This window comes from Dermacentor albipictus, chromosome 1 (assembly GCF_038994185.2).
Source record: "Dermacentor albipictus isolate Rhodes 1998 colony chromosome 1, USDA_Dalb.pri_finalv2, whole genome shotgun sequence".
Taxonomy (NCBI): domain Eukaryota; kingdom Metazoa; phylum Arthropoda; class Arachnida; order Ixodida; family Ixodidae; genus Dermacentor; species Dermacentor albipictus.
In genome coordinates this window covers 259,545,462-259,617,550 of record NC_091821.1, presented here as the reverse complement: position 1 = coordinate 259,617,550, position 72,089 = coordinate 259,545,462, and the positions used below count along the sequence as shown (strand labels likewise).

The window sequence follows — 72,089 nt, the reverse complement described above, 5'->3', positions numbered from 1 at the left end:
AGACAGACAGACAGACAGACAGACAGACAGATAGAAGAGTTTAATGGAAGCTGATGTCCGCACTGCTGCATGCAGTACTTGCTACTTCAGATGAGTTCTTTGAGATGACATGAAAAGGAGAAGAATGCAGGAGGAGAAGACAAAAGCAAGAAATAAAGAGAAACGGTACACCATATATAAATACATTTAATGCTTCTAACCTCCCGACATTTTGGCTCTCTTTCTCTTTCTGTCTCTACCATTTGTGTCCCAGTGGCACGTAGCCATTCTGGTGTATTGGCAAAGAATGGGTCCAGTCGAACATTCCCAATGAGCAGAGAATAGGTCGCCCGAATATTAAAAAGTAAGGAAATCAACGCAGCCGCTGAATATCATGCGTTATTTGATTAAGAGGTATGTGTACTTTGCGATATCTATGAGCCGACAGTGGTGCATGTGCGTGCGTCTTCAATTTAAGTCACATGTATGAAACCGGAAGGAAAAACAAAATTGAAAGTAGTTAGACTGCCACGGCGGCATTTTCTTGGTTGGCTCCTTGAAAAAATTAATCTTCCAACGTGACCACAGCTTTTTTCTTTTTTTTTTTTACAGCGAAGCTGTTAAGGGCTCATTTTTCCATTATTGGGTCCGCGCGTAGAAAGAAATACTGAAGATAGTGCAATGCCAGGCCGACTCGCGGCGGAGGTGACGCAGGCGTTAAGCACTCCCCAAACGTGGGCCGATCCCGAAGATAGCGAAATACCGAGCCGACCTAAACACTCCCCATACGTGAGCCGATCCCAAAGATAGTGCAATGCCGGGCCGACCTGCGGCGGAAGTGAAGCAGGCGTTAAGAACTCCCCATATGGGCCGATCCCGAAGATAGTGCAATGCCGGGCCTACCCGCGGCAGAGGTGCAGTTCGCCATTAAGGGGCCCACATCCTCGTCGCTGGTCATCCTTCTTCACAGAGTGGAAGGGCACTTAGCTTATTTTTTTTTAATGCGAAAGTATTTCTATGCCTAGCCAACGAGAAAACCTGTCTGCCCATCCGTCCGCCCGTCATGTAAGACTATAATCGCTATAAAGAAAATATTGTACAAAACAAAATAAATTTGAAAGGAAAAAATGTTGCCGTATGTGAGTTTCCGACCTGCTACCCTACGCTCGGAAGGAGAGTGTCTTACCTACTAGGCTAAACCCCACTTTCTTTTATTGCATGGAATTATGAGCAGTTTCATGCGAAAATTAGTTACATTACACTTATATCTCGCACATGAAAAACAAATGCACACGTGCTACGCAGTCCAATGAAAGTTCGAAACTCGGGCAAACAAACACAAACGTCCAGATGCGAACCTTTGATCCCGTTCCTGAATGGATTGCGCTAAGCTACCACGCATGTGTTGTACCAGTGGTACAAAACAAATGTCAAAGGAGCAGTTTCCATGAAGGCTTTGTCGAAGTATTTGGTGATGGCGGAATAAAAGCCATCTCTAGGCTTACATGTAGAGCCGACTAAGAGCCTTGTAGACATCCGGAAAACTACGGTTTTTCCCAAATTTTATGCCAAACCCGCCTCATCCTCAATGTGTTTTGGTGGTCGCGGGACGCGCCTTCCATTGGGGCGTTCCTTCACCGACAGAAATGCCACCGATCTCTGAGGGCTCATGCGCTTCGCGTCGCGCAACACAGGTCAGCAGTCAATGAGCTAATAAGGATGATAAAAAGTGATGAGGGGTTATATGGGTCTCATCACAGTCAATAATGGTTCGACGCCAATGGATAAGGTTCTAATGAGCGATAACGGCTTATAACCGTCGGATGAATTCTAATAAGGTTGATCATGACCGATAAGGGACGATAATGGTCGGATAAAGCCTATAAGGGTTGATAATGGTACGATAACGTTAAGAACGGATAAGAGTTGATAAGGATCACATCGATTGCGACAAAACTAATAACGACTGATAAGGGTTCGTAAGGGCTGATAAAGATCGGATCGAATCAGATAAGGTTGATAAAGACCGATAAGGGTCTCATTGAGTCCGATAAAGTTGATAAAAATCGATAAGTGCTGATAATAATTTATGCAGGTTGGATGAAGTTTGATAAGATTGGTAATGACACCGGGCTGCGTGGAGATGAAAGGGACACGATGCTCACGCGTACTTAGACAACTCCAGTGGAGTTTATGCATAACTTTTTTTTTCTTTAAACTCACCTGTTTGAAAACCTCTTGAAGGGAACGTGCCTTCGTCAACAGTTTGAAAATGCCGGTTAACAACCTTTTTTTTTTACTAAGACTGTTTAAGGCGGTAGTAACAGAAACAAGCCTTCCAGACTTAGACGAGCCGCCAGTGATTGAGAATTATGGTTGGGAATTGTGCAACAGAACGAAATCGGAAAGAAAGAGAGAGGTAGACGGAATGGCTCATACATCAGGGAGCCCAATGGGAAAGAGTAAATTCAAAGTGTCAAGAGCACATTTGGTTGTCAGGCACAGCGAGTGGAAAAAAGACTTGGCTGGACGTAGCGTATTTACGGACGAGAAAAAATGCAGAGAGGAGTCAAGAGTTAGTGGAATGCCTATGTGCTGATATTACCAGTTTCGGGAATAATGTCGAAATTATCATGTTGGGTGACATGAATGCCCAAGTACAGGACCTAGACGGTTACACAGACAGTACCGGCAGCTTGATGCTATATCTCTGCGAGCAACATAACCTCTTCATGGTGCATACGACACCAAAACGTCATGGCCAGGTCACACGGCAAGTCGGAAATAGGCAATCGACCATTAATTACTGTTTGTTCACAGAAGTAATTTATGTAAGTTGAGTGAAATGGCCATTGACGAGGAAGGGTATAAGCAGCATAGGGAGTGACCATAAACGCATGGTCAAAGAGAGCAAGGAGTGAATGGCCAGTCCAAATTTGAACGCTGAACAAATAACAAATATAGTCACAAGAGTCGAGAAAGAACTTGGCATATGACCTAGCAAGGAGTTTCTTGCGTAATTTACTCCAAATGTCATTATTCCTCCCCTGACTTTGAAGTTTACGTACATACAGAGCCTGCGACGATAGGGACGATGGTCGACGAGCTGGTAGTTAACGAGACTGGTGACGCCGTAACGACGACGAAGGAGTATTCCAAGGAACACGAGCGTCATTGTTTGGCTGTTGCGGTGCCAATGGAAGCTGTTAACGACGCTCGCTCTGTTCGGGGCGATAATTGGTAGATGGCGGTCGCAGAGGGGAGGAGACAGCAGCGCTGGATTAAGGGGGGGGGGGGAGGCTAAGGGGCTGCAGCCCAGGGCCTCACCTCGGACAGTAGGAGAAGGGGGCCCATTTATTCTAATCTGCTTAGTATATGGAACCATGGGCAACGGAACTTCGAGCGACATGTATGAAGCGAGAAAACCAGAACAAGCAGACGGGGCCCACCGCCTAATGTAACAGCATGCGTTTAGCCTGATCATTTGGTGAGAGCTTGTCGAGCTGCAAAAACAGGAATCCACCGCCACCCCGGCAGGGCCCTCTTTCTTACGAAGCGAGGTGCGTTTGCTTGGAAGAGTTTTCGTGGTTTCCTGTCAGTCCGTCTGTCCAGTGCTGTCTGGAGAGGAGGGGCAAGGGGGAAACACCTAAAACATGTAATGTGGGATGAGGACCTAAATCTCCCTAACCCCTCGTCACCACCACGCCACCCTCCACCTCTCAAATAGTTGCGCCGCGTTCTTTCTCATAGAAAGGATGTGCTGCAGTACCCAACAGTGCCTCCCATTCGACTTTTCTTTAGCGGGATGGTAATTTGGGCGGTGGAGGATCAGTCCGATAGCAGATGATGATGAGTCTGATGGCAGAGTCATGGCAGGAGAGGAAAGAAGATGTCACACGTGCTTTTGTCCGCGTGCCGTGGGGCATGGAATGTTGACTGTTCGGGCTAGGGTTGTGGAAGAGTGAAGGGGGAAGTTGGAGAGATGGACACAAAGGCCTGTCTCCAGGGCCCATTCCTGCCTAGTGACTGCGCACCCTTGCGCGCGTTCGACGGAAAAAGTAGGTCAGACTGGCCGCCGAACTTCCCAGAAAGTAGAAAAAGATGACTCGGAGGCGACGGAGGGCTGCGTAACTTCGCCCGCGCTAGGAGTCGCCCTCTCCCCTTCGTGCTCGCGCTCGGCGTCGACGGGACGAAAGAAAATTCGAGAACTTCCCAGAACAGACGATTGCTCCTAGCCAATAGGAAGACGAGACCGGAACGGGAGAAGGAGTGAGTTTGTACGGAGAATGAAGGAATTTGTATAAGGAACTCTATACGAATGTGAACGCCTGCTTTGGCGCTAGTAACAGATAGACGCGGCACGCGTCCATAAAAGGAGGTTGATCGCGAGCTGCGATTCAGCCCCAAGCCGCCGGTCAAGCTTGCATAAGCCCGCCCGCTGAGGAGCTCCCGGGGGACGCATCACTCTTGGGCAGCCACGGACCATCCAGGCAGCATGCGCCAGTCATCGGGACGGCCACCGTTGGACACCTGTGGTCGCGTCGGACTGACGAAGTGCCCGGTGAACAATTAGCATCCATTCATGCGAAAATGCTCGGTCGGAAGCATCAAAGTGGTGCGTCTAAACGAAAGGCGAAGTTAGAATGAGAAGAGCGTGAAAAGAAGCTACCAAAGATGTCAAAGTACCTACTGAATGCAGCTTCCGCGGGGCAGTATGGTCGCTCTACCCAGAGTCCGTGTCAAACTCCCAATATTACCGACTGTGCTTCTGTGGAGGACTTGCCAACTCCATCACCACGGTTTCCTGGCAGGAAGCAAGGTTTGACTCATTGTGGTTGTCTGGATCCTGTAAAAACGGTGTCAATCTCGGTCGTCCATATTTCTGAGCAACCGACGGTAACCGAGATCTGTCCTGTCCCTAAGTCAGCAACGTCTATGCTACTCGGCCGGGCCCCTGTCACATAGCTCCAGGTGTCCGGTCCGCCACGCCCGATTTCTACTACTGCTGATCAACAGGTGCCAAACCTCTGTGATGAGCCTCCTTCTACTGACGAGCGCCAGGAAACAACACTCCAAGAACCGACTCACTTGTTTCCTGTTAGTTTGGCTTCAAATAATCATGTTCCCATCCACAAAGTGTGCTTCGAGAGTACGAATGAGACGGCTTCTCGTTGCGGCAACAGAGAAGTACAGACACCCCCGCAGCAAGAGGTACGTTGCGAGATTCTCCGAAGTGACCCTGCTAACTGGCCGGACGTTATTACAGACAGCTTTCGGAGTGTATGCCTTAAGAAAGGGCCATTGTATTTTCAAAATCGGGCAGAAAATTTTCCGTCTTCCGAAAGGCAATACAAAACTCAGAAACGCTATATGTCACCTCAACTTTTCGTGCGAGAGGCTGTAAATGGGGAGGCATACGAGCGACACTGGTTAATGTACTCGGAGTACAGAGGTTCCGCTTACTGTGTCATGTGCAAACTTTTTGCACACAAAAAGGGTCAAGTGCCCCCCTTTACCACCCCCTCCCCCCCCACCTCCGGTAAATACGCCTATGACTGAGCCCGACGTGACTACCTGAACTCGCTCCTGACAAGCCCGGACAATGACGGCACACAGCGTCAAGCCGAGTGCTCGAACTGGGCTTCCGGGCCCCGCTGCCGTCTTCGTGGGTCTTATCACTACGATAAGGTTGCACTGCACGGTGCCTTTTCTTGGCCTTGTACTGATACTATTGCCGCTGCCGGCGCCTAAATTGTGACGTCACAGTGGTCCCGAGCAGTCCGCATTTATATGCATGCCGCAAACGGGTCCGGCTGGGTCAACGTATACCCCATGCAGTCGGGCTGAGCCCGGCTCGACGCTTATTCAGTCCAACCGGCTAGCGTTTACATGAACTCGACAGGCATATTCCAGCCTGGCAAGCCGGTTCGACGCGCTTCTGTCGGGTTCGTGTAAGCGCCCGGAAAGACGAGAAAAGCATGGCGCGAAGCGGCCTAGGTCGAGAGTATTGTGCAGCAGCAAGCATAAGCTGAATTGTGCTTGAACTTTTATTTAATTCAATAGAAATGTTCTAAACACATGCAACATTAATTTTAATGCAAAGAGTGAAAAGGAGTTTGGAAGTGCGATTTAATGAACTAGGACCAAAAAAGTAAGGAAGCTATGTTGAAAGCAGTAGAAGAAATCTTACAAGATAGGCGAATACCAGACAGTTGGCGACAAAGTAGAATGAATTTAATTTATAAAGGCAAGGGGGGAAAGATAGAATTCACTCATATAGACCGTTTACAATTACATCAGTAATATACAGGTTAGCAATTAAAACTACAAGCATGGGCAGAACATCATGGCACATTGGGAGAACTTCATAATGGCTTCAGAATCGGTCGGCGTCTGGATGATAACTATTCGTTCTTACTCAGTGAATTGAAATATCCAAAGAAATGAGAACGTTATATATGGAGATTTCAGACATTACCGGAACGTATGGCAATGTTCAACGTAACATTTTGTGGGACATTCCGGAAGGAAACGGCTTATAGGTAACGACTGTACGCAGCTTGTTAGGGAGATTTGCCTATAAAATGCCGTTTGCGTTGAATGGGAAGGGATGAGGAGCGGGGAGAAAATTGATACCACCAAGGAACTGAGACAGGGGTGCCCTTTCTCCCCGCTGCTGCTTATAATATACATGGTAAGGATGGAAAGGGAAATAGATCGAAGGAAACAATATCGGGTTTAATCTCTCATGCAAACAGGTGGGTACAATATCAGAGCAGCTGGCAGCTTCTAGGTTTGTTTTATGAGTACGACATAGTAGGTGTTGCTTGCTAACAGGTAAACCGATATGCAACGTCTGACTAATATCTGTGGACAGGAACGTTAGAATATAGGATTGAAACTTAGCGCCAAAATGTCAAGTTTTATAGTACTGGTAAAAACAATCTGTTGTTGCTTTTTCCCGTAAATTCATTTTATTGTTTTGTTTTGTATTTACATTGTACCCACCCCCTCTGTAACGCCCTCTGGGTCTTGAGGGTATACTAATAAATAAATAAATAAACAAATAAATAAATAAATAAATAAATCAACAGACAGTGTCAATGCAGGGCCAGAAATGCCTAGGGTAAAATAATACAAATACTTTGGTATATGAATAAACGAAGGCAATATATATAAGAAAACATAGGAAAAAACAATAATAGCAAAGAGGAACAGAAATGCGGCCATAATGAAACATAGAGCGCTATGGGGATACAATAGGTACGAAGTGCTCCATGCAGGGTATGTGGAAAGGTGTAATGGTTCCAGGATCTACATTTGGAAATACGATTGTTCGCTTGAAATTAGAGGTAAAATCAGAACTCAATAACAACCAAAAGTCAGTGGAACGCCTCGCATTGGGCGCTCATGGGAAGACTATAACTGAAGCTGTACAAGGTGCTATGGGCTGGACAAGTTTTGAAGTGAGGGAAGCTTGCAGTAAAATTGATTTCGAAGAACATCTGGGAATATGAAAGAACGTAAATGGGTTGCGAAAGTGTTCACGTATTTGTACCGGGAAAATATTGATTCACAGTGGAAGAAAAGAACAAAGGAAGTTTAACAGCAAGTATGCGACCGGTGTAATAAGTAACATGGCAACAAAAAACGTCAAACGCTAAGTCGAGAAGCTGAGACAATCTCCTTGGTGGCGGCAACAGAAAAGAAAGCGGCTATGAATAACTACGTAAGAGCTAAAAACGAAATCAGGAAAGAAGCACTTTAGCACTCAAAGAGAAACTCTTTACTTTTCGAAGCGAGATCAGGATGTCTTAGAGCGCGTAATTATAAAGCACGGTACACCAAGGAAGAAGCATGTGCTTGTTGCGGTGAAGCCAGGGAAACGAGGGAACGTGTTTTATTAGAATGTGAAGATATTTCACCAGCTGTCGGTTTAGGCTCTACAATGGCCTCGCTGAAGCCCTTGGATTCAGGGATAGCAGGGGGAAAGTAAACATGTCCGCAGTAGAAATTCGTAAAAGGCTATTGGAAGTTTTATGGCAGGAAAGTAGTGAGACCATAAACAACAACGGGGTACAAAACAATGTTCCCAACAATGATTCTGAAAGTTTGATGCTATAAATATTTTGTCTGCTTAAAAAAAATTAGATATGACATTAGACAAAATAAGAAGAGCTTGGTGGCGCAACCCACCGCCCCGTTTCAAAGGAAACGCTCATAGTATCCATCCATCCATCCATCCTTCCATCCTTCCACTATTCCAACGCGCTGCGCTTTATCACGCAACTATGATGGCACGTAACCCGCCGTGGTTGCTCAGTGGCCATGGTGTTGGGCTGCTCAGCATGAGGTCGCGGGATCGAATCCCGGCCACGGCGGCCGCATTTCGATGGGGGCGAAATGCGCAAAGACCCGTGTACTTAGATTTAGGTGCACGTTAAAGAGCCCCAGGTGGTCGAAATTTCCAGAGTCCCCCACTACGGCGTGTCTCATAATCAGGAAGTGGTTTTGGCACGTAAAACCCCATAATTTAATTTTTTTTTATGATGACACGTACTGCAGCCCTGCTCGCAGCCTGGGCCAAGCTGGATTGCAACATCGAACTGGTAAGACGGATCTGGAGCTGCAAGGCGTAGGACATAGGCAATGACGTCGAATACTTGCAGTGTTATGGTGCCAGTTGCGAAAACTTACATAGGTCAGATTAAAGGCATTAAGAAGGCATCAGCGCCAGCCTGTCTACAACGAGAGTTCTTAAATAATTAACAACACGTACACTCCAGCAGCCTGTCATTGATAAGGCGATTACAGCAGGAAGTAAGAAAGAAAGCAGGAAGCCATTTCAATATGACCTTCGAGTAAGAGACCTGGGGCAGAATTTACGAAGCTTTTTGTTCGCAAGTGCTCTTTGCCATTGACCGGCCGGATTCGCTAATGACATGTCCAGCATCAGGATTGGCTAAAATTTCTTTTTACGAATAATTCTAGTGTAAGACATCTGTTCTGACTATTCCGATCCCCGGCAGAATTCTGCATAAACAGCCAGGTAAACCTAACCAAAAAGCAAGCTCTCAGCTGTTTGCAGTTCCTGGCCTCATTTACACCTCAACGACCGAAGTGAACTACTTTTTATCGCGTAAGAAGCACAGGCTTCCTTATTTGCGTCAACCATGTATTTTGTGAAGTAAGCTTCGGGCATTGACCTCGGGCATCAACCACATAAGCTGCAAGAGCGCCGCGCTCGGTCATTTCATCGGCAGCCCGCTACTTGATCCAATCATGCATGAGAGCGAACACGTAGGAACGCTGTGTCAGTGGACGCCGTATGAAGCTATACAATAAACGTCAGTGTAGCGTTATGTTCCTTCTTTTCACCTAGTATATAGACGGACTGCTTCGGTAACATGAATATCGACACCGGCGTCGTGCGTCAGTAGCACGTCGCAACAACATACATGTATGCCCGCCGAAAAGCACAGGCAGTGCACATTCACTGCTTCGATAGCGCTGCAGTTTGCGTGCGTGTGTGCGTTAGTGTGTTTCTGTGCTTTGTTTTGTTTTTTTATGTCACCACCTTGCTTTCAGGCCTCGCCATATCTCACCTAGAGTAGCACCAGACCTGTCGCTAGGCTAACCTCTCCAGGTACCATTAGATTTTCTCTCGCTCTCCCTGCGCGCTATTTTGGAATCCAATGCGCACAAGTCCAAAGGGAACATGCGATGCAAGCAAGATTGTTTACGTGAATTCTCTCATTGCCAGGGCTTCGCTGCCCTTACTGCGTCTGCACCATGGCGTGTGCCAGCAAAAGTGAGCGAATGCAGAGATGTTCGCCGAAGGCGCCTCCGCGTTTCAGCGCCTCATCAATAGCTTCATCGCCGCAGGGACTCTCGAACGGAGACAGGCGGCGGCCGAGGCTATTTCACTGCCGCCCCACGAGAGAGCCGGCCGGCACACCCGCGACATTTCCTCGCGCAAGACGTCATTCGCTCCAGTAATGACTTTCGTCGCATCTGCCTACACAGCCATCTCAACGCACGCACGCACACACGCCAAAAAGAATTTTTGGAACAAAGGCGAAAGGGGTCCACTAAGGGACTCACACTGGTCATGCTGTCATTCCAAATGCCAACCAACATATGATATGGTCTCCGTGTGCAGCCGCGAGTGACCATAAAAGAAGAAAATTTATGCGACAGAGTCGGCACCACGAACACGGGATAAATATTGTAGTTTGGTATACCGCCTAAAGGAGGAAAAGAAAACACAGCTCAGTCATTCTCTGATACCTGTATGGGTTGTGCTCTTTCACTTGTAACATCAATCTAAGACTCGAAATAAGCGTACAGACTATGTGAGCTTAGTCACCCGCTCGTACTTGAAAAGTCAATGAACTCCCCAAACTGCAAAGAACTTCTGCAATCTTTTTGAAGAAAGTTGTCCGGCCGGACACGTTCAGCCTATTTCATAGCTCGTGGCTGCCGCTTGGTTTAAAGCGACGCTTTCTTTTCCTAGTCCTCCGGCATTCCGCGTGCCGTTGTGCTTGTGTTCTTGCCAAGTAGAGCTAGAGTTACCTTTGTTAGCATTTACAGTAAGTCTAAGTAGAGCTAGAGTTACTGTATATATAGCACATACAGTAACTCTAAGTAGAGCGGACAACCAACGCCACCTAGAGACACTGTACAACAGCTGAGTTCGGACTTTTGAGAGAGGGAAAACACTTGCGCGGACGGAAGTCCGTCCGTTCAGGGATCTGTCGGCCCATGGAGGGATGGATGGATGGATCGATGGATGGAGGGGATGAGAGTGAATTGGGCGGACGGACACACGGACGGACGGAGAGGATGAGAGCGGATGGATGGATGGATGGATGGATGGATGGATGGATGGATGTATAGTCGTCGTCATGTATAGTTTTCATTAGCAAATTTTCTCCTGCAACACTGTGTTATGAGATATTCTGAGAGATATAGGTATTCTGATCTTGATTCGAACAGTAGCACACTGCCCTTTGAATTATCTCAAAACGCTTCTGTTTTTATTTCATTCTTTGCTATTTTATATATTATTTCCCCACCGGCTTCTTTTACATCGCGTCTATCCATGCAGTCTGCTGTTTCTGTTTTTCTGACATTACGCTTAAACTCATTTTTTTTCTCATCACTGCCCACGCCATTTACATAATATTTGCCGTTCAATTGCCTGGTTCCTTTTCTACCTTGTGAGCCGACGTTCTTCCTATATGATACCTAAAAAACCTTAGTCGCCCATCTATTTTTCTTCGAATTCCTAAGTAATTTTTGAAGAAGATTTTGCTCTAAGCCTCTGAACTTCGAAGGACGTCCAGCCCGTCTCCATGTACTGCTCATTTGTGGTTTGTCCGTGCACACCGAGAGCTATCTTTCCACCAGCCCTTTAATTTATCTCTAGCCCAATTTGCACTTCATCATTAAAGCAGAATACCGAGCTTCCAATTGTGTCCCAGTCCAAGAATCCCAACTATTTCCACACGTACGCCACTACCTCATACGTGTGCCTCCATAGCGCTCTGTTTCATTATCGTCGCCTTTCTCTTTCCTTTCGCTCTGAGTACTTGTTCATAGTTTTCCATGTCACTTTCCGCCTTTTTAATCCAAATACCTAGATATTCGTATTCCTCAATCCTCGGTATTTTGTTTCCCTCTACAGTGATAATCCGATCACAAGCGTCATTAAACATCATAGGGCCTGATTGAATTTCACTAAATCTAATTCATTTACAGTGTGGCTCTCCTCTTTGCAAATATTGCGAAGGATGCAATATTTCATAACTGGACTATGCAAAAGCATAACCTTATATCCCCGAATCAGTATGGCTTTCGAAGGGGTAAATCCACTGAATCTGCGTTACTTGAAATACGTGATAAAATTGTTGCCTATACAGAAAACCAAGAATACACAATGTGCTTATTTTTAGACTTTACTAAAGCATATGACTCAATTAAAAATGACATACTTTTTTCTAAATTACCCTTTTATGGAATCAGAGGCATTGCACGAGACTCACTGCATCTGTCTATCGCACCGCTCCCAATTTGTGGAAATCAACACCATAAAATCAGATTTAGCAGACATTAGGTACGGCGTCCCGCAGGGTTCTATTTTAGGTCCTACGATTTTCCTGCTTTATATCAATGATACCGTGGCAATACCAGAAACACCCGATATTGTATTATATGCCGACGACACAAACGTTATCTCCTCTGAAAACATCCCTATTCTAATTCCTCTTATTAACAACTGGTTAACTTCCCTTTCAGTGTGGTTATCGGCTAATTAGCTGAGCCTAAATGTTAAAAAAGTAAAGTATATTGTTTTTACTCCTATTAACAAGCCAGTTAAGCTCGCATCTTCTTTAATATTTTAATCACAACCACTTGAAAGGATTTCCCAGTACAAGTTCTTGGGTGTACTCTTCCATGAAAATCTACGGTGGACGCATCACGTAAATTATATTAAACGTATCATAGCACAATTAATCGGTATGCTGAATAATTAAGCATCGCACGCCGTTACCTTTAAAACTTAAGCATCAGTTGCACTTTTCTGCTATTCATTCTAGATTCCACTATTGTCTACTTATCTGGGGCGTCACTTCTAAAGCTAACTTGGAAACTCTATTCCGAATGCAGAAAAAGTGTGCTCGTATTATTCATAAACTATCGATGTACGAACATTCCTCTGCATACTTTCACCAGGACAGTAATTTGAGTGTCAGTAGTCTAGATAAACAAAAATTATCCGAAAAAGCATTTTTAGAATTCATAAGTAATCGTGAGAACGTTTTTTTTTTAATATGCACTACCACAACTAATTACACCTTAAGAGCTAGGAACTTTATTAAGGTAAACACCAGATGAAACTACGGCAATCAGCTTTTACAGTGGTAGATTCCTAATTTACTTAATGATGAGCATGCTTTATTTGATATCATGCAAGATTCCTCAACCATTTCAATAATCAGGAAGAAATCGAAACTGTATTTTCTCGACAATTGACACCTGTTTTTCTATTTGATTTTCCTGCTTTTCGACTGATATGCAATTGCACGCGTTGCAAGACTTTTTGCGTCCATTTGGCTTTGGCCTTTCTGTATCTTTCTGTACCTATTTTATTTCTTCATTTGCATTATTTATACTTATTGTACTGCATTGATTTATTGTATGTGTAATTGTGTATATTAATTGTATATATTATATAGTAATTGTATATAATAATTTATTGTGTGTAATTGTGTATGTAATATATATATATATATATATATATATATATATATATATATATATATATATATATATATATATATATATATATATATATGCGTGTGTGTGTGCGTGTGTGTGTGTTATTGGAATCCCACCGATGGCACCGGCTGTTGGAATCTCAGCGCTGCCACCAGCTGTTGGAACCTCAGTGCTGACACCCGTTATTGCAATCGGACCGCTGGCGCCCGTTGTCGCAAATGGGTCGCAAGCCCCAAGGGTAGCGTTGGCCTGGCGGCCTGGGGCACACTGGAAGCATCCGAAGGTCCCGGCAAAGCATGAGTCGACTGCTAACAGAACAACTTGTTTATTCTAGCATCGCAAAAGAGCGGCCGGTCAGGTCGACCGAAGTGGAGAGACGGGAGAGCACGTTACTCAACAGAAGAAATCGGAGCCTCTCTCTTGGCGTCCGGGGGCAGCTGCTCTTATACTCTCGGAGTTGAGAGCAAGAGGGAAGGTCACGGGACTACGTCACGTGACGGTGGGGCACGGACACGCTGAGAGACACGTTGGGACAAGGAGGTGACGCATCAGCCGGGCCGGCGCCGGTCAGACCTCCTCGCTTCACACTGGGGGAGCTCCTCTCCCCGGCTGCCGCGCTTTGACAAGCGTGGGCACACACACACACACGCACACACAAAGACACGTGGCACTGAACATGCCGGGACGCGCTCGGCGGGGATGCGTCGCGGCCGCTCCGAACGGGCCAAAATGTCCGCCGCTTTGAACGAAGCTCCGGCGTACGTTGCATCCGCGCCGGCTTTACCGCGCGTCGTAGGCGAAACGTAACAGTGTGTGCGTATTTTTTTGCACTGTTGTCTGCTGTGCTCGTGGCGCCAGGAGCCTATAGTCAGGCGTGCGTAGTCTCGCCTTTTGCTCCGGCGCCCCATGACAAGCTTGTATTCTCAAAATCGTAATAAACTTCAAACTTCAAGCTGCTGGCTATCCGCAAACAAACCAATGTCATCCGTTTACATCAGACCTCGAAATGTCGTCCGCTTACATCAAACCTGGAAGACGTCGCTCCATATTTACACCGCCTTGTTTATACGAGAGGCTATATTACCTACCTTACTTGACTGCAGCCTCCATTTCCCGCCTATCATGTAATCATCATCACCATCAGCAGCCTTTTTATGTCCACTGCAGGACGAGGCCCCCCCCCCCCACCCAGCGATATACAACTATAATCCCGTCTTGCGCCAGCTGATTCCATCTTATGCCTGCTCATTCTTACTCATTTACTCAAATTTACTCATTCATAGTAATGAGTAATTGAGTAAATGAGTGAATGAGTAAATTTACGAATTTACTCATTCACCACACCATCTAATCCTCTGCGGTCTTTGACTGCACTTCCCTTCCCTTGGCACCCACCATGTAACTGTAATAGACCACCGGTTACATGGCCTGCCTAGCTTCATTTTTTTCTTCTGTTAGTAGCACCGGTAGAATGCAATGATTACGATAGTGGTAAGCTTCCGGTCATAACTTGGTAATGCCTGCCGTATGCGCTCCAACACACGTGTATTCATCAGCAAATTTTATTCTCATGATCAGGGTCCCTTGTGCGTAATTGCCCTAGATAAACTTACTCTTGCACAAACAGCGGATGACTGCCAATCATGGATTGTCGTTCTCCGACTTACCAGGCTATTGAGCATTGCTTTCGCCTTCTGCGTATTATTCTTCAGCCCTACTCTTACACTTTAGCGGCTAAAGTCCTTAACCATTTGTTGCAAGTCATCAACAGCATTGCTGAACAGGAAAATGTCATCTGCAAACCGTAGGTTGCTGAGATATTCGCTATTGATCCTCACTCCTAATACTTCCCAGTCTTAATAGCTTGAATATTCTTCTAAACATGCCGTGAATGGCATTGGGGGATTGTGTCTCCTTGCCTGACCCCTTCCTTGATCGTTTCTTTTTTCCTTTTATTGTGGAGTACCAAAGTAGCCTATCACATCTTATATTATAAAGAGCAGACGAGATAACGGGCAAACCTAGCCCAAGCATTTCTGAATCTCAATTGTCTCGCCGCTAGTTAGCTCTTTCCATGCTATTTGTAATTTATTAATTTGGCATATTTGTGTTAGTATAGCGCTGTCTGCTCCCAGACCTTCATGCCTAAAAATGTTCGACATACAAAAAAAAAAAATCCGAGGACACCTAAGCACTTCGTATGAGTTGTTAATGCGAAAGCATTAATGCCCAATTGAACGCCGCTGAGTGGTCCTTCGAGTTATGAACTCCTCGCGGCAAGCGAGCGCGTCGAGACGCTTAGGCAACGCCTCCCAGATAGCACAAAACCGGCGCACTTCAATCCGTGACGGGCATAAAGCAGAGTGCACAGGCCTACTATCTAAGAGGCGCTGGTTTAGCCCAGTTGGTAAGACACTAGGCTTCTGAGCGTGAACCTGCTCACTACCGCAAACGCTTTTCTTATCAAATATACGTTCTTTTTTCTTTTTGTACATTTATCGCGACTATCGAGGCGAAGTTAGAACGCAGGCGAGAGCTTGCGCGGACAAGGAACGCGCGGATAACACAGGCCTCCGAGAGCGAGGGTGACGTGGCGTCGCGACGATGCCCTCACGCAACACCTGGCGCGCGAATGCACCAGCACGTGTTCCGATTCGCCCGCTCTGCTCCGTCGAGGCGCGCACGTGACGTGACGTCGCAGCCAATGGGAATTTAGGTGCCGTTTCGCTACTACAGGCGCCAGCTTCTTCGCTCAATGGGACATTTCATGCTTTCGCAACAAAACTCTGCGTTTACGTTGCATGCAGCACCAACACCCAGGAAAGCCAAGTACAAAATTTGATATTCTGATCTGGCTATTTCTACAGACTCTGTGATAAGAAAAATAGGTTAAGTCTGTGCGAATGCCTATTCTAAAGCCGTTTTGTAGTTCTCCCCTTCTATTATTATGCTCTGCTTATAGCTTTTTTTATTTATTTTTTTATTCGGGGGATGCGTCACAAGGCACGAGTAGTAAAATGAACAAAACGGCACCAAATGAACACGTGCAGCCTTATGTGATGTCCATGCGTGAAACGTCACTTCTATGGCTTGCATTAAGCTATGTACTACTGACGATATTTTAATAGCCAAATAATTGCGATTTGGTCTCCTGTCTAATTTTTCTTCTTCGATCTTAGTAACGCCTCTGTGGTTTTAGGACTCACTTTATTACCGGTATTCCATCCTCTCTGATCGCCGTGCAGCTTCGTAGTTTCTCTCCCGCCTTTTCTAAACAAGATTGTTCAGGACCAATTCCTCTGCTTAATTTCTCTGCCTCTCTTGGTTGCGTCTTCACTGCACTTGAATGACACAGCTAAACTTCCTCTAATGTTTTGCCTCTAACTTGTTCCATATTGTCATATTGCATAAAGACTGACAGCGTTTCATTTTAAAGCGAAGCCTTCTTTGCCTACTTTCCCCGGTTCGGGTGACTGCCTGGCTGCTGTTGGGTCGGTCGCTATCTCGGCGGATATATTATATACATACAAAGGTTATATGTGCGCCGAATGAGACTACCAGCTGAAGGGCCGATATAAACCTTGTTGCCGACCCTTCTCTGCCCCCACGCACCTCGACGCCGCCAGAGACAGAAGAACGGCTCTCCTTCCAAGCCAAATGAATAATACCGTCTATAAAACACCTCTATCGCGGACAATTGAAGTTAGTTTTCGGGCAAGTACGTTGCTCTGGGCTGAATTTCTGCGCCTTAACGCCGCCTGTAGAGTCAACTGACTGAGGTCGGGTGCTCGGTTGCTATAGTCATCAGAAATTCAAATCCTCGGGATTTTTTTAAAGAACATCGGGCTCCTAATCTGAAGGTCGTAAGTTCGAATCCTCCTCCAGTACACTACATTTCCAGGCTTGGAGTGGCTCCTAACACCGGCAAAAAAAAATATTATAATAATAATAAGTTCCGAGAGCCAGTGGGGCCGTACTAGTCTAGGTTCAACCAAGTTAATAAGGAAGGCCCACTAAGCACCAGAATAGGAATTGGCCTCCCTGGTGCAGTATTCGGCTTCTACTTCCCTCATGATTCCTTCAATGAACTCATGGTCCTCAGTCCCCAGCAGCTGCGGAGTACATGACCAAGGCGGCGGTCAGACCTGCAACGCAGCAGAGGGTGCCAAGAATCTCTGGAACCGGACAGGCCGCCACTGGTAACTGAACCTAGCAGCGTTCAACACACGAACCCTCTCGAGTGAAACTAGCTTAGCAGGACTCTTTGAGGAACTGTCACGCATTGTGTGGGATATTATTGGCCGTACGTTAAAAGAACTGGTGAGACTTACACAGTGCTGACTAACGAACGTGCTCTGCTATAGAGGACCGCCAGATAGGAAGTCATACGGGCAGTGGCCTAGCAACATGTAGGGGGGCCGGGGGGCCGTGGGCCCCGGGTGCAAGGGGCCAATAGGGGGGGGGTGTCATATACGTCTGAAGACACCCCTCTTTCCGCCGGCTATACCCGGGGGGGGGGGGGGGGTGACAGAAGGCCTATGGGCCCCGGGTGCAAGACGACCTAGCTACGCCACTGCATACGGGGTAGGATTCTTAATAGACATAGTGGGCGACATTGACAATTTCTACGGCATTAATGAGAAGGTAGCAGTAGTAATCAAACTTAATAAGAGGTATACATTAAAGGTAGTACAAGCCAACGCTCCAACATCCAGTCACGATGATGAAGAAATAGAACAGTTTTATGAAGCTGTTGAATTAGCGACGAGAAAAGTGCAAACTTAGTATACTGTAGTGCGGGCGACTCCAATGCAAAAGTGGGGTGAAAGCAGGCTGGCGAACAAGCAATTGGCAACTACGGCGTCGATTCTAGGAACACTAGAGGAGCAGGGATGGAAGCGACCAAGGAAGTTTTGGAGCAACTCTGGGAGCAGCAAATGTGCCCCTTTGGAGCAGGTTTGGATTATGAATTGTCCGTTTTGGAGCCGTAAGCACGCGCCTTGAAGTAGCTTGGTAATTAGTGAAATACAGGCATATGAAGAAAAGATGTTTCTTATTTTACTTTGCGGAACACTATTAGATTATGGCATATCAGTTCTGCGGAAGCCCACTAGGCAAAATTCATAACAGGGAAAAATAATCATCCACCTGATTGCAGAATGAAGTTGCAAAGGAAACCCATAAAGGTTCCTCAGAAACTCAGACATACCGGATCTGCCAACTAAATATGGCTAAAAAAAAAAATACAAGGGCTTTCCATCAACAGCGCCCAATCTATGTTGCGTTAATGACAGCGGAGTTTTTTTATTATTATTATAAACAAGCAACTAGTATAAAATTTTCATGAACTAACAGGATTCACCTCTATATAAAAAGAAAAAATTACCGACGATTACGTTACTTCCTAATGCGAAATTTGAGCGCAGCAAATAAGCTGTTTCACCTTTTCGATAGATTGAGGCAAAGAAATCGAGCAACACATGAATGCGCTATCACATATACACATATACACATATACAGATCCGCCGCCACCGATCTGGCTCTCTGATTGCCACCGCACAGGGCGAACGGCAGCGGCAATTTCGGCTCGGGCGGTGCACATATACAGATCCGCCGCCACCGATCTGGCTCTCTGATTGCCACCGCACAGGGGTTGCATTGGAGGATGAGCGAAGAAAGGAATTAAGTTCGAGCCGGCGCTTTGACAACCGGAGACTCGCAGGAAGAGGGGGGAGGGGGGCGGCGTGTACACCCAGCGGCAAACGATGGGGGCAGAAGCGCGCGCAGCAAGCGGACAACACGATAAAGGGAGGAGGGAAGAGATAGCAGCGACTGACTGATGCCGCTGACGCCGATAGTGAGTCAACCCCAGCTGCGGAGTTGGTTTCAGGGACAACGCCGCCGATGCCGACACAAACAATATGATACCCTCGCTTCCGCAGCGCTAAGAACCAGGTCTAGCCGTGGGAAGGTGGTCACGTATTCGTCGACGTGCCGGGGCCTACGTGAAATAACCGGCGCGTCGGCAACTGAAGAGCACCCTATCCGCCACACAAGAACAGGGGGGGGGGGGGACCCTTTCCTCCTCTTTCTGCATGGCGGCGACGGTGTTCTATGCAGTCACATTATCTTGACTCTCTAGCGGCGTCAGCGGCATCCAGCGGTATCAGTCGGTCGCTGCTAGCGCTGGGGGGATGAAAGGGGGGCGGAGCTGGTTACGAGGCCGACGACAACGCCGACGACGACGCGAAACCCAGGAACGGACGCCAAAGAGCTGCGCTCTAAAAGAGTACTTATCGATCGAATAAGGTGCCAATGCAAGAGTTACGGAATACGCCGAGAAATGAACGACAACCGCGTATACAGCGACCTAGGTCTTATGTGGTCCTTTCTTTTCGATTAAAAAAGAACGCCTCCGAACCTTTCTTTTTTTCCTTTTTCATTTTTTCGTAATGGTTCGGAAGCGAACCGTTACAAGATCGCGCTACTTCGCGTTTGATAGAGACCGAAAATGCGCGCCAAAAACTGCTGACGCGGCGAGAAAAAGCGCGGCAGCTCGTTCCAGTGCCCCTATTTGACGAGGTTTACGTAAAAATGGATGCACTCGTTGGTACGCAGAAGCGTTGTCGCAGTCGAAGCGTCTTCTTTTCTTGTTATTTTTTGTCTCACGGGATTTCTTTCTTGTTCAAAGAGTTCAGGAATCGTAGCTTGTTTTAAATGCTGTTATCGGCCATTTGTCAACGTTATCCACAACGTTTTCATTGACATCTCATCGATTATCTAAATTTCTAAATTTTGCAAACTAAACGCATCCGTGCGCAATCAACGAGACATTCACAGTGACCGCCATGAACAACACCCATCAAGGTACCGTTCGCCGTTCGTATGACACGTGCCCTCTGGTAATTTTTTTATTCTTGGCGACCTTAAAGGAGTACTGACACAAAAATTTGAAGTCGAGATAACTTGTGAGATCGATTTAGTGGGTCACACACACACATCGTGTGTAAAATATCAGCGGCGAATATCGCTTAGAACATATTTAAAATCAATTTTAAAGTACGTGCGCGCAGCCAATCGTAAAACAGAGCACCTCGCGACATTGACATCACCCGGGTCTGTAAATAGCCAAGAAAACGCTACGTCATGTGGCTACGTCACGAATTTTCGTTGGCTACCATGCGGAATACGGCGGCGACTCCCACATGCAGGAAATCGTCGCCGCTGGACGACGAAAACGAGGACGACGACGACGATGATGGCGAGGACATGGCAAACCACGTTCAGGCGTAGCAGACGACTAGCAACACGAAGCTCGCGTGCCGGCGCGCCGCACGCTGGCTGCGCGGCAGAGCATACGTCATGGCTTTTTGCGAACACGTGACCACTTTGTTTACACACCCGGTGAACCGTTTCGTTGCTCTCTGAAACCGAAACTGGGACTGGTCGCTACAAAAAAGACTGCAGATAATTACCTGTCGCGCTCTGAAGTAAATGAGGTCTCGTGCCGTGATTACTGGGTCATTAACTACTTATTAAAGCAGAAAAAACCACATGGATTTTTTTTTTGTGTCAGTACTCCTTTAAAGGGCCCCTGAAACGGTTCGGACAAATTTTGTAGACGCGTAGTGTACAGCTTAAGTAGAACATTCACACCACAATTTAAGTGAAGCGTTACGTATTAATGGAGCTACAAGCGATTACAAGTTACCCTCCTCCCTAGCCATGCTTTCCCTCCTCAACTCGTTCGTCGAGAGATGGGGCTAAGCTCCGCCTTCACTGGTTCTGCACCACGATGCGACGTCACATCGTCCACTTCCGGTTGTTTTGGAGCCCACACCCGCCCGCGCGAAACCTCTCCGCTAGCCGCTTGGCCGTCGACCCCAAGCGAGAGCTATCGAAGCAGCGTGCGCTGCGAGCATTCTGTCGCAGCGGCGAACGCATCTGTTATTCCGGTAACCACACACTAGCTGAACGTTTCGACGGAACGGTGGAGGCATAAAATCAAGCTGATGAAGGAACTTTAGCGTGCCGGTCACCACGGTCCTCTTACCAAGTGTAAAACATTTTAAACATTTACAAAAACGACCAGAAGCAAAGAATACATTTTCGTACTGCTACTGTATGTGGTTGAGCTCTATGCCACTAGGTGGTAGCACCATGCAGACCATTCACATTTGCTCCTCTGTTCATACCACGATACGACACACAAGGGGACACGGCCAGGCCCTGTCCCCTTGCGCTTGCGTTTACCCACCGGACTCGCGAAACGCTATTGCGTTAGTAACCTTCCGGTGTACAGTGACGGCCGCAAACACGGAAATCCTGGCGCCGATCGGATAGCGGCAGTCCGATGCGCTGCAGCCAGTCCGCTCGTCTACTCGCTTGCAGAGGGACACGATGTCGCAGCTTGACATATTGCCAGTCGCTACATTTGCAGTCCACAACGCAACAAGGTCGAATCATAGCGCTCGCGAAAAGACAGTCCGACACAAAGACGGAGCACTTTGTAACACAAGCAGACGACACTTGCTGTGTGCCGGAAGTGCTTAAGTGTACTGAAAAATTTTTCTTCTGCACTCCCTTAATGTTACTTTTTTTATAAAAACAAATTAACTAACATTCCAACTATTATGAACATCATTTGTTTGCCATAAAGTTGGAAAAATTATCGATCACGCACCCTGGTCAGCCAATCGGATAGCTTGCCCCACTGACGTCATATGAGTGATTTGCGTCATATGGGTAGGGGTGGCTTAAAATTCTGCCGAGCAGTGTGCTGCGATCGTCAGCGATGTGCATTTTCAAAACCTTATAATAAATTATACGCTTTACACGGGGCATTTAGATGCGTCAATTAATTAGCAGAAAGACCTACTCTAACGACTCGGCATGTTTGTAAAAATCGTCAAAATCGTTTCAGGGTCCCTTTAGGTTAAGATAGCAGAATACCGCAGAATAAAGGTGAAGTGACATACTGGTCATTGCACATTTGCCAGGATTTCACATCGCTTGCTAAGAAAAAGCTCTAAGATATTTTTTTAGAACAATAAAGAAATAAAAATGTTCACTAGGTTTGCGGTCTGCGTCGTCGACCAATATTTTTATTAAGCTCAATTATTCGGGCTTATTCGCTATTAGCTAAGCTATAAGCTATTAAACCTAAGCTATAAGCTATTAAAGTGGGAAGGCTTAGGAGTGAGGATCAACAAAGAATACATCAGCAACTTTCAGTTTGCAGATGACATTGTCCTGTTCAGCAACACTGAGGACGAATTACAACAAATGATTGAGCACCTTAACAGAGAGAGTGTAAGAGTGGGGTTGAAGATTAATATGCAGAAGACAGAACTAATGCTCAATAGCCTGGCAAGGGAACAAGAGCTCAGGATTGGCAGTCAGCCGCTAGAGTCTGTGAAGGAATATCTTTACCTAGGTCAATTACTCACAGAGGACCCCGATCATGACAAGGAAATTTAAGAATAATACTTTCTGATGATACCAGTATAGTGCAGGATGCAGAAGTGTTAGGTAGGGTAAAGTGCAGTGATCACAGATTAGCGAGGTCTAGGATTCACCTCTATATAAAAAGAAAAAGAGTAAAATTAAGAAGAAACAGCTTGTTCAAACTAGACACAGCAAAGGTAAATGTAGACCAATTCAGGCTGGTACTTGCACACAAATTATGCAGCCTTAGAACAGAGAATTGAAGATGACATACACGTAACGAATGAAACCGTAACAAGGCTGACTTCAGAGGCAGTAATTTATGTGGGAGGCAAGGCAACTAGTAGGCAAGCTCTCCCAAGTAACAAGGGACCTAATAAAGAAACGACAAAGAATGTAAGTGTCCAACTCAAGAGATAAGATAGAATTTCCAGAACTGTCAAAACTGATCAACAAGGAGAAAATAAGGGCTATTCGAAATTATAATGTGAGAAAGACTGAGGAAGCTGTAAAAAATGGATGCACCATGAAAGCAGTGACAAGGAAGCTTGGTATAAGAAAAACCAAGATGTATGCACTGAAAGATAGGCAGGGTAATATCATCAGCAATCTTGAAGATATAGTAAAAGCAGCGGAATAATTTTATACTGACCTGTACAGTACCCAGAGCAGCCAAGACACCTCCATTCAAAGTAGTAATGAAGTGGTTACAGAGGCTCCTCCCATAACTAGTGATGAAGTTAGAAGGGCCTCGCAAGACATGAATGGAGAAAAGTGGCAGAAGATAGAATAGCAGTTGATTTAATCAAAGATGGAGGATATATAATGCTTCAACAACTGGCGGCGCTTTATACAAACTGTCTATCAGCTTCAAGGGTACCAGAGAACTGGAAGAATACCAACATTATACTAATCCACAATAAGAAAGACGTTATAAAATTGAAAAAGTATAGGCTTGTTAGCTTACTCCCAGTGTTACATAAAATATTCACCAAGATAATTTTCAATAGAGTAAGGGCGACACTGGGCTTCAGTCAACCAAGGGAACAGGCTGGCTTCAAGAAGGGACACTCTACAATAGATTGTATCCGTGTCATCAATCATGTAATCAAGAAATCCGCAAAGTACAATCAGCCTCTTCATATGGCTTTCATAGATTACGATAAGGCATTTGATTCAGTAGAGATACCAGCAGTCATAGAGGCATTGCATAATCAAGGATTACAGGAAGCTTCCGTAAATACTTTGGAAAATATCTATGGAGATTCCACAGCTACTCTAATTCTGCACAAGAAAAGTAGGAAGATACCTATAAAGAAAGGGGTCAGACAGGGAGTCACGATCTCTCCAATGCTACTCACTGCCTGCTTGGAAGTAGTGTTCACGCTTATATTAAACTGGGAAGGCTTAGAAGCGAGGATCAGTGGCGAATATCTCCGCAACTTTCAGTTTGCAGATGACATTGTCCTGTTCAGCAACACTGAGGACGAGTTACAACAAATGATTGAGTACCTTAACAGAGAGAGTGTAAGAGTGGGGTTGACGATTAATATGCAGAAAACAAAAATAATGCTCAATAGCTGGGCAAGGGAACCAGAGTTCAGGATTGCCAGTGAGCCTCTAGAGTCTGTGAAGGAGTATGTTTGCCTAGGCCAATTACTCCCAGGGGACCCTGATCATGAGAACGAAACTTACAGAGGAATAAAAATGCGTTGGAACGCATACGGCAGACATTGCCAGCTTCCTGACTGCAAGCTTACGATTATCATTGAAAAGAAAGGTGTACAATCAGTGCATTTTACCAGTGCTAACATATGGCTCAGAAACTCGGAAGTTGACAAAGAAGCTTGAGAACAAGTTAAGGACCGCACAAACAGTTATGGAACAAAGAATGATAGGTGTAACATTAAGAGACAGGAAGAGAGCGGTGTGCATCAGAGAGCAAACAGATAGCCGATATTCTAACTCACATTAAGAGTAAACTTTAGCTCAGGCCCAACTCTGATGCGGCCTATTCAAGTACATGCAAAATGCAAAAACGTTTTTTTGAGATAAGCGCTGGACCGATTTTAATGAAATTTGTTGCATTTCAGAGAGAAACTTAAATTCTAGTGACTGCTGAAAGCGGAATTTTGATTTAGGGCCTGAATTTTGTTAGGAAGGTTCTAAAAATTGAAAAGATTGAAAAAATATAGAAGCACGAGCTTTATGAATGAATAGCTCTGCATCAAGAACAGATGCCCCGGTTCTGTAAATGGCATCCATTAGAACATTCAAAACGGACAAATTTGATATGTCATTTTGTATCTTAAGTGACTTTGTTACGTTGTGTACAAAGGTTCCGCAAAAGCTGTATTTCCATATAACTAAATTTTTGACATTCATGCATAACATATCAATTTCGTCCGCTTTAGATGTACTATTAGATGCAATCCATATAATTGTGATATCATTTTTCACTGCTGAGCTACAGCATTGTAAACTTGGTAGTTTCGTTTTCAGAAAATTTTCTATTTTTCCCACTTTTTAATAACAAATTTACGACCTAAATAAAAAATTTGAAACCAACTGTCACTAGATTTTAAGTTTTCCTTTTAAATGCAACAAACGTCACCAAATTTGGTGCAGTGATCGCCAAGAAAAATGAATTCTCCTTTTACATGTATTTGGATAGGAGCACCTAAGCTAAAGCTTCCTCTTAAGAGAAAAAATGGAGCTGGTCAGGTCATGTAATGCAAAGGTTGGATAACCGGTGGACCCTAGGGTTACAGAATGGGTGCCAAGAAAAGGGAAGCGCAGTCAAGGAAAGCAGAAAACTAGGTGGGGCGATGAAATTGAGAAATTCGCATACGCTAGTTGGAATCGGTTGATGCAGGACAGGGGTAATTGGATATCACAGGGAGAGGCCTTCGTCCTGCAGTGGAAATAGGCTGATGATGATGGTAACCAAGTATGCAGACCTCTGTTCTGCGTAACAAAAAAATAACATCCTATAGAAGACCTGAACACATAATGTCGGCTCACAGGCATCACTAAAGCAAACCAATCTGTTGATGGGATGGGGAATTACACTTAGCGGATTCTTTCATTTACTTTATTTTCTTTTATTTAGCCATTCGGTACATGCCACTGGGGGATGGGCATGCCCGTTTTTGGCCAATCCTCCAGAATGGGTATGTCCCGCTGTGATACTGAAGAAGTTCAGAAACCCTAAATGTTGCTTGATATGTGTCGTGCATATCTGTATATGCACCTAGCTGTCATCGCCTTTCTTCCCTCGACAATCATCATGCATGACCTTCGTCCTTGTGACATCTTCACGTCTTCACATCTTCATGATGGATAAACATAAATATAAGGTTACACGTTGCACAGATTAAACAACATTGTACGCACCGCCATTAGTTCTCAAACATATATTTGAGCGCTTCACTAAAGCTTTGCTTCACGTACATTTCAATGTGTGCATTGGGTCTGCATATTTCTTTTCTACCTATTCAAGTGGTTCTAGAAAATTCTAGAAGCGCTTCTGGTTTTCTCTAAGTGTGGGTGAATACTTTAAGTTTCGAATAAGAATAGAATATTACGCACTAACTATTCGTATTCAATAAGGAGCTATTCAGTATTTTTGAATATTGAAACTAAATTTTTTACAAGTGGCTGTTAGTCTTGTTAGTATCCTCCGTCTGATAAACATAGCACTGCAGGGCATGTAATGCGTAGGTTAGATAACCAGTGGGCCATTATAGGGTTACAGAATGGGTGACAAGAGAAGGCAAACGCAGTCGAGGACGGCAAAAGACTTGCTGGGGTGATGAAATTAAGAAATTTGCAGGCGCAAGTTGGAATCGGTTAGTGCAACACAGGAGTAATTGGAAATCGGAGGCAGAGGCCTTCGTCCTGCAGTGGACTTAAAGTACCGTATTTACTCGCATAATAATCACACTTTTTCGTCAGAAATATTGACGCAAATTCAGGGGTGCGATCATTACGCGGGTTAAATTTCCCACAAAAATAAAAACATTTTTTTCATCCCACGTTTGCTGCGGGATGACAACAGGTCAACAAATAGGCGGCTGCCGCTGATGTAGTGCAGGACACCGAAACAGAAATGGTGGCCGACGGGGCAAGCCAAATGCGCCGAACGAGATTTTTTGTTCTACTCTACGAGTACATTACGTGCATTGAAACAGTTTCTTCTGTATCACTATTGAATAATATTGTTACTATCGGCAAGTTTGTGGCAGTAGCATAGCCATGTCCACTTTGAGGGGACGGAAACGGAGATGGGCACGCTTAGCTGCCAGTGACATAGAAACACATGGTGGGCATGCTGTGGAAACTGCAGCATTTGTCTTTCCACTAAGGGCGGGGGAATATCTTAGCTGTGTTAGAAGTTTCAGCATATGAATAAGGTACACTTCTAACGTATCACTGTAAACGTGGCTACTATCGTTGCCGCTCGCAATTTGTTCCGTGCCCATGAGTGCAGAAGAGAAGAATGGAAAGCCCAACAACCTACAGAACCTGCGTCCGATCTCTCTTATGTCATGGATGGATGGATGGATGGATACAACTTTCTTGTACGTCCGGCAAGGTTTAACGCGACCCGGGCTCAGGTCTCCCATGGAGGAACGTCAAGGCCCTGCCTCAACGCCGCCTCACGGGCTTGCTGGACTGCCCACGTCTGGATTCCGAGGTCTGAGCTGCGCAGAGCGGCGGCCCACCTCGACGACAGGGTCTCCGGAGTAACTGCCATCCCTCCTATAACTACATTGCACTCCAACAGCATGTGTTTGAGTGTTGCTGGTCCTTCCTGGCACAATTTGCACGTGTCGTCCTGATGCTTATCTGGGAAGATGCGTTTGAGACGGAATGGATTAGGGAACGTGTTTGTCTGGAGTTGTCGCCAGGCGACGGCCTGCCTCCTGTTCAATTTGGGACTCGGCGGGGGGTATATCCTTCTGGCGTTCAAATATGCACTGGTGATGTCGTTGTATCTTGTGAGCCTGTCCCGTTCTGCTCGAGAAGCGTTCGCTATCGTGCGAGAGGCGTTTCCCTGTTCGGCTCGGCGGGTCATGTCTCGCGCCGTCCGGTGCGCCGTCTCGTTTAGGTTCGGGAGCGCGTCGCCTTCCGTGGTGACGTGCGCGGGGAATCATATGATCCTCGAGCTCGCGGTTTTGGATCTGCCCGCTTTGGCCAGAATGGACATGGCTGCCTTGGAAATTCGACCTTTGGCATAATTCTTTACTGCCGTTTGCGAGTCGCTTAGTACGACTTCGCATTCCTGTTCTGCGAGGGCTAGCGCAATCGCTACTTCCTCCGCTATTTCTGAGTGTTTGATGTATACACTAGATGTGGTTCTGATTTTTTATTCTGCGTCTGTGACTACGGCGGCGTATGTTTGGCCGTTCGCATATTCGGCTGCGTCGACAAAGCGCGCGTTTCTGTCCCTGCCGAATGAACGGAGCAGAGCCTCGGCTCTTGCCTTTCGTCTACCTCGGTTGTAATCGGGGTGCACGTTTCTTGGGATGGTTGCCACCGTAATGGTATCTCTGATTTTGTTGGGGATTTGCATTTTCTGGCCGTGCTGGTTGTGGTACGTTATGCCGAGCGTGTTCATAATGTGTCTTCCCGTCGTGGTGGTCGACAGGCGTTCGAGCTGCGAGATGCGTTGTGCTTCGGCTATTTCTTCTATGGTGTTGTATATGCGCATGCGCGGGAAAACTCTTCGAGCACATGGTCCACAATCGTCTCTCGCCTTACCTGGAAGAAGGTGGGCACCTGCCGAACACTATGTTCGGTTTCCGGCCTAACCTCTCCACCCAGGACATTCTACTTCAGCTTAAGGAAGAAGTCATCGACGGCCTCAGCACATGCCACAAGAGTGCCATCCTGGCACTCGACGTGAAGGGAGCCTTCGACAACGTCTCACACGAAGCAGTGCTAAACAGCCTACAACATACCAACCGCGGACGGCGGACATACAACTACGTCCGGGACTTCCTGACGGGTAGAACTGCGACCATAGGCCTGGGGAATCTCAGGACCGAGAAGTTCCCAATACCACAGAAAGGAACCTCCCAGGGGTCGGTGATCTCCCCGTTGCTGTTCAATATAGCGATGAGGGGATTGCCGAACCTCTTGGAGAACATCAGGGGTATCCGTCACGCAATGTATGTAGACGACCTGACCATGTGGACGTGCACGGGATTGGCGGGCGAACAACAAGACACCCTGCAGGAAGCCATCGACAGGACCGAGCATTATCTACACCACTGCGGTCTTTCATGCGCGCCGGAAAAGTCGGAGCTCCTGATCCTCAAAAAGAGGACAAGACGGCGGCCTCCGCAGGACACACCTGACCCAACGTTGACACTAAATGGAGTCAACATACCCAAGGTGGACACACTCTGTATTCTGGGCCTCACTTTCCAGAAGGACGGTGCCGGTCTCGCCGTCATTAAAAACTGCAAGCGACAGTTACCCAAGTCGCGCACTTGGTGCGAAGAGTGACAAACAAAAAGCATGGCCTGAAAGAGCAGGACACAATCAGATTAATACAAGCCCTGATAATCAGCACAGTCACTTACGGCACCCCGTACCTGGGTCTCAAGAACAGCGAGAGAGACAAATTGAACACCCTAATACGAAAAACCTACAAGCTGGCACTGGGGCTTCCACCGACGATGTCGACGGAGAAGCTACTCAGCCTGGGCATCCACAATACTTGGGAGGAACTAGTAGAGGCCCACAAGACCAGCCAGATAGAGCGACTCAAGCTCACCAGCACGGGTAGGGACACGCTAATAAGACTGGGCTACCTAGTCGAATACGAGTCTACAAAACAGCGGGTTGCTCTACCCCTGAGGGAGAAGATCACGGTGGCCAGCATCCTGAGAAACATGCACCCTGAATACCACAGAGAAAGGAGGCGAGCGAGAGTGAAAGCTCTACGTAAGGCCTACGAAGGACCAAAACAAGGAGAAGTCCGATACACCGACGCGGCAAAGTACAAGAACAGAGCGGCCCACGCTATCAGCGTGATCAACGGCCAAGGACAAGAGGTAGCTGCGGCCTCGGTAAACACTCCAGACATCGACTGCGCGGAAGAAACGGCGATAGCCCTGGCGGCCACTACGGGCCAGCGAGAGGAAGATCTAATCACAATCATCACCGACTCACAAACAGCATGTAGAAATTACCAAAAGGGCCGCATTTCCAAACAAGGCCTGAGCAACCTCGAAAAACGAGACAATTTTCCAGAACTGTACGTTGTCTGGGCCCCAGGACACGAGTCCCTGGCGGGTAATGTAGCGGCTAATGCTGCTGCCCGAGATCACATTCTCCGGGCTATCCCACCAGGTTCACGAGCACCGGTAGACCAACAACATAGCGTCCCGAAAAGCTATGCCGATATCCTGAGCCACTACAGGCTGGGTAGGAGGATCTGTCCACCCCCGCATCCCCAGCTGACAAGAGAAGAGGCGGTAATCTTCCGAAAACTACAGACCGGCACATTCCCGCACGGCACCCTGCTACACGCCATGTACCCTACGAGCTATACCCACAAATGCGCTTTCTGCTCTACGCCCAATACCCTCTACCACATGGTATGGGAATGTCAACAAAACGCATCGACACCGCCCATCACCGGACCAACCGTCGAGCAGTGGGAGGCCCAGCTGACAAGCTCGAGCCCTGAAGACCAGCATCGCCTGGTGAGCAGGGCCAAGTTATCAGCTCAGGCCCACGGCATCCTGGACTAGGGAAGCTGCCCACCTCGGACGATTTTACCGTCAGCTCATTTCTACTAATAAAGCTTATTCCTCCTCCTCCTCCTGTTGACCTTAACCATTCTAAAGCCTACAAGTAATAAAGCCAAGGCAAGTTTGGTTGTAGCTTTTCTTTTTTAATGGAAGTGCAGAAAGTGACGAAAGGAATGAAATGGGGCATCTGCTTAAGAATGTTTGGAATGTTTGGTGCAGACCGCTTGGTATGTCTTGAGAGTTGTTTGCGTAGCATTCGACAGCATTCGACAGATCGTAAGCGCAATCATCCTTGGCTAGACTTGGCACACGACATATCGCTGTGGCAAGTTCAGGGTGCGATCATTACACGGGAAAGAAAAAAGATTGAATTTTGACGACAACATTCATGGGTGCGATCATTATGCAAGTAAATACGGTAGGTTGTTGATGATGATGATGAAACATAGCATCGCAAGTGATTAGATGTTTGACAACGACAAAAATTTACAAAGCAATGCATAAACAACATGGGTAATGCTTGCTTTGTTTTTGTTTTCACAGTGGAAGCCAAAATGACAAAGTGACTTCTGGTGGTAATCTTTAATCTTTTGCACTACATCCAGTGATGTTTTGCTTGCAACAGGCCGTTTTACTTGTGCTTACAGTACATAAGTCCTTCAAGGGCTTTCCACCCCCCCCGCCCCCCACCCTTGCTTTTTTTTTACTTTTTATCTTTTTTCAGCATCCATCTATTTAGCGTTTTTGAAAAGCTTGTCATACAGCAGCCTTTATTTCTTAGAAAGCTCGCTTACAAACAGGTTCTAAAGATGATGTGAGATTATCAGCACAGTTCGATTAATGAAAATTATTGATCTTGTGTTTAAAGCTGATATTTTGTACCCGATAGTTGACTTCTTGCACTAGTCAGTGCACACGTGGTACCTAATTATACTGAAATATTCCTGCAGTAAATGTTTGCATCTGCGATTGAATATTCAATATTCGATTTGATATTAAATACTTACTATTCGTACTCGAAAATGTTTGCATCCCCCCCATCTCTAGTTTTCTCACAAACTGCTGAAATGCTAAACCCGCTTTATGAATTGCGTAGAAGCTGCCTCGCCTAGAAAGGGTTGTGTGAGAGATGTGGGTAAGGGAGAAAGGGGATGCAACACATGCGAAGAATCGTCGTGTTTTGTAGTCAAGCAGCAAGCCTCATTTCTGTGCACACGTAAAACTTGGCACGGCAAGGACTGCTAGTGTCCTCGCAGTGAGGGGTTTTTCGGCGTGGGGCCGACTCAGATGTTGTCCATTCAAATACACATGAAACACAGAAATGCTTTTAAGAGACAACCCCAGAACAGATTTGAATGACACTAGTTTCATTTGAGAGAGAAAGTTACATTCTTGTGACCAGTGCAGGAAGCAGAACCTTGGTTTAGGAACTGGGATTTTACAAAATTGCCGAAAATCAAAGTTTAAAAACAGAAGCAAGTTTACAAATCCATAACTCTGCGCCAAAACCAAATATCGCAGTTATGTAAGTGCATCCATTAATGAATCTAAAGCAGACAAATTTTATATATTAATTTATAGCTCACTTGAATTAGTTGCAGCATTTATAAAGGTTTGCAAAAGTTTTGTTAACATACTAATGGTATATCATTTTTTTTACCGTTGTGACTTGTGACATGTATATTATAACTTTTTATTGGCTTGCCATTTACGCATTGTACTAAATGTGTAGTGATAGGCTATTATTGTTATATTCTGCATTCTGTTTTCGTATACTTTCCTTGCAATGTGTTTATGTCAAGCTTGTATATGCACCTATCACCCCCTATCCCCCTGCAGTAATGCGATTACAGCATTGCAGGAATTTTTTTGTAAATAAGTAAATAGAAAAGAGCGGTGTATAACACAATATTGTTCGCTTTAGATGAAGTATCATTAGGTACAGTTTACAAAACTGTGATAAAATTTTTTATTGCCGAGTTACAGAATAGCAAACATGATAGTTTGGTCTGTGAGAAGTTTTTGATTTTCAGCAATAATAAAAATATTCACGGCCTAAATCAAAAATACAGTTCACTAGGTTCTAGCTTTCTCGCTTATCTGCAACAAATCTCGAATTCAGTGCTTTTGTTGCCAAAAAACCCGATTTGTCCATTCCCATGTAGCCCCCGAGCTAAAGCTGACCACACCAGCAGTTCGGGAACTCTCAAAACTGACGCAGACAAATAATGCCTGCACTGTGACTGCACCTCAGCGTTAGAGTGTTAATTACATTGTGCCTGCACCACTCCAAGCTGAGCTGCACAATTTCTGAACTTTTCGTGACCCACCGTGAATTGGTTCCCAGAAGCACAGGAGAATCTAACCGATCTCTTTTTTTATTATTATTACAGATCAGAAAAATAAAACCAGTTGTCTAGTTAGGACTCTCACCATCGAGTCATGTCTCTCCTTTGCGTAACAGGTCCCATCTAAAGTTGCGGAGTGGCAACTTTGGAGTTGAATTGATTCTAGAATCTACATATTTTTTAACTACCCGGAATGGAATGGGAATGAAATGGGAGCCCGAGATTCTGGAATGAAATATAAATGAAATGGGGCAAACAGTCCTGGAATGCTAATGTTGATTTTCAACGATACAATCCAATCGGTAAATTTGCCATTTGGACTAAACTAGACTTGGCTAATACATTGTTTCCCCTACCGGTTCTTTCAGTATTTACCTGCGACTACCTCTGCCACCAGTAGTTGCAAAAAGACACTGTATTCTACACATTATACACTTCTGAAGACATGGATACCTTTGCGTTACAAGAACGAAATTCACTTTACAACAGCAACCTCTGGTTGTCAAGAAAAATTCGGTTTAGCAAGAACACACTTGACCTAGGGTACAAGGTTGGAGGCCAAAAACGACATCACAAACTGTTTTACCCAGCACGACCGCCTACGGTGATTTGGAATGCACGGAATATTTTTTGGCACATTGACGAGTATCCCGAAACAGCAATAACAGGAGGTCAGAGAGACATCCTGAAAAAAATGGTGCCCGTTAATAGGCCAGTAGATGTGAAACAAAAAAGATTGCCTTGCAAATCATATCAATGTGTTTCGCTTTTATGTTAGTCCTCAAAGTGACAAAATAATCTAGCTGTATGTAAGGCACACACAGCGTAACATATTCTACTTTGCTTTACACTAATGAGTCTTGGACACAACGAATTTTCGAAAATGATGGATGTTTTGCAGTGACATTACACATTTGTGACTTCCAAGCTGCACAGCTAGCACGTCTGTTGAGGCTATTTCACAAGCAAGACAACAAAATTTATGTAATAATGCCTCATGTATTTCCCCCCAGTTGAGGAAAATTAGTCCTGGTCCTCAACTGCGTGGCTTTCTTCCCAAGAAATCAGTATGGGTTTCCTTTGTAGCTTCCTGCTATACATTGGGGTGAGTGACAATTTTTCCTTTCGTGTACTACTTTTTTCCACACATAAGGAACCTTCGCAGGTTCCTTATGTGTGGGTACTGTCTGTATTGACCAGGCATGTGCTCTACCATTCAAGTGTTCACACAACGTTTTTTTAGGGCTGTTGATCTTTTTCACAGCACATATACGTGCAAATAGACTTTTGAAGCAACCAAAATTTGAAAACCTTGATTAAGCAGACCTAATGGACATCTTCAAATTTATGTGAAAAGAAGCTTTTATGAAGTGGCTAAACAAATGCCATCTCGGCGATTGTATGAACAAACTGATGTCAAAGCGGGAGCCAGCATTTAGTATAAAGGAAACTGGCCCGTGTGCTTGTGCTCTGCTGGTGCAACCGTGCCACGCTATGCGACAAAGATGGCGGTCATCTAAAAAGAGCTATATAGTAGGCATTCGTACAGTATAAGTGACTGTGGCGTAATGGTTAGAATATTGGTCTACTGTCTTGAAGGACCGAGGCTCGATCCCAACACTGGGCAGTAATTCAGTTTTGACTGTTTGGCAAGACAATGGAAGTCCTATACAAGGCCAAGAAAGTCTAAGAGTGCTGGCAAAGTGAGCTTCGCTTTGAAACTGTAGATATTAGATTACTAGAAACAATGCGCTGCACACAAAACAAACCACAAACATGCTCCTCATGCGAAAAAAATTGTAAGCTAATTATTTGTAACGTGGTTAAGACTTACAAAAGGCACGCAACAAGGCTCAAGTATACACAGGGTGCCCCAGCTAAATTTAGCCAGAGTTTAAAAATATGCAGATGCCGCGTAGCTGGACAGAACAAAGCTAATGTTGTTTTCCGTCGCTTGGAGATACTCAAGCTACGTTTTTCATTCCACCTAATTAGATTATTAGTCTTAATTAATCATCTCAAATATTATAATTAGATGAAAAGCACCAATGAGAAAATTGTAGAGCAACATCAAAAACTCCCAATACAGCTTCCTGCTTCTCAATATGTGCTGCATAAGTGTTTTTCCGACTGTGAAAGCCTGCAAATGCATGCAAAATTGCCGCGAGACTGGCCGCTCAAGGCACTTCGCATGTATTCGTGGGCACTTTGCGTGTATTCGTATCCTGCCCATACGTGCATGGATGAATACGGTTGAACCCTTTAAATCAGGTGGCGGCTGACGCCAGCAAGTTGTGACCACCGAGAAGAAAGGGGCTTGACCGAGGGCCCCGTTTTTATTAGTCATAGCATAACAAGCCAACAAACACTGACACCAAGGACAACATAGGGGAAATTACTTGTGCTTAATAAATGAAATAAAGAAACGATATACTAATGGAAATGAAAATGGATGAAAAAACAACTTTCCGCAGGTGGGGAACGATCCCACAACCTTCGCATTTCGCATGTTCACCTTCACTTTCCTTCTGGGAAACTGCGCTGACCAGCTCAGACCCGCAAGAGCAGCGACGGCTGATCCAGCGGGCACTCGGAGTGGCGCGAGCCAATGGGGCCCCGAACTAAGGGCTCCACCCTACGAGGAAGACACCCAATCTCATTACAAATAAATGTCTTCTCTCTCTCTCTCGCGTGTGATGCTCTACCAATTGAGCTACCGCGGCGCTGCTTCCCCATCCACTTTCTTGGCTATTTATGTTTCCTAGTAGAACCCTGGGAGTGTTAGCCAGCGCCACCACTCACAAACCTTGGCGTCGGATGTGGAACATCCTTTCTGCCACAGGCGTAACGAGAACGTTATCTTTTTGGGTGAAGGCAACCGCTCAATACACCCACACATGCTACCTGAAGGCACCAATGTTGCCAGATTCGAGACCCTCGTTAAGTAACAAACAAGAAAGGGGCTTAACCAAGGGGCCCGTTTTTATTAGTCATATCATAAGAAGCCAACAAACACTGACACCAAGGACAACATAGGGGAAATTACTTGTGCTTAATAAATGAAATAAAGAAACGACGTATTAATGGAAATGAAAGTGGATGAATAAACAACTTGCTGCAGGTGGGGAACGATCCCACAATCTTCGCATTTCGCGTTCTTGTGATCACGAGAAAGATCACGAGAAAGATCACGTTCTCGTGACGCATGCGGCAGAAAGGATGTTCCACATCCGCCACCAAGGTTTTTGAGTGGTGGCGCTAGCTAACACTCCCAGGGTTCTACTAGGAAACATAAATAGCCAAGAAAGTGGATGGGGAAATGGCGCCGCGGTAGCTCAATTGGTAGAGCATCGCATGCGAAATGGACAAGCATGTCACCATTGATAGATGCGGCCACCAAGAGGTTGTGTCGCTTGACTACGTCAAGTCAGCGCACATGGACAGTGGCAACGTTGCAGTGTCTCCACCAAGGGAGCCCCTGCCTTCGCCAGGGCCTTTAGTTGCAGCGCCAGCCCAACCTTCAGAGCTGCTCACGCGACATATGCACAGCAGACGGTGCTTAAGAGCCCTACTCGCCTGGACCTTTAACTACTCCGTTTGGCAGCTCACTAAGGGTGAGTGTTGTAGCAGCTGCGAGCAGGTCACAACACGCAGGCAAGAGTGAGCTGAGCGCACCTTCAAAGCGGTTTCTCTCCGCCATCTCCTCTCCACCGATGGCGAGGAGGGAAGGGCGAGCAAATGCAAAGGGGGCTGAAGCAAAATAAAAATAAAATCAGTTGACAGTGGGGATTTATGCCGCCAAGTCCTCTCTCTCCTCCGTGCGTACTTGCGTCCTAACAAGTCTAACGGAAGGATTTACACATCAACATCTGCATTTTATACTGAACATGCAATGTCCCATCACTGATAAAATATTTCCTGACACACATAACAAGTGAAGCACTCACAGCTATCAGCTGTATTATTACCAGCGCAGTAAAGGATTTATTTTTCTCTCGTCAGACACAACAAGCAATTTGAGTCAAAAGTCATTATTTAAAGCTTTTATTGAGCATTAATGTTTTTGCAGCACAAATGAACAGGCTACATTAACTTGATAAAAAATGCTACTCTTCAAGTTGCATTGTAAAACTGGTTTTGAATGGCTACACATGCAATAAGAAAATTAAGTGAAATAATCGAAAGATTTCTGTGATATATGGTGGCCGACCAGGCATGTAAGAAAGGATAAGAATTTTCAAGAACAAAGCACCAGTAAAATGACATTTTTGCGCAAGGCACATTTAAAAAAAAAACATTGCTGTGCAAAGAGCTGTCGCCACACTTGGAAATAATGCACAGGTACTTATCTTTGGCACTTCTCACACTGTAGACAGAACATTTTCGTGATGGATTTGTTTCTCTGGGCAATAATGCATGTAAACAAGCTCGAAGATGCAAATGACACAGTTTCTTGCACTAGTGAACAGAATATAAATGAAAAGATGGTTAATGCTTGTATCACAGAAATGGAAATTTTCATCCTCGAGTTCTTCCATGGCAAGAATCACTCAGTACAAGTCAAGGCAAACAGCTCCAGTCAATTGGTTGCTTGTGGTGCTTTGTCAGGTATTCATTGGCCTTAGAAAAGTGGCAGCAGCCAAAAAAGCCTCGTGAAGCTGACAGTGGTGATGGATGAGCACACTGAAGAACCTGGTGTTTCTTCTGCAAATAAATGTACAAAAATTATTTAAATGTTTACATGTCCACCCCACACACCAGGTAACAAATCACTACTGAGATGTTGCTAAAGGCTGTTTACTAAGTCTTTAGATTGGCTTGTGTACAATGTGAAGGCTAGATGGTGTCATGAGTCTGCTTGTAATAATGTATACCACACTATAGAGGAGAGCACCTGTGAGCTTACATTCATATGGGATAAAATCTAGAATTAGATTAGCAGAGCACGTCTGCAACCATATGACCTAAGGAAAACTTGCTCTCGTTTCACACGTTATCTAACATATAGAAGTAGCACAATTTGTCTGAAAGCAAAAGAGAAAAGTACTGTGCTAGCAAAAATATATGGTGATCCCAAATAATAATGCAAGAGGAACTTTGGACCACCCGGAAAATATGATTCATAACACAAACCACAGCCAAGGGAACTTGCACATAAAATGGCAATAAGTTTCAGTACTTCAGTATAAAGCACAGGTTACTGAAATTAAACCTTTGCTGATATTTAGCACTGTTATCTTTTCTCGTCTGTGTTTTTGCACTACAATTTGTCAAAGCCAGGGGCTATGGTTCTATGTTTGCATAGCATAATGCATTGATCAATCCACTACAGTGACATGTACTCACATGAGACCACCCACGCAGACACATATACATAATAACAAAGTGCCATGTGAAGCATTTTACAGGCAGCTAGCTATCCGGCTTAAATCTGGCTTCTACAAAGTGTTACCAGATGAGTCAATGTTTTGTGCAGGTCAAGCAATTGTGTGATGCGAGCATGTGCATCCTGACAGCAGCAAGATGACAGGGACGATGCAAGTATGACGGTGACGACGTGACAATCCATTAATTTTTTTACTCTGACGAAGAAATGTTACAACCTATTCCATTACCAGCTAGGCCGATCCCAATGACAGTGCAGCCTAACACAGCGTCTAAAAGCGCTAGCTGCCCTGTGAGGCAAGAATGGAAAAAAACTGGCACGCCCCTGCTCGTGGCAAACGCCTGCTCATTATGAACACGAAAGATAGTGCCAAGTCTGTTGCTGAATGGAAAGCATGGCACGCACACATGCTATCGGTTGTGCTATGCGACATGTGCACATGCCAGTCGAGAGAAACATGCTAATGATCGTGGCACACTGGGCTGCTGTGCTGGGAGTCACTGTGCTGGGAGTAACAGCCATGGCTGGCCATGAGGGAATTCAAGGCAGCATTGCCACCTGTCTTGTTTTTAATCTTTTCTGGCTTACCAAACCTCATGTCGTGGTCAGAGTGATATTTTCGTATTGTAGAAAGGTAATTTCAATAATGCTCAAAACACTTTTCTCTTTAGTGTCCCTTTAATGCTGCTGCCAATAGGTCGTTCTAGGCACGGGCAGATACACAATATATCTCTCTAGTGCTGAAGAATGTCACTAAGCTTTCTCCATCTCTTTTTTTTACAAAACCTGAAATGCTAGAAATTTTCAGGAAACAGCAAATGCTACACACCTTCATGTAATAATTAATTAATACGGGTGGTTGTACAAGAAGAAATGCACATTACTGCGTACAGTAATCTGGACCATCACTGCAGTAGCATTTGCTCTCTACTGTGCTTACAGAACATGAAACTTCTTATAAGCTGGTGCTATATTAACCATGGCTTCAGTGCCACCACATAAATGTAAACCTGTAACATTTAAAGTGTTAACTAGGTAAATTTAAGTGCAAGTTAGTGCAACATACAGATGTTAGGTCAATCATTGTCCTTTTATGCGTTGCCCATCACAATAGTGTACATGCAACAAAGAGCTCCTACAACACTCCCATTCTTATACTTTTTGAACAAAGTAAATAAATTTCCATATTCACTAGGCAATACTGCTGCAAACATCTGAGCCAAACATTAATACTGTACACACAGCTAGGAACCCACAATTTTGCTTAAAAGGCTACCTAGCCCATTCCCTTTCCTTCAACTTATCAAAACCCCAGCAACTTTCTTTCCCTACTTTAATGCAAGTGTAAATGAAATGGCTGCTTGAATGATATTCTCACACATCACAACTAAGCAATGGCTCCAGCAAAAACAAAAAAAAACATCACGATGATTGTTTCTAATCCCCTTTTGAATTATTGTGGTGACAGGTCGATGTCCGATGATGATGATCGCATTTTATTGGTGCATAGGGCATCTCAGGCCAAAGGGCACCAGGACATGTGTCTTGATTTAGCAAAATTGTGAGTTTAAGACTATGATTTAAAATAGAAGTTGCATAGAGGCCTACACATAAGACAGATCTATAGATATTAGTTCATCAATTCTAAAATAATTACTAAAATAAATATAAAGCCTTAAATGCATTGGCTACAGGCACACATGTTAAATTATTTTGGATAGTCTGAGTCCCTTGCTGTAACAGTCTTGCTTACGCAAGTGCGAGAGCTCAGACATACTTTTGTGCATCAGATTGTACCTCATCTCTGAGGCACAATCTGACGGTTAGGATGGAATGAGATGATTTCTAGAAAGTTAACTTGTGCAAGATAATTAAGCACTCTTTTATTTAAAGTTAAAAAGTGCATCCTCTGATAAGAACATTGAGGGATGGGGGGTATATGGTGTGAGTAGAGTTCTCTAAAATGAGCCACTCGCTCTCGGCGAAATTCAGGACAATGAATGAGGACATGTAGGACGGTTAGGTTCTCACCGCATGTGCACGTCGGTGGGTCAGTTGCAGTCAAGAGGTATTTATGTGTGCCATAAGTGTGTCCTATTCTGAGTCGTGCCAGGGTGACTTCAGTGAGTCTATCAAGCTTCAGTGGGAAAGATTTGGTTAACTGCGGTTTAAGCAGGTGCAGCTTATTTTCAGCTTTCTTGTCCCCTTCAGCTTGCCAAAGATTACGGAGCGCCTTTCATAACGCAGGTTTCATGTCTACACCAGGTACCCAGCTTACATCAATTGTATCCCAATGAGCAGCTTATCCACCATTTTGTCTGCCATTTCATTGCCTGCAATCCCAGAGTGGCCAGGCACTCGGCATACAAATGCAAGGTTTAGTTTATACGCTACGTGAATATGTTTAAGGAGCTTGTTTAGTACAGGGTTTCAGCTTGCTTTGCCACAGGACAGGGCTATGACAACAAGAATCTGTGTATATTATATACTTTTGTATCTTGTGCTGTACTATGTACTCAACAGTGATCAAAAATTGGAGGACGCTTAAGCTTCGCCTTCAACAGTGGAACGCGATAGCGTTCCTGTCGACCCGTCAAAGGGTGTAAGACAATGGGCTACGGCGCAGCAATCACTTACGAGGCACCCCGCATCGGACGCGGTGAGCGTCGAGCAACGCAGCGTTCGGTGCGGCAACGATACGTGCGCCTGAGCAAGCTGAACGAACCAAAGAACTCGGTGTCTCGGAGGGGGAAACGATGCACGCCAGCCAAACGTCGTGATCGGCATGGGCAGAGAGATAGACAGATAGTGATCTAAAGAAAGGAGGTCGCTTGATTCTGCAACCCGTGAGGGAGCGAGGCGAAACGTCATCAGGGGAGAGGGAGTCCGGCCCCGACCAATGCCTCCTAGATAGCACAAGGCCTGTTTACTCCGATCCATGACGTCACGCTACTTGGCCCAAAATTTCTATTGACAAGGCTGGCGTGATGAAAGCGGTGACGTCAAAATCACTGTTGCCTACTCGGGAGCATCCCCATTGGATTCTATGGCAGTCGGGCCAGGTAGCATGATGTCATGGATCCGAGTGAAAAGGCCTTGTGCTATCTAGGTGGTGCTGGCCGCGACACACCTCGCAACAGTCCCCGCACAGCCCCAATGCGCGCGTGGCGCGCCACCTGTCGGGGCAGCGCCGTACATTGAGAGGAGGGGGTCTTCTGTGTTTGCTGCAAGATGGCTCTACGTGTGCGGAAAGCGCAGAAGAAATGTAGTGGAAACGCACTTTGCTACTCGTGTAACTGGCGACTTCTGTAAGTTACATGTTCATAATTACCGATATACACCGCAGTATAACTTTCTACGGCTCGTTTCTAAGGCAACACCGCATTCACTAGAGGCGCTTTTGTACCGCTTTGAAGCATCGAACTCGTGGCCGAGTGGTAGCGTCTCCGTCTCACACTCCGGAGACCCTGGTTCGATTCCCACCCAGCTTATCTTGCAAGTTGTTTTTTATTCATGAAGTGCCTGCCGGGATTTATCGCTCACGGCCAACGCCGCCGACGCCGACAACACCGGCTTTTCTGCGACATGAGCTCCTTAACGCTGTCGCGTTAAAATACCATACGCTTCTGCTGTAAAGATGCTGCTATGGTTATGAAAGGTTTTAGAGTTGGAGAAGTTTGAGCCATGGACTGCACATGATACCAAAGCTGCAGAGTTTGAAGCATCAGTGAAAAATGCCATAGATCTATACTTGTCTTCAAGGGTCAAAAAATGTTGCTGGATGAGGGCACTTGGACAACTCTTTTTGTTAAGTTCTGTAAAGGACAAGTCACAGGTAACTGAACCCATCCCAAGGTGGGATGGGTTCAGCATAGTCGCTTTCCTGCAGATCTGTGGAAACTATGCCGAGTTTTTCCGCAACAGATTTTACTGCTAACGGGAACGGCGGGGCATGTGAAGGCCTGTTTAAATACAACTGATATGTGGACTGATCACGTATGAGTGCTTTGCATGGATGTTGTTTTAGTGACATCGTTCTTATCGCATAGGTGACTCCGAGATATGTACGCTGATAATCCAGTGGCCATTGATCTGCCTCTGCATAGAAACTTTGGACAGGGCTCGTACGAAAGGCACCAAATGCTAGGCGGACACCTAAGTGATAGACAAGATCGAGTAGTTTAAGTGTCGTCTTTGAAGCTGACTGCTAAACAATACATCCATAGTCTACACGTGACAACACAAGGCTTTTAAAAGAGATAGGAGGCAATACCTATCCGTTCCCCACGACTGGCGAGATAAAATCTGTAAAAGGTTCATAGTTTTAAGACATTTCAGCTTCAACAGTTTCATATGATGCATGAAGGTTAGCTTAGTATTGAAGATTACACCCAAAAAATTGTTCTTTTCTATTTACCAAGCTTCTCCCATTCACCATAATGCAAGGGTCAGGACATACCCCTCTTTGTCTGGAAAACAGCACACAGGTAGTCTTTTCTGCACTGAATCTGAACCCGTTTTCGTCTGCCCATTTCACGAGCCGATTAACACTTAACTGTATCTGGCGTCCACATATGGACAGGTTGCAAGATTTAAAGGTGATTTGGATGTCATCCACATAGACAGAACAAGATATCATGGATGGTATAACAGAGCAGAGAGAGTTCATTCTAATTATAAAATGTGTGCAACTTAGCACTCCTCCCTGTGGTACACCGTTTTCTTGAACAATAGTGCGCAATAGTACACTGCCAATTCTTACGCAGAACTTCCTTTCTGATACGTAATTTTGTAAAATTTTCAGCATACTACCACAAATTCCATAGGACGACAGGACTTGCAGAATACTATACTGTATCACCAGGCAGTATCATATGCCTCCTCAAGATCAAAGAACACAGATAGAGTATTGGCTGCGTACAAATGCATCACATATATATGACTCAAGAACAGGATTATCGGTTGTAGATCTCGCTCTTCGGAAGCCAGATTGGCGAGCGTCCAATATATCATTACGTATTCCAAAAAGTAGACAAGGCGACGGTTAATCATTTTTTCAAATACCTTAAGTAAACAGCTAGCAAATGCAATTGGTCTGTAACTGTTAACTAAGGAACGGTCTTTGCCGTGTTTGAGTATTGGCAGGACAGTTGCCTCTTTCCAAGATGAAGGTATATGACCAGTTGCAAAAATCTTATTGTAAGGATCAAAGGTACAGTTTAGGGTCTCACAAGGCAGAGTATTGATTATTTTATAGGTTATTGTGTTGGAAGCAGGAGCCGAGCTGCCACAAGAGCCTAGGGCAAGCTTGAGTTCATAGAATGTTATTGGTTTGTTGTATCCTTCCGATGACAATCTGTTGGAACGCAGAGAAATATTTTCAACTATTCTTTTAAGGTGCAAGAACTTTTCGGAATAATTTCTTGAGCTTGACACCCTCTCAAATTCCTCACCAAGTGTTTGCTTGATATTCTATTGTATCACCAGAGGCAGTGATGAGAGGAAAAGAATTTGGACGTTGTCCTTTTAGTTTACGTACCCTATTATATACTTCACTAACATCCGTATACGAGTTTAGTGAGGATACGTAACGTGTCCAGCTTTCTCTTTTGGATATTCGGCAGATATGGCATCCATTTGCTTTGCATCGCTTAAAATTTATTAGATTTTGTTGTTGGGTAGAGTGAAAAGCTGCTTCATGTTTTGTTCTGGCGTTTCTTTTGCAATTTCACAGCCTTTGTTCCACCAAGGTTTTGGATTAACTTTATCTGTGCAGGACTCGGGTATGCAGTTTTGAGAACAGAGAATATGTTCAGTGATGTAGCTGGTCAGTTCCTCTACACCTAGGTGGTCCAAATATTCCAGGCAGTTTACATAATTTAGCAGTCTGCACTATGAAGTCTCCATTTTTTGGGGTATGCTGGTCCATCGTGCCACTTTGTTGTTTCTGGGTGTTGAGAAGTGATCACTCCCATTGCTAATAACTCTCCGTTCCAGGTATGGAAGAAGTGATGCTGACCTTATGGCTAAATCTATACGTGAATATGTGTTGTGTCTAGAATAGTACAAAGTTGGCTCCGCCTTCTTAAACAGACAGGCTCCAGATGAAAGAAGGAACTTTTCTATTGCCCTCCTCTCACATCACATCTTCAGTCGCCCCAGAATGTGCTGTGAGCATTAAAATCTCAGAGTACTTTACAGGGTTCAGGAAGCTGGTCAACCAGCTTTTCAAATTTTGCTGTGTGAAACCGTTCATCAGGCAGTATATATATGGAGCAAATAGTTATAATTTGATCGAACAATATAGCCTGAACAGCCACTGCCTCAAATGAACTCTGGAGCAATACATGTTGGCATGATACTCACTTTTGGGCTACAATTGCACACCGCCTGAAGAAAAATTACCATTATTTCAATCTTTGCGGAAAACTATGTATTGTATTCAGTTCTTGTGTGTGGACTTTAAATGTGTTTCTTAACACAGAACAGTCATGGCTGATATTCCTTTAGTAGATCTTTGACATCATCTAGATTGTGAAATAGGCCCCTGGCATTGCACTGAATTATTTGTGTAGCCATATTGAGGAAGAGTTTTGTTGTCTGTGTTCAAGAGCATGTGATAAAGATAGATAAATATACATACAAGGACGGTAACCGTTTAGGTTACCGGTCCCTTTCTCAGAGCAGTTACAGGAAGTTTATCCCTCCTAGCACGCTCCTGAGAGCGCTGATCTCTTGGTGTTGATGATGCCGAGGTTCTTGGATCAACCTCCATAACCTTCTCTGAGGCGCTGGAAAATCAAGAACCAGGCGCTGAAACTCGCATCCCAGGCCGTGGAGTTCAGTTTAGCTTTGAGACCTGTGGAACCGAAGTCTGCAGGCCCACCTTCGATGATGATGGAGCAGCACTTGCTGCTGCCACCAGGGGGGAAGCGGAGTGATTACCGGACCACTATCAGTGACCGCGATAGAGTCCCGAGGCATTTGTGACGCTGCCCCCTGTCGCGCAACCTCAGAAAAGCTGGTGTGATCTAAGTATGGAAGATGTTTCCTTGCTTCGTGAAATGTTATATTTTCTTTGACTTTTAGTGCAATGATTTCTCTTTCTTCCATTTAGGGCACGTCCTGGAGTAGGCTGGATTCCATCAAAGTTCACACAATGTGGAGATAAGTCACAAGTGCGTGATGGATGATCATTCGAGCAACATTTCGCGCAAGTCTGCCTTCCTCTGCATGTCTGAGATCCATGCCCATACCTCGGTCACTTAAAGCACCGTCGAGGATTTGGGATGTACGGCCTCGCACATACTTTGATGTAGCCTGCATCTAGTGTACTAGGGAGCACATTAGTACCAAAGGTAAATACGATGTGCTTTGTTCAAAGTTGTTCATTATTCCTGCAGATTAGGATTCTTTCTACCTTGATGACATTTCGCTCCTAAAAACCTTCAAGCTGCTCTTCATCACCAAGATCTAAGAAGTCGTCTTCCGAGATTACTCCACGGCTCGTGTTCATGGTTCGATGTGCCGACACAGTGACTGCTACATTAACGCATTTCAAGTAATTTATTTTCTCATATTGTGTTTTGTCCTTTAATTCAAGTAGCAGGTCTCCATTGGTCATCTTTGTGGCTTTGTAGCCATTTCCTATCGTGTTTGTGAGGCATTTTGCCACCAAGAAAGTGGAGAATTTACACACGCTCGTGTTGCCTTCACTGTGGAATACATGGTACTTAGGAAAGTGTTCTTCATTGATTTTCAATAAGAACTGAGAAGCTGCATCAGTGCGCCTCTTTTTTAGAGGGCAATCAAGGGAAAGCGGTTTACGGGAAGCCATAATATCGGGATCATGAGTTCGGCAGCAGCACCAACCGCCCACCACCGAGCCCAACATGGGGACGGAGCAAATCTTACAAGTAAGACAAGCCCTCGCCAGCTGTGCAGTGCTACTATAACCCAATCTGGAGTACCCAAGGTTGGCCACCTACACAAGGTTAACCCTTGCTGCCTGGAAAGTCAGAATTAAATAGAAGAGAGAAGACGGGGAAGATTGAAAGGAAGAGAGAAAGACGCAGATCGGAGAGGAGACAGGAAAAGGCAACTACCAATATTCCCCGGGTGGGTCAGTCCGGGGGTGCCGTCTACATGAAGCAGAGGCCAAAGAGGTGTGTTGCCTCCGCCGAGGGGCCGTAGGGGTCCAAACATCCGGCATCGGCTCAACCCCCAGGATCCCCCTTTCCCCGGATGCGTATGTATTTCCAATTGCTAGTAGGCAGAGCAGGGCGTGGCACTTGCGGAGGTGACGGACGTTTGCACGCATGCGCAAGTAAGAGCGGGTGCGAGAGAGGAAATGTGGGGACTTTTGCTCCTTGAATATATGACTCTGCCTAGGCACTACGGAGAAGTTTCCTGGCGCGCGTTGTATGCGCTTGACCCTAGGCGTGCCGGCAGAAGTCGCGGGGCGTAGTAGTGCTGAACTTAGCATCGCAAGTTGGCGGCTCAATGCAATTATATTTATTCAATCATGTTTTTACTAATGTAAACAATGTGTCATTATTTCGCATTATTGGCGGCGCCTCCAGGACACCAAAGCGGTAACGGGGACATCAAAGCTAGAACCCAGACTGGTCCGTGGGTTGGGCTCGCAGAGGCCTGCGCATGCCAGGGGAGTATAAGATCGACTGTCCGCTATCGCAGACAGCCAATTTTCGTTGCGAACACCCCCTTGCACGCGTCAGCCTCCGTGGCCCCAACCCACGGGCCGCCCTGCTTCCAGCTTTGATCCCCCCACTACCGCTTGGGTGCCCCGGAGATCCTGCACCGCCTGCTTTAATATAACCTCAGGTGCTCTCCTGGGGCCTCCATTTGCCGGTTACATGTGCCCTCCTGGAGCAGTGCTTGTAAAAAATCCAATCTATCGTCGCGACGAAAAAAGCGACCCGCAACTTATACAACACCAGTCAGAACATTGCCCCTTCAGACACAGCAACCACCAAGCGGCGTCCGCGCCCACTGCCTCACCGCGCGGGCAGCCAGCAGCGTAGGGTGTAAACTAACTCGACCGCACTCTGCAATGCTGGCATGTCTAGGGGACAAACGAATACAATGCGCGCTAAGAAACCTCCTCCGTAGTGCCTAGGCTGAGTCACATATTCAAGGGGCAAAAGACCCCAGATTTTCTCTCTCGCGCCCACTCTTACTTGCGCATGCGTGCAAACGTCGAGCGCCGTCAAAAGCGCCACGCCCCGCTGTACCTACTCGCAATTGTAAAAACGCTCCCCGGACACGGCTAAGCCGCACACGGTTAGACGCGGGAGGATCCAAACCTCGTATGCTCGGGTACATGGTGTCGCAACACACCAAATGCCTACTGACGCAGACGTCCCTGCGGGGGACAGGTAGACTTCTATCTAGCATGTGTGATCTACTGACATGTTACTATACTGTAATTTAACATTCCACCTATTTCTGCTTTATTTCGTGAAGTTACCTACGCCTGTGACGATTCTGTCCCCATCTGTTCCATGAATTTTCTTCACCAATAAGATCTTCATGCCTACATCCACTACAAGTTAGTGCCCTCATAAGCTTTGAATTCCAGCACTTCTAAAAGGCGGTAATTCCATATGGTTCTGGCTGATGAATATTCTGGAATTACATTACCATAAGCTAAGTCATCTCTGGAGCTTTTCCACAGCAGGCATATCATTTCACACGAGCTTACATGGCAATAGTTGGTTTTGCATAGACAGTGGACGAGCGTAAACGAGAGAAACACAGATCAAGTCATCAGCCACTGTGTTATGGAATCTTAGGTATCTATGGCTGGGTCATGTAGTGTATGTAAAACGACAATTACATGTGTGCACCGGTGAAAAAAACATTAAAGCATGATTAACTTGGGCAATCATGAAGTCAATACAAAGTCCCACAATTTCTGTATGGCGTGCTACGAGGACAAGTACTGAGGAAAATGGGCCGGTCCTGGAGATAGTGCAGTCTAACACAGCACCTCAGGATGCAAACTGTCACAAGGAAAGAAGGCCAGGAAGTGGCATGAAGCACATGCACCAGGGCATTTTAAGGAAATGGCTGGCTTTGGAATGAGAGAAGTATATGTGCGACCTTGGCCTAATGGTTAGAGCACCGGGCTGCTGTGCTTCATGGCAGAGGTTCAATTCCGCCGTCGGTCCCACAATATTTTCCTTTGATTAAAACGAGGCGAGACGGGAACTTCTTACCTACCGACCACAGATCGTTAATACTAAATTGTCAATTGCCATTCCTTGATACTTATATTTTATACAAGTTCTTCATGCTGTTTAAGGACCTCAAATGTGTATGTTACTTAGCATTAATTTTGTGTTGGATATTACATTGACAATTTGTAATTTATTTTGATATGTTTGCATCGAGTGTACATAATACAGTAACTGTATATCACTTGTCCTAAATCAACGAATAATTTCAATTCTAGTAGTAGTTATTTATCATTGTAATATGCTAGTTGACAATGCTATTTCTTTCTGTTATAATATTGTTACGCGCTATTCCCGCGCACTGAAGTCCGCATCCTGCCGAGCATCGAAGAATGCGCCAGAAAGATGGTGAAGATGACGATCAGGGTAGCGCTCGTGTTGTTCTGCCATCTAGTCTGCAGCCATCTCTCTCTGTATATATTTTGTAAATACAATTTCCTATCCCTTTTGGCTACTCTCATCCCTGTGGCAATATCTTAAAATGACAATGCTGTATTTACTTTTGTGTTATGTGTAAGCTATTAGTTGTTGCCAAAATTTTAATGGAGCAAGAGCCCCTGTCAGGCCTCAATGCCTTTTGCTCTTGTCACCATTTCTGTAAAGATACAAAAGAAAATAAATCTTTCTTTCTTTCAAGAGGCCAAGAACAAGGCAAAAGATGCTTCACTTTATTAGTTCTCTATTTTTCTGTGCTAAAATTAAAGGGTCCCTAAGCGACCCCTCGGGCTTGGTGAAAGAACATAGTTTGCGGGTAGCACAAGCTGCTGTGAACAGCTCAGACAAGTTTTGCTGTCGTACGTGGCACGTGGAGCTCGCAAGCGGAACGCGAAGTCACTTCTCTCAAATGCTCTCTCTTCAACGGAAGGCCCTGTCCTCACTCTCTTCTGGACACTTTATTTTATCATCAAATGCTTTATTTTGTCATTCCCGTAGATGGCTGCTATTGGCCAATAACTGACATCAAGCTGCGGTCAGCTACATGACATAAATACCGCAGCCGTCGAGGGCTGCTATTGGCCAATGACTGACATCAAGCTGCGGTCAGCTACATGGCATAGATACCGTGGCTGCAGCGGGGTGCCGCCACGAGTCCACTGGCTAAGCGCACTGCAGCTCGCTGAGCACGAGCACATTTGGCCTATATTTAGCATGTCGTAGGCAGTAAAGGTGGAAGTCATGACAAACTGCACGCCACGGTGACATTTAGAAGGCGCTGGAGCATTGTGGGCACGCCCCACTGCGCTGTAGCCTTCGCAGTGCAATGCAGTGAGGTAAGAACGGGAGCACAGCGGAGGCTGTGTTTGATTGCCAATAACTCCGCTGCTGCTGAACGCATTGAAGTACTTTTTGCGGCAAAGTATTTCTGAAATATCTGAAATAGCTTATTTTCATTTCAAACTCCTTTCTCCATTTCGATAAAAAGTGGTTCAGGGCCCCTTTAAGGCCTAGACATGTTACTTCGTTACCACATGCGTCTCTGAAAACCCCTTGCATTGTTTGCTAATAGCACTACGTATCCACATACATCAGCCCAGGGACCCTCTGTCTCACTATCTACCCATTACGTGAGCAAGATAAATCGGAACCTAATTTACCAACTTACAGTCTTTCTATTGCCTTAACATAGCGCATCAACAATGATAGAGAAAATGGAGACATCCCTGCTCCATTCCTTGGTGAATTTCCACTAGTTTTGTGCATTTCCGACCTTCACAGGTGATTTGTATGCGGCTGTCACCAATGGAGCTGTGATGCCACCTAGTGGTGAATACGACAGAGCTGAAACTATGGCTCCCGAGATGGGTGGCACGATGCCACATGATCTTGAAGTCTTCCCAATACAAAAGCTTAACACAATGATGGGTGGAACATGGTGGGAATTGTCCCACATAAGCATAGTGCACAGCTTTGAGTGTAGTAGGAACAACGAAAAAAGGAGACTGTAAGGGCGTGGCAAATGCAGCATTTGATTTCCGATAACATCCCTGATACAAGGCACATTTAAAAACAATTGCTTAAGGGAAGGTATAACAGCCAATTAAATCGGGTAGCTGGTAACTGGTAGTGATGGTAACTTTCACCTGAGCCTAATGTGCCCATTAATTCCAGACACATTTCACACCTTTCATAAAGGTGTTGCAATGCCCCTGGCTTCAATAAAACAATAGCTTTAGGAAAACAGACCCGATCAATGATGGAACCTTTCTTCTGAGCATAGGCACCCCAGAGTAAGAAAACCAGGTTGCTGCACTGCTTGTTGAGGTGACGAATAACAGCATCAGTGAGATTTTCCCAGCCTCGATCCTTGTGCGAGTTTGGCGTGTTCATACGTACTGTCAGACAAGCATTGAGCAGCAGCACACCTGAGAGAGTGAAAATAAGTAGAAAAAAAGTGGCAGTTTTGCCCAAAAGGTGAAGCACTGATACCGATAGCAAAGTATTAGACAACTATACAAAGTAAAGTGTGTAGTTTCATTGCCTCTATAAATTGCAGTAAATATTTGCTCACTAATTAAATTAACAAGCATGGTGTCATGCGCGCACAGGCAAACATGAACAGATCTCACTCGGAATTCACTCGGATCTCACTGAGAAACTCAGAATTTTACAGCTGAGGGCAGTAACTGTTACAGCAGTTTTGCAAGCAAAATTTGGCACAATTAATGAAATCCTATTACATTTATTTTGCCATAAGATTGGTTATTACTGTACTGTTCAGATTTCTGATCTGTAATGTCTAACATATTTCTAACACACAATCCACTCCAAAGGGTATCTATTTTGCCACAACTCCACCTGGTGCAACATATTCTAAGTTCAGAATGACTGATGGCAGCAAGTGACAATAACATTTCCATGGTTAGGACTGAGTTAAAGCCAAACCTATTTCAAGAAGCTTTTGAAATGAACAAGAACATGTTGATAAATAACGCTGATAGTGATTTTTCTGCATGTCTTTAGCAATGTACAATTTCACACACACACAAAAAAAATTCACCAACAATCGCAATACTCCCTAATGCGAAATTTGAGCACAGCTCTATACCTGTTTTCAGTTCGCAATATATTGGCTGGCACGGACAATGTGTCTCGTGCGGTACAATGCAAACAGAGCGAAGTGCGCCGTGACTGCCTCACTAATTGGGAGATCGCGAGAGGCAGTGCGTGGCTGACGTGTGGGCACAATTCACAGCAGCCGCCGTAGACAGACCTCCACTCATGCAGCACTTTCTTTCCATGTGTCTGACACGCACTGCTCTGGCGCCATCGTTGCCACAAAGCCCGTCTTGCGCAGCACTACACTATGCTTCCACCATATCTCCTCCTCCGCTTTCCTCCTCACTCTTTGCTATCGCTATCTTTCATCACCTACTGCGCTCCGCGTTCGCTCTTACATTTTTCACTGTGCTCATTCGCTCGGTTATGAAGGACACCAAGGCGCACCTAGGCTCAATGCAGGAACGGGTGCCTAAGAGCTGTGCTCCAAAAAGCAAATGTCAACTGAATGCACAAAGCAAAAATTGAAATAAGACAACGATGGTAAGCACTCTCCAAGAGCCTTCTTCCCAGACCAGTTTGTAGTTTCTCACCTTGCTGTGCCCATCCAGTTAAGTTGCCATGTGAAGGCTGCTGAAAGCCAGGAATATCATTCGCTAGCTCCTTGTACATGTTCAGAAGGCTGGGTGGAGAATACCATATTTTACACAAGAATACAACCGTTCTCTAGGCAAGAAATGGAAGTGAGAGTGAAACAGATCACACATCCTAGGACCAGAGAGAAAAAGACAGGAAAATGGAAACAAACAATAATGACAACATTAAGGAAAAAGTTATAATGCATAGGCAATAAAAAGCCCCCTCCCGCCCCCCTTACCTCATAGGAATGGCGACACCTTTGGGTACACTGAATGCAAGGCCTATGAAAAAAAGAGAAAACATATACTGTGTTAAATGCAGCAAAGATGACTTATTTACATTGTCTACATGTTTAGCCAACAAACTAGGTCCTCGAATGTGAAAATGATGCAGGAAGTATTAGTTTTGAACTTCCAGTTGCCGCTGCCTTCCTTCTATTTGCCAACAAACACCGTGGAAGAACTGAGAAGAGAGACAAAAACATTTATTTCCTAACAGCTCCATATTCTGGCAGTGACGGGACTACTCCCTGTCAGCTCAGGCCACTTTTTCAGCTAGTCCCCATGTTAATGCGCAGCATGGTGCACAAATAATCTTTGGTTAGTGAATCAAAATAGAACCAAAAAACATAAGAGTTTGCACATACACAGGCAGTCCATTCAAACTACACCTGCAGAGCTTACAAAAAAACATGGGGGGGGGGGAACGCATATAATATTAGCTTGATGCAAATGCAGACAGTTTGTGCCTGGAACACACTATCCATGATGAGAATAAACAGAGCATGACCAGCAAAGCCACACATCCTGTGAGTAGTAGCCACTCATGAGTAGTAGCAGCCATCGATTTCACAAAATGCTAATGGTGTTAGCAACAGGGAATGAATCGTGCTTCACTATAGCTCTAAAAGAACTATAGTGTAACTTGTAAGTTACCCCTAGCCTGCAATACTGGCGGCAAATTTCAATCCATTCAACAAGATAATTCCTTCATACTGTATATACAGGATTGTTGAGATAAATCTGGAGCTTTTTCACATTCAGCCTGGCAACAATGCAGTGAGGATAACTGGCCGCGTTCATCCTGTTCTGCATGGAGGAAGGAAAATGTTAGGAGAGAGCATTATGCCACGCAGACAACCTCGGCAAGCAACCGCTCCGTGAAGCCGATACATTTACTCAGTGGGGACCCAACACGTGACCTCTTATGTCGAGATCACTGAGCAAGAATCGAGATTTGCTGAGATGTTTGGTTCCCCGTAGCTAGGCCAGTAGCTTTTATTCGGTGCACAGCACACTTGTTCGTCTGCCCTGGCGTGGCTCTGCCTCCAGAGCAGGATCACTAAAACTAACCATACAAGGGCCACCAGGATAGGCGTGATGCTCCCTCCTAACGTTTTCCTTCCTCCATGCTGCTCTGCAACATCATTCAATGATGAACCATTAATACAACAGGAGGGCAATGATACAGAAACAAGTTCATGCTGGAAAGACGCCCCAGCAAGTCATTGTGCCATTTGGCTACACACAAAAATAAGTGTTCCACATTATCAAGACTTTCAGGGTATGCAACATCCAGACAGATGTCAGTGCAGACTGAGCCAAAGTGAATAGATCATGAAAAAATAGCAGGATTTTTTAGGAAGCTGATGCAAAAAATCAACCAAGACCTTCGGTTGAACGACCTCACAAAAGCAATAAGCAGGGCAAGGTTGTACAATGTACTGCGGGTCTTGGGATGTGTACTGCAGGTCCACAAGGCCTGCAAAAGACAGTTTTTTGTACTGCGAAAGTGCAAACTGTTCAATGAGAAGAATAAGCTTGACACCTGAACCACACCAGCGCTTGCTTCCCCAAGGTTCTCGGACGAGATGAACTTATTTCAAGACAGGACAGTGAATCGCCAAAATGATCACTGCGTATGCCAGGATGTGACTGACGTACCCATAGTCATGCACACCAAATTTTCCACCTTTGTGATGCTGCTAGTTATACTCATGGACAACTTTCTGTGGCTATGAAGGGAAAGCTACGGAGGCAAAGTGCGCAAAAGTGAGAGCACTTCTGAAAAGAGCCCCGTGTTTTTATCCACATTAGTTTAAGCTGGAGGAAAGAAAACATAAACACCTTATTAGCAACAGTTCAATAAGACAGAACACACCACTGAATGTAAAAGCTGACTTATTTTGCGGCTTTTCCCTTCCGCATCTGGACAAACGCGAATCCATCGCACTTGGAAGCGGCATCAATTCAAAGTTTTCTCCGAGCAACCAAAGCACTGTTGAACGCTGACGGACTACTTGGCGCGGTAACACATGTGCAGAAGCTCCGCCCTGTAGCTTTCCTATCATAGCCACAGAAAGTTGTCCGTGAGTATAGGGTGAGTGGTGAGGGTGATGTGGTGCCCCAATCTTTTGAGGATGGTCTGAGGGGGCAACAGATGGTTGTGATTATGTGTAGGGTTTAGTGGCACAAAGGCCAGGTCTGGCCAAAGAGTGCCATTGGAGACTGCGGTGAGGCCTTGGATGAACAAGGTAGACACTGGAAGAAAGTACATGTTCCAACAAGGCTCAACTCTGGTGCACAAGGTAAAAAGGACACAATTGTGGCTTTGTGAGAATGTGTCCTACTACTGGTCAGCACCGACTGCAACCTGCTTGACTACTGTAAGTGAGGTGTCATTGACGTACAGTCTGTTGCGAATACAGACTGTTGTAATGTCTTGGATGAACAAGGTAGACACTGGAAGAAAGTACATGTTCCAACAAGGCTCAACTCTGGTGCACAAGGTAAAAAGGACACAAGTGTGGCTTTGTGACAATGTGGCCTGCCACTGGTCACCACAGACTGCAACCTGCTCGACTACTGTGAGTGAGGTGTCACTGATGTAAACATCAACGCGAAGAACTGCAACACCAGGAATACCCTGAAGGCATCTACAAAGTTGCAGGCAATGATGAACCTGAATATAAAGGAGAAGCAAGCCTGCAGCCATTTCAGATCTAGGCTAGAGATGGTCATGTCAGCTGACAGAAGTTTTAGTGAATAGTTTCACTTCAAGATGGTTTTTCACTAACTCTATACAAAGTTTTGTACGAATACATAGATTTATACATTTCTTGCTTTTATTTCGGATAAGAAATTTTCCTCATTGGCTTTGACAACCCCCTGTAATGCAGCCTCTGACCCCAAAACCTACCTTGTACAGTAAAATGTGCTGTATGTTGCACACAGCTAACAATCACACAAAATTAAACTGACAAAATGCCTTATGTTCTCCCAGTTGCGTTCACATTTAAGAAACTCACTGGCCGAAAGCAGAGGTACAGCCATACATTGAGAGATACATGTCTGGGAGACACAAGGCACAAGAGCAATGCTAAGAAAAGGAACACACTAGAATTCAAAACCTCTTTTACATAATCCCAGTTTAATGAGCACACCAGTAAATAGAAAAAGAAGTGGCAAGCTCAGTTAAGCACTTGCAAATCTTTTCAATTCTTTCAAAACCTCACAAGAAGGTGTTACATGTACCCAAATGAAATTTGTGTTCTTGATACTTCAGATTTTTCACTATCTGGGCTTGCAAATATTTGTCATAACAAATTTTGTGAAACAGGAGGAGACAGTGCCTGAGAGTGGAATGGGATGCACAGTGTGAAAGGAACAAATTATTTCCCGACTTTAAGAGATTCACAAAATAGTAAATTGCTTCCAGTCTATTTAAGACCACACAACCTGTCAAGTTTAAGTGAAAGAAAGCCAAAGTATGGAAAGAAACACAGCGGTGCCAAAAGTGAGTGGACTGCATGCAGCATAATTGCCCATACAGATACTCGGGCCAGACGGTGATCTCCCCTGCCCCCATATTCACTTTCCACAAAGCACTTTCAATGACACTGAGATGCATACATTTTAGTTTATACATCTTTTTATTTGCAGTCAGAGGAGGTTTTACTGCCCTATGAAGTTGACACATTCATGGACTGTCCACGAGTTAAGGAGCTTACCATGAGCTTGGCCTGGGTTGTGGTAAGGGTCTTGTCCAAGGATGACAACTCTCACCTAGAGCAAATATGTAAACAATCCACAGATTGTCAGTTTAACTGCTGAAGCACACAGCATAATAGAATAAGCATATTGTTGCGTGTGGAAAGACACAGACAAAAGAGACTATTTACACTGTATTTACAAGAGCAGCACAGCCAGAGACCAAGATGGTAACCAGTTCGTGCCAAGCCCAGATGCCCGTCTTCGTCTTCCTTTACACCATGTCTCAAACGCCCATTGTAACGAAACAAAACCCCCGGTGGCAAAAGCGCCGTCCTGGTGCCGCTAGATATCTGTGGCAAGCAGAGAGTTGTCGGGCTTGAGCCTGGCGACGTGGATGATATCATTGGAGATCGGAGTAGAGGATGTTGTGGGGCTGACTGGAACAATTTCGTAGGTGACATCAGTGACTTGGCAAACCACATGACATGGGCCTTTGTAACAAGACAGGAGTTTCTCACAAAGGCCTACCCGACAAGAAGGTATCCAAAGGAGCATTAGGGTACCAGGCGAAAAGTGCACTTGACGGTGACAAAGGCCGTAGCGACGCTTCTGGTTCTCTTGTGACACTGATAAGCAAGCGCATGCAATTTGTCAAGCATGGTCAGCACGAGCAATGGCATCAGCTTTTCCTTGTAAGTGGCAGGCACTTAGCTGGAACTACTGAATATGTGGATCACGAGGCATTGCCATACACTTTATCTTACCCTATACTGTACAAAATTTAGCATGTTTAAATATTTTTCATTTCCTCTGACAATAACAGAATGGAACAAACTTTTCCTTGAATTCTTAACTACCACTGAATCCATAGAATGCATCTATTCCTGATGGGCTTGTTGCATTGTATATGTCTGATGTTCTAGTCTGGTTTCCACTTGGTACATTGTGCTTACATAGTTGTACATTAAGCTTTTTATTTCCCCCTCCTGCAAGGGGCCAATAAGGCGTGCAGTATTGTATGAATAAATAAATTTGTTTTAAAGCGAAGCTTTCTATGTCTCACCGATTCATCCATGAGTGCTGAAAACACACTGCAGGAAAGACAACTTACACATCTGCATAGAACACTACAGTCACATTCGCAGTACTGCGCCAGCCTAGACTGGCTGGCCGGTCAGTGCCTGATAACGGCGAAAAGCGACGAGCTCAGCAAAAATAGAGCATGCGCACTAAGTTCAGTGGAAGTGCAAGTTGCATCTGCTAGGCATGACACCATCCCTGTCGTGATTAACTGAGCATCCCTGCTCATCGGAGTCAGCAAGTGCGCATGAACAAAAGAAAATCAAAGCCCCTTCTTTAAAGAAAGATGGCTGAACACCACGCTACCCAGACAAACTGTATATGTCTGCATTGCATTACATGTGTCACGGCTCTGACCATCTACCACAGCGATCACAAGGCAAACTATGCAAGTGTAGAGTCATCCATGAAAGTGTGAGTGTGTGCATGTAATCAACGGCTACATGATCTAAAATAAAGGCTATGCAATTTAACGAAATGTGCCTTCATGTAACTTCAACGTTAAAAAAATGCAATCCTAAACAAGCAATCAAATTACATATGCACAGCATCGGGTCGCTCAGCATTTTTTGGGTTCGTTGCGTTGTTGTTGGCTTTCGACTTTGACTCAGTTTGCATTGGGGGAAAGCTTGGCATTCAACCATCTTTCTTTAAGAAAGGGGCTTTGATTTTATGTAACCAACTTGCCCAACTGAAGGCAGGTATGGAACTGCTAAAACAGTTGGCAGCTATGTTTTGTGAACAGTTGAGATAAGTAATGAACAGCTATGATGTTTATGTAGTGTTTATAAAAGAGAGAAGGAAATTGACTTTTACGCGTAGAAAACAATAGTGCATAGCACAGTGGAGACTGCACAGCAAAGCAAGCAGTGGCGGTAAATGGACCTTTTCTACTTTTACAACAGCATTACATGAATGAAAGAGCAAAAGTCAGCTTTGCCTAAATCGCTTCATCTCATTTCTAGACAACTTAGCTAAATGCTTGGTACTCAGATATTTGAAGATGGTCTTTGCTCAGGTAATTGTATTTAATTTTAAAAGTTTTCTTAGTTCACAAACTTGCATAAAATAGCTGCAAGACAAGCGCAGTCTCTATGGCTCACCTTGTTCACCTCACAAGACTTTGTCCAGCTGAAGACATTTTCATGTGAAGGGTAGACAGTAAATTTTCTTCGCTCTTCTTGCACGAAACTATTGAGCTGAAAATTAATTTATTTTGTGCCATGTATCAATGAACACATACACTGCAATGCTGTGCGCACAATTTTAGGTACATTTTGCACTTGCATACAACATGGTATGAACTTGTCCAAGAAGTGTAAAAGCCTCCTTTTATAAAATGATGCTGAGTCCCTAGGAAAATTAACATGGTACTTCTGACTGCCACTTGAATGAGCTTTTGTGTTGCACATTAGCGAAATGTTACTGACATTGCCATCACTGTGTTGAAGTAAATCATGCAAAGTCAAATTTCATTTACCAATTACAAATGCAATATTAAATGCTGCTAAACAGAAATGCAAACAAGTTAATGCTTGTCCTACAAGGTCCTGGTGCTATGTGTCATGAAATTTACCAAGTATACTTATGCTAACAATATGAAAACCCAGCTCTGCGTGCTTACAGGACAAATGACAGCAGAGCCATTAAACTGAAGCATTAGAATCCCGGTCAGTAAGGAAAAGAAGAGACACAGCACCTGTACCACTCCTTTAAGTACAGCTTCTGATAAAGAGTAAATGGTACCGCCTTCATAAATGTTCCAACACTCACTCAGACCAATAAAAACAGCTTGCGCGCAACAAACCCAAGCAGCTACTGACTTTATTTTGCCGGCCGGCGTATGGCTTGTTTTGATAATGTTTACTCAAGCCGCATTGGTATCAAAACGGCAAAACAAAACCTCAAGAAAGACCGATGCGTCATTTTCATCGCAAGATTGCGGCAGCCCAGTTTCATCAAAATCGGTCGGCAATGCTGATAAATGTTTATATCGAGGCGTGCTTACCTTAACAAAATATTCTTTCGTGAATTCTTGCTCAAGGGCGCCAAACCAAGATAAACCTATGTCAGCCGGAACAATAGGAGTCGCACGAGACTGGAGCTTGACTTTGGCCATAAGCCGCTTCTTTTCTATGTCAATGGCAAGGCAAACTGTCTTGTTCTCAGGACTACCTTCGGATCTGAGTTTTTTTATTGGTTGCTCCTGAAAAAGGCAGCGACAAAACGATGACACTTATGTGCAACACCCAGCTCGCGGTCAAGAGCTACATACGTGACGTACCGCATCTTCGGTGGAAAGCAGACGCTTGGGTTGCTTGGGTGGCGTTGCCAGAGGCTTAAAGAACGCCGATATTTGTCTTTGCCCAGGCATGATGCCTGCTGCAGTTTACAAACACACGAACTGAAGCACAAAGCAGAATACACAAGAATTTATCAGAAAACCAGGTGTATCATGACTGCAAATCTCGTAGTTTTGGGCAAGGTCAGAACTAATGTGCAAATAAGGATAACTTACTGGTAATGAGCTACCGCTCTCACAGTTCTCACCACAATAAAGAACCAACTGTGGTTCTCATATGTCATATGCGCAAACACGTGAGCTCGGAATCCGCGCTTTCCACGCGCGCTCATAGAATAAAGAAACAATTTTGGCGCGCTTCTCTAGCGCTTGACGATTATGATGATGATGATGATGTGATGGACCATACGTCTGAGGCCATTTTCATTTCATCCTACGTGAGGTTTCCTACACTTTTTTTTGTGTGTGTGTACTAAAACCAACGACGTTTTGAAAGTTTAACAACCTTCAGTTTAATCAGTGTAGAAATTTGGGCTTGTTAGTGCAACATTTTGCACAAGGACGCGGAAAAATAGAAGAGCCACACACAAGGCGCCAACTTCCAACCACGTTGTTGTTTGCTATAGTAACTCTATGTTGTTTGCCTTGTGTGTGTCTCTGCTCTTGCTCTACGTCCCGTGTTATTTGACAAGCGCTCTAGACAAGCACGTCAAATGGTTCTGGTTCTAGGTGTTGACTCGGCGCCATGCTGTTTACAGCTGCTTACCCACTCATTTACGTGAAAAATTATCCGCCTGAACACACTTCCCGTCCACCAGCGTTTGCTTGCCACTGCACATCTTGCGTGAGCGCAGCCACAGCTCGTTAACGCGTAGAAACTGTTCAATATGCTGTATCTGCTGCAGGTAGTTTCAAAACGGCGTTCACGGAACTGCAGGCCTTGCTTAACTCGCAGCATTATGCTACCGTATATATGCGGCTTCCCCCCCCCTCTCTCTCGGCGTGATAAATACGTCAGCACTCGCCCTTTCACGTTATTTTGGGACGACATTTCGCAGTAACGATGAATAAAGCACTCCGGCCATCCGCTTATTAGTATTGTTTCCTGTTTCTACAGTAACAATTCCTTCTTGCATGGTAATTTTTACTAATATATGTTTTTCTTTTTCTGTGAGACCAAAAGCCCTGTTGCAAAGTATTCGTGGTCGCGTTATTTACGTGCAAAATATTCTTCATTGTAGTACGTATATACACAACATTATAAGCAGGTCTCCCTAGAAAAAATCCAATAGAAATATTTTATTGGTTTCTGTACATATAGGTTTCATCTTATTGAATTATGAAAAGATAAAGCTGATATAGCCTAGCTGTACTGGTCTATAAAATAATAGACCTGGTACACTGGTGAAAACAATGGCCTGTATCTATAAGTTTACAAGTTCATTGGTGTAGATAGCACTGTGTACCAAAGTGGTCTATTCAACCACAGTTTAAAGCAAAGCTTTCTAGCTGAACCTTTCCAGACATTGCTGATCATAGTTGCTGCTGCTGCCTTTACAAATAGCTCACACACAGGATGCAACTTGTATAACAAATCGTGGCATATACAAGGCATGAAACGGGGGAAAGCAGCAGGAGAGGATGGAATAACAGTCGATATAATCAAAGATGGAGGAGACATAATGCTAGGAAAACTGGCGGTTCTCTATACGAAGTGTCTATCGACTGCAAGGGTCCCAGAAAACTGGAAGAATGCAAACATTATAGTAATCCACGAAAAGGGAGGCGTTAAAAAACTGAAAAATTATAGGCCCATTAGCTTACTCCTAGTTTTATATATAAACCAAAATGATCTCCAATAGAATAAGGGCAACACTGGGCTTTAGTCAACCAAGGGAACAGGCTGGCTTCAGGAAAGGATACTCTACAATGGATCACATCCACGTCATTAATGAGGTTATCGAGAAATCCGCAGAGTACAATAAGCCTCTATATATGGCTTTCATATATTACGAAAAAGTGCTTGATTCAGTAGAGATACCAGCAGTCATAGAGGCATTACGTAATCAAGGAGTACAGAATGCTTACGTAAACACCTTGGAAAATATCTACAGAGGTTCTACAGCTACTTTAATTCCACACAACAAAAGCAGGAAGGTACCTATAAAGAAAGGCATCAGACATGACGACACAATCTTTCCACTGCTATTCACTGCGTGCTTGGAAGAAGTATTCAAGCTGTTAAACTGGGAAGGCTTAGGAGCAAAGATCAATGGCGAATATCTCGGCAACCTTCGGTTTGCCGATGACATTGTTCTATTCAGCAACAACGCAGATGAGCTATAACAAATGATTGAGGACCTTAACAGAGAGAGTGTAAGAGTGGGGTTGAACATTAATATGCAGAAGACAAAGATAATGATAAATAACCGGGCAAGGGAACAAGAGTTCAAGATCACAAGTCAGCTTCTGGAATCTGTGAAGGTGTACATTTACCTAGGTCAACTAATCACAGGGAACCCTGACCATGAGAAGGAAATTCACAGAAGAATAAAAATGGGCTGGATCGCATACGGCAGACATCATGAGCTCCTGACTGGGAGCTTACCATTATCACTGAAAAGGAAAGTATACAATCGGTGCATTTTACCGGTGCTGACATATGGGGCAGAGACTTGGAGACTGACAAAGAAGCTTGAGAACAAGTTAAGGACTGCGCAAAGAGCAACGGAATGAAGAATGCTAGGCATAACTTTAAGAGACGGAGGGAGAGCGGTTTGGATCAGAAAGCAAACGGGTATAGACGATATTCTATAGACATGAAAGAAAAAAATGATGCTGGGCAGGTCATGTAATGCGCAGGTTAGACAACCATTGGACCATTAGGGTGACAGAATGGGTACCAAGAGAAGGGAAGCGCAGTAGAGGACGGCAGAAGACTAGGTGGTGCGACGAAATTAGGAAATTTGCGGGTACTAGTTGGAATCGGTTGGCGCAGGACAGAGGTAATTGGAGATCGCAGGGAGAGGCCTTCGTGCAGTGGACATAATAGGCTGATGATGATGGCATATATAAAAGCCAATCTGCACTACCTACAAATGTGCTGGTGTCCAGCTCTGATCTCAATGAAATTGTGCAGTGAAACAGCAAATGGTACCTATGCATCCTCAGTGCAACAAATACACAGCTTGTAACGCACAATTCCTTCATTAAAGCGACGCCTTCTCTGCCTTCATTCTCTATGTTTGATGCGTCTGCTTGGTCGGCTTAATTCTTGTGAAGCAATACTATACCAATACAAGTTTATATCATAATCACTACTTATATATGCATCTATCAGGACCCATAAAACATACTATATGTTCAATAGATGTTTATATAACTACTTATATTACTTCAATTGGGACATAAAGCATTTTATTTGTCTTCTAGAACATTGTATTGACCTGATACAGGACTGACAAAATCTGTATGAGACCTGTACACTTTGCTAGGACCTGCAGTGTGCAGACCTGTAGGTTTTCGTATTGCACCTATATATTTTGTATAATGCCAATAGAGATTTCTATTGTAATTTTCCCTAGGGTTACACAAGGCGCTGCAAGCTCTATGTATTTAGTCAATGATTTAGCATTCTAATAATTAAATTATGGGGTTTTACGTGCCAGAACCACAATCCAATTATGAGGCATGCTGTAGTGGGGGACTCCGGAAATTTGGACCACCTGGGGTTCTTTAATAGGCACCTAAATCTAAGTACACAGATATAGTGCACTATATACACAGGTGTTTTCGCATTTCGCCCCCATCACAATGCGGCTGCCGCCGTGGCCGGGATTCGATCCCGCGACTTCGTGCTTAGCAGCACAGCACCATAGCCACTAAAAAACCATGGCGGGTAGGTTTAGCATCCTGAACAACTTGATATTCATGTGCTGAAGCTAGAGCTTGTGTCATGAACTTCACTGTGGGCATTCTCCTATATTTCATATGTACATGTACTCAAAAAAAATTTATACCATTCGTCCATCCTGCCCAGAACTTGTAGCACATGCGACAACTGAAACCTTTAAGTCAGAAATGTTGCTACACAGCAGAAAACCTTTCCAATTGACACCTGAACTTTTACAATGCAAAATATTCACAGACAAGCTTAGTTTGTAACTCACGCTCTGGTTTCATTAATTTTTAAATATTACAATCTTGAAAGCAGCATGCTTTTTCTTCACAATTCTTCCCAATTCACTCACTTGCAAGTCTTGTCCACGCCTTGTCCTGTGTTATGCGTCTGTGTCGCTGGTTTCTTGATCTATTAAAACACAGGCACTACATGGAAAGTACATGGCACAAACCAAACGGAGCATGTCATACAAGCACACCACACATGTATTTGAGCACAACCCGGGACCGCTGCAAGCAAGCGGCGAAATCCATCCGCTCCTTCTAACATGTGGCCCATGCATATGCAATACATAAGAACCGCACGCAGTGACATGCCAACGAGTATATGTATATATAGGACGTAAATTTATTATTGACATATGCATACTTAAGAGCACCTTCCCGCGACCACTTCCATATGAAGCAAACATGCTCGTACGACGGTCCTGAGCTGACTACGAGAGCTTATGTTGCAATTAATTAAATTGTGGGGTTTTATGTGCCAAAACCACTTTCTGATTATGAGGCACGCCGTAGTGGAGGACTCTGGAAATTTCGACCACCTGGGGTTCTTTAACATGCACCTAAATCTAAGTACATGGGTGTTTTCGCATTGCGCTTCCATCGAAATGCGGCTGCCGTGGCCGGTATTCGATCCCGTGACCTCGTGCTCAGCAGCCCAACACCATAGCCACTGAGCAACCACGGTGGGTAGCCTATGTTACAAGTGAAGCGTTACACCCGGCGTCATCTTTACATGACTGGCGCAGCTATGACCTACTGAAGTCGATGCCCTTGGAAAGCATGCCACAATCAGTTAGCACTTCATACCAACTTGATCTGGTTACACAACTGCCTTGTAGCACTGGTCATACTTGCTACATTCTCTACATAAGTGCTGTAGAATGTGGTGACCTTCAGAAGAGGCTTTAATTTATGCACAATGTAGACTGTTCTATATTACAGTTAAGCCTCGATATAACGAAGTAGGTAAAATCGGCAATTTGCTTCGTTATATAGAAATTTTGTTGTACTGAAGTTAGATCTTTTATGCAAAGAAGTAAATTTAAGTCGGCGACTTTTTTTTTTCTTTTTAAGGAAAGGGGCCGCACAATTTTCCGAATTATCGGGCAATCGAAAAAAACAAATTTGAATGAGAAAACAATTTATTTTGATGAATTTGGGAGTGAGCGACGAATCACCGGTTTCATACCACGTCGACAGTATCTTCACATCAGCGGTACGAATTAGGCAAAGTCAGCCACGCTTTCTTGTGCACTCTACCCCCGCAGCTGATAGCGTCGCCCGCACAGCTAGGGACATTGCTATCATGAAAAGCGCTGGCAGCGGGGAGCGAATGCTTCATCTGCTCTCGCTCCAACGAGTCGCCGAAACTCGAGATTATGCAACCTCCAATACTAATTAACGTGCGGGAAGACTGCTAACATGATGATTATGCCGTCTCCGCAAGATCTACTCTTTGCGCACGCGGCAGATTACCTCTTAAGAAGGGTGCGCAGCTGCGTATGCACTCAGCCGCACTTACATGTAGCCATGCGCAGCCACGGCCGAGACGCGTGCCAGAAATCACGAAGCACCTCGCGCGCGCTTGATCGCGTTTACCGGGAGCGAGCTCTTCTCCCCCTCTTTCCCTTCGCTCGCGCGGGAAGTCGGCACTCGTGACGCAATCTTTGTTTTATACACATTCTCACTCGCACGTACACGAAGTGCGTGGGCGGCGATAGGGTCTTATCGCACTTGGACTTCATACGGAACATCATGCGGCTCCACTTTGGAGGACGCTCTTGTTGCGCGATTCGAGGGGTGCCCCCGTTTGCAAGCAGCCGCTTGTAATTCAATCATTTGACCATCTGCGTTTTCAGTTATTTGGCATTCCTTTGCCGCGGAAGCGAAACTTCGTTATATTGAAATCGCCCACACACTTCGTTATATTCAGGTTCTAAATACGTAGTGTTAGATGGACAAGAGGTTATGAGAAGTTAAATACTTCGTTATTCGAGCATTAACTGCATTTTAAAGTGAAGCTTTCTTTGTTAACACTCCCGCTGTGCTGCTGCTGTCTTTTGCCACGTAGCTTCCACAGAAAATCAAAGAATTGGGTCTGATGGTGGAATTGAACCAGTCTCCCAGCATCATTAGGCCACAATTACATACACACTTCTCCCATGCTGGTGCAAAGTATTTCTAGACTAGCACACGCATATGAGAGCACATATGCTTGCATGGCAGTTTCTATTATAAGCCGCAGATGCAGGAATAAAACGATAGTCACCTTACTATATGTCCATCGCATTGTACATCTTTCTGCATACATGATACTCGCCATTCTTCCCTTGAGAAAAATCGCCTTTGTCCTCGTGACACCACTGCGTCGATGTCTCAAAGTGTGCTGTGTGCATTTCATATTAGCTTGCGAGTAGTGTATAAACATTGCACGAGATGCATAGGATGACAAGAAATATAATTGTATGCATCACATTTAGTTTATAGGATGTAACTGCTTCATGAAAGCTTGACTTCATTATAGACTACATGTGAAGTGGATCTACATGCTTATTCAAAATTAGAAAGGAGTATCAGTCACCATCATACTTTGGCACTTATAGACAGACAGACAGACAAAGAACTTTATTTACATGGTCCTGAGGAGCTTTGTCCTAGGGCAGAGCTGTGGGCCGCTCCCACGTGGGGACTAGTAGGCAGAGCCTGACCGCTGCATCGTGGGCTCTCTGAACAGCCCAAGTTTAATTAAATTATGGGGCTTTACATGCCAAAACCACGTTCTGATTATGAGGCACGCCACAGTGGAGGACTCCAGAAATTTTGACCTCCTGGGGTTCTTTTAAGGTGCACTTAAATCTTAAGTACACGCAGTGGCGTAGCAACAGGGGGGGCCGGGGGGCCGTGGGCCCCGGGTGCGCAAGGGGCCAGTGAGGGGGGGGGGTGTCATATACGTCTGAAGACACCCCTCTCTCCGCCGGCTACACCCGGGGAGGGGGGTGACAGAAAACCTATGGGCCCCAGGTGCCAGACGACCTAGCTACGCCACTGAGTACACGGGTGTTTTCGCATTTCAACCCCATCGAAATGCAGCCGCCGTGGCCGGGATTCGATCCCGCGACCTCGTGCTCAGGAGCCTAACACCATAGTCACTAAACAACCATGGCGGTTAGACCAAGTTTGACATGAAAGTTCTGACCTCTGGATGACAGAGCTCCATTCTTCTTCCGTGATGTGACGTCCCTGTAACGAGGGGCATCGCCAGAGCATGTGTGTGAGATTGCTAACAGCCCCACAGTCAGGGCAAGTGGAGCTAAAAGCCTATGGAGTGATCGTATGGAAAAGGGCCAGGTTTGGATAGCACTTTAGTCTGAAGCATGCGTAAAGTGGACGCCAGAGGTCTAGCCAGTTTGCTATGAGGCGGAGGATAAGTCCTCCTACCTAGGTGATAGTGTGTAGTAATTTCGCTGAAAGTGGTGAGAGTGTCCCAAAACTCGAGAACCACGGAGTCTGAGCTCGACCCTGCTCCAGCGCGGTGGGTTAGTGCGCGCGCTTGGGAGTGGCCGATGTCATTGAGATTAGGAAAGGAGTCAAGCTGGGGGTCGAGGTGCGCCGGAAACCACGTGATGGTGTATGGAGAGATTATCTTGTTCTTGAGAATCTTGTGAGCCTCCTCAGCAATGGATCGTGAAGCGAAAGCCCTGACTGCCGATCTCGAATCGGTGAAGATTTGTGATCTGCTGTTATCTAGGAGTGCTATAGCAACTGCGACCTGCTCCGCTCTGGTTGGTGCTGAGCACTTCAGGGAAGCTGCATTCCCTATCTGTCCGTTGCGATCAAAGAGAGCAATGGCGAAGTTAGATGACCGTCCATATTGGGCTGCATCGACAAAACATGCCGAGTAGGGATCGTCTTTGGTACGCTTGAGGAGGGCGAGGGCTCTTGCCCTGCATCTGCCTACGTTGTGTTGAGGATGAACATTACGGGGAAATGGTGCGACTCGTATGTTGTTCCTTTGATCTTCTGAGATTTCATATTTCCGCTCTTCCATGAGGATAGGGTTGATCCCAAGAACCGACAGGATCTTCTTTCCAGCCGGGGTACAGGATAGAAGGGCCAGTTAGGCTGACTCCTGGGCCTCAATTATCTCCTCCAATGTGTTGTGCACTCCTAGTTGCATAAGGAGGTCCGTGCTCGCCCGTAACGGAATGCCTAGTACTTTTTTTATACTTTTTCTGATGAGCGTCTTTAATCATTTCTTCTCGGAGTTATGCCAATTGTGCATGGCTGCCACATAAACTATATTGCTACGGGGTAGTATTCCCAATGACGAAGAGCCGAGCAGGAAGAAGACGAAGACGACGATTGGAAGCTAGCGCGGGCTATTGCCTCTTGGTCAACTGCGGTGTATTGCCTTGTAAATATACTTGTAAATAGCTTTTCGTCGGTGTCTTCCTACGTAACATATTTGGTGGAGGTGGACGTTCCCTGTACCTCGTCACGGAGCTTCGCAGTGGACGGTACGTCGAGCCTACCTTCATGGCTCCCGGCGACGCCAACCCGACTCCACCGGCTCCGACACCTGCTGCCACTTCGACGACCTACATCACCCTCTCCGCTCCCCGTGATCCTGGCGTATTCTCGGCCAAAAATGGGGAAGACGTCGAGGACTGGATCAGCCTTTACGAACACGTCAGCCGCAATAACCGGTGGGACCCAACTATCATGCTCGCCAACGTCGTCTTTTACCTCGGTGGCACATCTCGAGTTTGGTATCGGACGCACGAAGATGAGCTGACCAGTTGGGATTCGCTTAAGCAAAAGCTTCGAGACTTGTTGGGCAACCCCTACGGTCACCAACTTGCCGCGCAGAAGGCGCTTTCCAGTCGTGTGCAGACGTCAACGGAGCCCTACGTCACGTACATTCAGGACGTCTTGGCTCTATGCCGCAAAGTTGACGCACACATGACCGAGTCCGACAAGGTCTCCCACATCCTCAAAGGCATTGCCGATGACGCCTTCAACTTGCTCGTATTTAACAACGTCGCAACGGTGGATGCAGTTATAAAAGAGTGCCACCGCCTGGAATTCGCTAAAAGCCGATGTATCGACCAACAGTTTGCCCGTCTGCCCAACACCCCAGCGACATCTTCCTGTGCCGACGCTCCTCGTCCCAACAACACTGGCGATGTTACCAGGATTGTCCGGCGTGAGATCGAGGCCGCCTATCCGGCTGCGTTCGACTCCAGCCCCTCCAATGCACCTGCAGTTACTGTTTCCCTGATCCAGGCAGTTGTCCGCCAGGAGTTCGCCAACATGGGTATTCACACCATCTGCTCGGCCCATCGCCCTGATCCCCACCCGGCATCTTCGATTCCACCCCGTCCCGCACCTTCTTACCCACCATGTTTCCGCAACCCCTCTGAATGGCGCACTGCAGACGACAAGCCAATTCGTTTTCACTGCCATCAAATTGAGCACATTTCTCGGCACTGCCGCAGTCGCTGGAGTTCCCTGAACCAGTCTACATATACTGCCTACTCTCCCCCCCCAGGTGGCCTTTCTCGTCCCTATGCTGCCCGCTCAGATAATGCCGCCACCGATTCTCCTGCGCCGAACCGCCCCTATTCTCGTTCGCCTTCGCCCCAACGACGACAATCTCGCTCTCCCCAGCCCCGTCGTTCCTATTCGCCGACTCCCTTCGGACGCCGCTCCCAGCCGGAAAACTAGACGATGCAGCGCCTCGAGGTGACGCTGCATTGCTCCCTACGCCGCCAAATCCTCTCCTGACGTTGCCCACTCATCTGAACCTTCTTGACGTGCAAGTCAACGGTGTTCCTGTATCAGCTCTCAAAGACACTGGGGCGCATTTGTCGGTAATGAGCGCGGATCTTCGTAACCGGCTGAGGAAAATAATCACGCCCGCCACGACGCCTGTTGTCCGTGTCGCCGATGGCGGAACAGCCCCCGTAATTGGTATGTGTGCCGCCCGCGTCTCCTTCGCCGATCGCTCCACTACCGTGCTATTCACAGTCATCGCTCACTGTCCCCACGACATCATCCTCGGCCTCGACTTCCTCTCCGCACATTCTGCTCTCATCGATTGCTCCGCCAGTACTCTCCGCCTCGACGTGCCTGTTCTGGATCCCGCTGAACAACACCTTCCCCGCCTCAGTTCCGTCGACTTCGTTCGCTTGCCACCTTCGGCACTGACTTACGTTGACTTCATGTCATCCCCACCAGTGCCCGACGGTCACTACATCGCGGCTCCTATGCAAGACATCCTCCTTACACACGGGATCACACTACCTCATACTATTTTATCTATTACGGCGAATTGTGTCTGCCTGCCAGTGGTCAATTTTGCCTTGACGACACAAGTGCTGCCACGCGGGATGTCTCTGGCCCAACTTTGCTCATTCGAGGATCACTCTGTAGCATCGATTTCAGTAGACGACAATTCAACCGATCCTCCTCTACCATCGCAGTCGGCAACTTGTACCATCGCCAACTTACAGAAAATGATTGCACCCGACATGCCGTCCGAGCACGCTCGTGCGCTCTACCGCGTTCTGATTTCCTACCAAGATATTTTTGACTTTAACGATCGTCCTTTGGCCCAAACAACAGCTGTTAAACATCGCATTAATACCGGAGATGGCCCTCCTATTCATCGCCGCCCGTATCGAGTATCACCGGCTGAGCGTCAAGTGATTCACACCGAAGTTCGCAAAATGCTTGCCAAGAACATTATTGAACCGTCATGTAGTCCATGGGCGTCACCGGTTGTGCTGGTAAAAAAGGATGGCTCATGGTGGCGCTTTTGCGTGGATTATCGGCACCTTAACAGGGTTACCAAAAAGGACATGTATCCCCTACCTCGGATTAATGACGCCCTTGACTGCCTCCACGGTGCTCGCTATTTCTCCTCTATTGACCTTCGCTCCGGCTATTGGCAGATTGCCGTGGACGATCTCGACCGCGAGACGACTGCCTTTGTAACACCCGACGGTCTTTATCAATTCAAGGTGATGCTGTTCGGCCTATGTAACGCTCCTACCACTTTTGAACGCATGATGGACTCCCTTCTTCATGGTTTCAAATGGTCCACGTGCCTGTGCTACTTGGACGACGTTATAGTATTCTCCCCAACATTCGCTACGCACCTCGAGCGCCTCTCAGCAGTACTGGACGTTTTTCGGCGAGCCGGTCTGCAACTCAACGCATCGAAGTGCCAATTCGGCCATCGCCAGATTACCGTCCTTGGACATCTCGTTGACGCGAATGGAGTGCAACCGGACCCAGGCAAGATCCATGCTGTTACGCACTTCCCTGTTCCGAAGTGTGTCAAGGATGTGCGCAGCTTCATCGGCCTTTGCTCGTACTTCCGCCGTTTCGTCAAAAATTTCGTGGCCATAGCACGACCACTAACCGAGCTTTTGAAAAAAGACGCCCCTTTCCAGTGGGGCGATAACGAGGCCTCTGCATTCGCGCTTCTCATCGATCTTCTCACAACGCCTCCCATTCTGGCCCATTTCGATCCTTCTGCGCCTACCGAAGTCCGTACTGATGCCAGCGGTCATGGAATTGGCGCAGTACTGGCACAACGCCAGCGTGGCCATGACCGTGTTATCGCTTACGCCAGCAGGCTCCTCTCGCCCGCAGAGCGCAACTATTCCATCACTGAGCGTGAGTGTCTGGCCCTAGTTTGGGCGGTTGCGAAGTTCCGCCCATACTTATATGGCCGACCCTTTTCCGTTATCACAGAACATCACGCGCTTTGTTGGTTATGCTCATTGAAAGACCCTTTAGGAAGACTTGGTCGCTGGGCCTTACGCCTCCAAGAATATTCGTTCTCTGTTACCTACAAATCTGGCCGACTACACAAGGACGCTGACTGCCTGTCTCGCTACCCGGTAGACGAGCCTGACGACGCCGACAGTAGTACCGCCGACGGCATTTTCTCTGTGTCTGCCTTCGCTAATATCGCCGATGAGCAGTACCGAGACCTATCGCTGCGAGTACTCATCGAGCGTCTGCGCTCTACACCTACCGACGCATCCGTTCGCTGATATGTCCTCCAGGGCGGCATTCTGTACCGAAGGAGCTTCCTCCCTGATGGCCCTGATCTTCTTCTTGTCGTGCCAAAACATCTACGACAGACTGTGCTCTTTCAGATGCATGACGCACCCACTGCAGGACATCTTGGCGTAACCCGCACGCACGACCGCGTCCGCCGCCGCTTCTATTGGCCTGGTCTTGCTCGCTCCGTCCGACGCTATGTTGCTGCCTGTGATCCCTGCCAGCGTCGGAAAACGCCTCAGGTGCTACCTTCCGGTCATCTCCAGCCGATCACCGTCCCTGTGGAACCGTTTTTTCGTGTTGGATTAGACCTCCTCGGTCCCTTTCCCACGTCATCCTCCGA

The 72,089-nt window shown here is 45.7% G+C and overlaps 1 protein-coding gene across 7 annotated transcripts; it reads right to left on the bottom strand.

Annotated features, from left to right (window-relative positions):
• Positions 1 to 36,855: 36,855 nt before the first annotated feature.
• Positions 36,856 to 60,427, bottom strand: LOC135902903 (uracil-DNA glycosylase 2-like). 7 transcript variants are annotated; one of them, XM_065433223.2, is made up of 10 exons: positions 60,249 to 60,427; positions 59,456 to 59,584; positions 59,189 to 59,386; positions 58,284 to 58,379; positions 56,289 to 56,537; positions 56,118 to 56,172; positions 52,347 to 52,389; positions 52,063 to 52,151; positions 50,657 to 50,835; positions 36,856 to 37,531 (listed from the first exon to the last, which is right to left on the bottom strand). In XM_065433223.2, exons 2-10 carry the CDS (start codon positions 59,552 to 59,554, stop codon positions 37,388 to 37,390), a joined length of 1,152 nt encoding a protein of 383 aa, XP_065289295.1. In that variant the 5' UTR covers positions 59,555 to 59,584; positions 60,249 to 60,427; the 3' UTR covers positions 36,856 to 37,387. The 7 variants fall into 7 exon arrangements, with proteins under 7 accessions (XP_065289295.1, XP_065289297.1, XP_065289294.1 ...); XM_065433225.2 differs by having other exon boundaries at positions 59,465 to 59,584; positions 60,249 to 60,422; XM_065433222.1 differs by lacking the exon at positions 60,249 to 60,427 and adding an exon at positions 59,699 to 59,856.
• Between the last annotated feature and the right edge of the window lie 11,662 nt (positions 60,428 to 72,089).

Bases quoted from the DNA above. Each gene is read 5' to 3' on its own strand.
- LOC135902903 (XM_065433223.2), bottom strand. From the start codon at position 59,554: ATGCCTGGGCAAAGACAAATATCGGCGTTCTTTAAGCCTCTGGCAACG. The intron at 58,380-59,188 runs GTAAGCACGCCT...ATTAATTTTCAG, and splicing joins CGAAAGAATATTTTGTTAAG to CTCAATAGTTTCGTGCAAGA. The intron at 56,538-58,283 runs GTGAGCCATAGA...AAATTGTTCCAG, and splicing joins AGTCTTGTGAGGTGAACAAG to TCAGCCCCACAACATCCTCT.